This window comes from Lonchura striata, chromosome 5 (assembly GCF_050655825.1).
Source record: "Lonchura striata isolate lonStrDom1 chromosome 5, ASM5065582v1, whole genome shotgun sequence".
Lineage (NCBI taxonomy): Eukaryota > Metazoa > Chordata > Aves > Passeriformes > Estrildidae > Lonchura > Lonchura striata.
In genome coordinates, this window is record NC_140707.1 from 60,625,720 (window position 1) to 60,697,808 (window position 72,089).

Sequence of the window (72,089 nt, forward strand, 5' to 3'; positions counted from 1 at the left end):
TATATAAAACCCAGCAATGTGCTAGGTTTAATACTCTTACTGGCAATGAAAGAACATCAGTACAATTCTTAGCCTTATTTTCTCTTCATAAAATCAAAATATGCATTTACTCTACTAATAATAATATGAAGTACTATTCTGTTTTTGAACAATAGAAAAAGAAAAGGAAAGAACAGAGAAGCTGTCTGAGGTTCAATTTCCTATCAGTGTGTTCTCTGGACTGCTGGCACACAAAGGTTAACGAAACCTGTAACTGAAATAGTAAGTGATGTCAGCAGTTAGTACATTATCATTTTCTCTCATGTATTCATCTAGAGTGCAGAGCAGATAACTTTAACTATCATCTTCAGTACAAAGAAAAAGAAGGGAGTTCAAGGCATTGTCAAGGAGCCATTCAGCTTTGGCTCTTAATTAGAGTAAACACTGTAAAAAACATTTCCATTAAAAGAGAAAGTTTTAACCTCTCATAACCACATTCAAATGAGGGTGGAATGCATGCCACCTCATGGGAAGAGCTTGCAGTATAAAATTTTGCCAGTATAGCAGCTGCCAGTAAAAACTATTGTGATTTTCATTACACTGTACTCATCTATCATTGGAAAAATGCAAGGATGGGATCTTCCATACAAGTTCAGACATATGCCCTTGAGAGCTACAGAATTCCTTTCAATGCAATTCCAAATGTTAATATCCCCATAGGAATGCAGATCCAACAGAGGAACCTGCTATTCTCTATAGCCATCATATTCACCTCAGTGAGTGAACATCATGCATCAGTGTGGCTTGATACTGTGATTAGCTGCTTTGGGGCTGTGCTGAATAATCAGCAGGATTGACAGTTCTTCCTTAGGCTCCTGGGTTTTTTTATGGGAAGACTTTCCTTGATTTTTTTTAAGATTATTTATGGGTTTTTTATGATTTATTTTTTCTGTTTTTTGTGGCCTATATATGTATAGGCCACAAAACAATCTAGCACAGAACTAAATTAATATTTTAATTAGTTTCTTAAAAACTTTTTATTTTACATTATACCAAGGATTAAGTCAGAGTCTTAACAAGGATTAAGAGACAGTGGAGGGAACTCCACTACCACAGGATAATAGATGGAAGTTTGGGCAGCAACAGGTTCTCCTAACACAGTTTTAGCATGTGACATCCAAATTATCTGATTTGCTTCTGGTGAACTTCTTGCTAGATAGGTATTGGCAATTTTGGAAGAACTATTGCTTGAAAAGAATGTGTCACTCTTTTCAAGAGAGCAATAGTACTCAAAAGAACACCAGTTAAAATAATTTATGTGATATAGAAGAAGAAGAATTAAAATTTCAAGGTCTGGCTTGAATTTAAGAGGCATTAACATTCTATACACTTTCTGAAATGAGGCTATTTAAGAGAATGATACTTAGTACTTTTATTAAAAATGCAATATTGAAATGCATAGCCAAGGATAACAAATACAAAACAACCTCACTTTACCTGAGACAGAAGTTTTACATTTAAAGACATCTAAGTAAAGTATTACTAGTATATGAACTGTGAAGGGAGAGACTTGTTGAGTCCCTACAGAGATATCTTAAAGTTTTATGATAAATGTTCAGATAAAGGTATTGAAAGGAACTGGGTGATATGTATATTTACTTCATTTTCCCTGTTTTTGACAAGAAAATAATATATTTTTAAATCAATGGTGCCAAACAAAAGAAAAATGCATAGCTGATGATGTCTCTACTGATGCTTGCTAGGCAACTCAGGGACATATTTATCAGAATGGTTCAGGGAATCCACTGCACCTATTCACTCTATTATCTAATGGATTGATCCCTCAAACATTTATGCTTGGCTTAATGGCAGAATGACAATCACGGTCAGTCTGTGGGATTACCTGCCACTGAACACCAGAATGGGTGTTGGGAGGACTCGGTCCCAAATCCCTTTGTCAAGGTCTTTCAAATTCAATGACACTAGACTATCACACATCCAAAACCAGGCTGCAGCTTGTCATTTTTCCAGCATTTAACATGATTGGGACCTGATTCTTACTGACTTCAAACCCTTATGTATTCTCAGTGCCTGCACTCTGATTTTCAGAATTGTCACCAGAAGGCAGATCTAATGAGTGGAACAGAAGTTTGGATTTGACAATTTCCTGCATTTTAACTTCATGTATCAGATTAATTTTATCTGTAATATGATATATTCAATCACAGAAAAAGGTCTGGGTGGGATGCGAGACATCATTCAGCATCATTCTGGGACCCCAGTCACAGACCAAAATGATGTTACTTCACGTGTATGTAAGTCAGGAGAAGTCTGCTCTTAACCTTGAAATCAGGAAAGGTATGTTGAGAATTATTGAGGGAATGTGGGAAGAGCCTGCTGTAGATTTTAAGTCTTAAAATACTGTATAACTTCAACTTTTATGCTCAGGTCAAAAAGAAATGTCAAAACAAGATGAATTGAAGGAAATGGTCATGGACAAGAGACTGCAGAAAGAATTAACTTTTCACCTCCACAACTAGAACTGACCACAGACCAAGAGCAGACTGGTTTAGGTAACCACACGATGTAAAACTCAGGCTAAAGGTTAGACCTAATCTGCCCAAAGACAGGATGACAAATGAAGTGCATCCACTTGCTATAATTAGATAATGATAAGAAGGCTTTGCTTCAGATTGACATTTGCCTTGCTTTGAACCTTGAACCATTTTGAACCAAAATGAACCGTGTTCATTTTGAGAGTCTTACCTGTAGGGGGGGGGGGGAAGATCTGTGCTGCCTTTAAATGCAACAATTGAGACCTGGGAAAAATTTAGCTGTAACGTGCTGCCTTCAAATAATCTTTCATAACAGGTTAAGAAATTCTGACAAGTTTGTAAATGACACTAGTTTGTGTTAAAATGTATCTGTATTTATAAAATTGAGTTATTTGTATACCTGTTAATAAAATATATACACTAGACTCTTTTAAATTAATTCACTATATTATTTGATTAATAGTTTCCATATTTTAAAAGAAATTCTTTGAAATACTTCAGCTTGTTCCTTAATAGTCCTTTGAAGTCTTTTGGTTCCTAGATCATGCTGGGGCATTAACTTCACTCTCAAAGCAGAGTAAGTCACACCTATGTCATTCTTGGAAGATGTTTTTCTAACTCATTCTAGGACTCTTACTGCTGTTCAGTGAACTTGTCTGATCATCAAAAGGTACTTTCTCCACCCCAGTTGTATCACAGCTTATGTTTCATCTATTCACACTCACATATATTAAACCCTTCTAAGTTTAGGACAATTTCTAAAGTTCACAGAGGTCAATGGAATCACTTGCACTTACTTTAATAGAATCAGGCCCTCAGAGATGAAAAACTTATTTTACACATTTTCAGTCATCATTGCAAGGTCATTCCATTTAAAAAAGGAACTTTCCTAAGCAAACATCACAATCTGTGGGTAGGCAATGATGTTTACCTTAAAATGGAAACTTTTTTCCCCCACAGGTACAATCTGTGCATGGTAAAATGCAGAATATGGCTGAACCTGTAGCAAAAGTTCCAGTGGAAATAAAGAAAATTAAGTTGCCTAAAAAAAAAGAGAACAGTGAAAATGATAGGTTTTTCATGTATATTAAAAGCTTTGTGTAAGCATAAACCAGTACTGAATGTATCTTAACAAATTGCTCACTGAATGAGTTTTGTCTGTGTGAATTGTTTGGGATTAAACTGTGATTTTCTCAAATGCATTTGCTCTTATTGCTTTACTGACAATACATTATGAAGAAGTCTCGATCTGTAGCTCATTTTTGAGCTCTGTTTGTTGGAAATATAATTACATACTACGTTTCTTTTTCCTGATTGGGGGAGTGGTGTAACAGTTAGACACAGGTTTCCAGCGTCTGTACTATGATTAGGATTTTAAATTCAGCTGGGGACAAGTTGCACTGCGATTCAAATCACACTGAAAAGACATTGACTGCAGCAGCCCTGTCTTGTAATCACATTGCTCAGTGGTAACCCAGAATTTGCAACCTTGTTCATAAACATATTCTGTGGGCCGAAAGTACTGAAAGAGCAAGCAGAGCTCTGCAACCCATAGTTATCGATTTATGTTCTGGATTAATTACATTTTATTTGTATACCTTTTTTTCATTAGAGGTATTATAGACACAATCTAAATTCTTTGTGTAGGGAAACAGATTTTTAGATACATATTAATAATCACTATTATTTTATTTATTACCAATTAAACATCAAGTTAATAATGCTATTATCTCAGGATCAAGAGCCATGTTGTGAAGCTGAGAATTTAAAGATATTAATATTTTTTTATTATTTATGTTTCATGCTATTTTAATAAGGTTTCCCCTTCACCTTCCTTTACGTAATTGCTATATATTTGCAAGATTAATTCAAAATTAATGGACGTTTATTTATGGGAATTAATTTTCTTTCTATAATAAAGCTGCTAATGAAACATATTGGAAGGTTCGTACTGTGGAACCAATTATTTCCTACCATATCTGTAAGTAACATTACCAGCTTGCAGTTATGTTCCTGAACATAATTGTCATTAGATTTTGTGCAAGTTTCCTCAAAACTGCATCTAAACATTAGCAGTTTTCAGTCTAAGAAGTTCACCTACAAGCTTAAATAAACCATTAGTATGCTCTTTGTATTTCAGAGGAATAATTTTTTGACAATAAAGAGTTCACACTAAAAACTCTATTTTTGAAATTATTCACAGGACCCTCTTGAAAATACACAAATATAAGATGTTTCACAGATGGATGTTACAGTGAAGGAAGTTTATTTTTAAAATTGTTTTGATAAATAAATTTTAGGTGACTAAAATGAATTAGCCCCACTTTATCAATCATCTTAACTCTCAAGTATTTTTGTTGCACTAAACAATGAAAAATGCATTTTAAGGATCCTGATGTGATCATAAGACAGCAGACAAAAAGATCAAATGCAAATTATTGTTCATAGAAGTATGCATTATGGTGGTGTATTCAGACCACCATCATCACAGGATTCATAACATTCATTCTTTATTTCTCCTACCAAAGGAAATTACTCTTTCTTGCACTCTAAGTAAGAAACACAATGTGCAATCATCTCTAGCTCAATTGAAGTATTTACTTTTCTACAGTGACTCTACATGGAATTTTCTTTGCATCACACAGATGCATCACACCTTCTCAACTGATGTGAATCTGAGCTGCATCTGGGCCATGGTATCCTCAAAGCTACAGAGAATTTTAGGAGTATAATACCTGCTTTATGGTGCACTCAGAAGTCCAGTTTTCAAGTCTGCACTAGAGTGGACAATCTCCCGCTCTAGAGATGACATTTAACTTAAGTCTCAAACAATACTGATTGCATCAGAAAGTATCCTTTGACAGCTGTGCCATGAGAAAAAAGTCTAGAGTGGATAGTGAGAGAGAGGCAATGAATTCCTTCCTGGTAATGGTCTTATCCTTGGCCACGAATTTTAATGTTCTCTATTTTAGCAAACATAAATACCATTGTTCATAAAATTATCATCTTGGTCATAAAATTGCCATCCCCTTTTTAAAATTCAGCTGAAGTATTTGACTCAGTGACCCTCCATGACAGAAATCCCACAGGCTGATTACATGCTGTGTGAAGTATTATTCTCTCTCTTTTGTTTTACATTTACCTGTCATTAACTTCAAGTGACCCTGCTGTTGTTCTGGTGTTCTGAGACACTGTTAAAAAGATGGACTGGCTAGTTTTTGACTCTACCCTTCATAATCTTAAATGCTTTAATTAAATGCCTTCTAGTGTTTCTTTTTCACCACTATATCATCCTAGCTCTTGCAACCTTCATATGCAAATCCTTCTATATTCCTAACTCTATTTTCTGGACTTCTACAATTTTAATATTCTTTTACTGTTAACATCTCAAACTGAATTTTGTGTTTTATATTAAGGCATATCTTTCCCACTTCTCCAGAAGAAAATATTTTTTACTTGCAACATGGAATACAAATATTCGTTTTCAATCATTTGATATATAATCTGAGACAGATTTAACATTCCTTGACATTGATTACCTCTTGTATGATATGACTGATCCTCAAATCAGGGGTACATACTGAATAAGGGGTACATGAGATACCAGACATGCCTTCCTCCTCTCAGGACCTGTGTTGTTATGTGTTCTAGGAGGCTGAGCAGGAACTGACTTGTTTTGCTGTGTGCTGGGGGTTCGGTGTTGTGTTTGGTATCTGAGAACTGTCCACCTTCTTTCACCTGTCATATTGCTACAGGGTGTAGTGAAAGAAGTTCTACACTCTTACTTCCTGAAATGATGTGAGGGAATACTCAGAGCTTATACACTTTGCCTTTGAAACATCACAGCACTCTGCCTAAATCACTCAGCTGTAGTCTGTGACAAAAGCAGAACTCATTATGATCGCTAATTTTCAGTTTTAGAGTCTATGCCCTTGACTAGACACTAAATGGATTTTAAGACCAAGACCAGATTTTCAAAGGCATTAAAATGCCTCAGAACTCATATAAACAAATAGTGAGAGTCAGTTTCAAATTCAAAAAGCCCCCACAAATGCACAGCTATTATTCACAATTTCTGTTGATATGTAACTTCATGATAACACAGTTCTGTGGCAGTAACATATTTTTTAAGTGTGTAATAAACATTGAAAATATGCCAAAATGATGCCTACCACAGGATTAAAAAGCAATTGTTTATGTTATTCTGCTTGCTTTTGGATTTTTTTGATTCCAGCTTTGCTTTATGTCTACAGTAAGTCCTCCAAAGCTTACGGAGCAACACGGCTGTGATCTTTCTTTCAGAGAGCTAACGTGCTTAACTGCACGCCTGTGGCATGTGTGGAGCTCTTGCCCGTCAGGCTCTGCATTGTGCCCCAGTGGTGAAAGCCCTCCCATCCCACAGCATTCCAGCAGCACAGAGCAGAGACACTCGCCAAGCGAGGCAACAAAGCCTTTGCATCCTGATAGTTAAAATCAGGAGCACTATCTGCACACCAGCAGCATTTCATAGGCAACAGTGGGACTTCTCTCTTACTCTTCAAACAAACCAAATGTAAACTGGCTGAACCACAGCAGTTGTTTTTGTGTGGATGAAATAGCAGGGCAAAGACAGACCCTATGAAATAGCTGTGGTTAGTGGCTTGTTGAGGGGGGGTAAGGCAAGAAACTCATTTTTAATCAATGTGATAATCAATGACATATGGCATCATAGTCTTGCCTGATTCCATTCTTCCTCTGCGCAGTACAGGTCTCAGTGTCCTCCCCATTGTTTTCTCCCAGCCCAGGTCCTTAGCAGGACAACTGGAAATCTCTCTATTGGTTTTTTTTGGGTTTTTTTATTAGATCTATATTTGACAAACAGACATAAGTCTTCAAAAGAGACTAATTTAACTCCTCCACAGTTTGTTGAGGAGGCTGTGATAAAATAGACATGCCCTTGCTGTGTTTTCCCATACCAGTCTGACTCCATGCACTGCACTGCTCTGTGATGCCACCAGCCAAAGGTAGCAAAAAGCTGAGTCAGGGATTAGTGTGCTATGATTCTATATTCATATTTTCATGAACTGCTATGCAAGCAGTATGAATAAAAATCATACTGTGTTCTTCTGATAATCTGCTCCTTTTTAATCTATTAACTTTGGGTTCATAAAGCAAAGGCTGTGCTGGATATCCTTTGAATGGCATTTATGTTGGCTTCTAAGAAAAGTTTTTCATCTTATATTTTGGCTTTTGTTGATGGCACAGACAATACAAGGTGTTTGCTCACAAGGCTAGCTTAAAGACTTGCATTTTATGCAAAAAGTCCTGCAGATCTGTGACTATGTTGGCCTTTTTCAAAATGAGTGCTGAAAGTCACTGTTACAGCTCTTTTTCTCCTTCACATGCTCATCTGGGTTTAAAATTTCCTTGTACTTACCCAACATAGTTTTGGGGAAACTCTGTAAATGAACAGTTGGTGAATCTGTTACAGGTAATCTTAGAGTTTTACTCCAAAATCAATATTTTCATGGCTAAGGGAAAACAATTCTCTCATATTCTCATTTTTCTCTTGTTCATTAGCAATGTCATCTATATTTCACCTTTACCTTATCTTATATTTAAGGATAATCCTTTCACATTCTGCTATCAGTAACTTGGTTCCTCTAATTTGTTGTATTTGCATTTGTTAACTACTACTACCCCAAAGAGCTCCCTAGGATGGTTTCTAAACCAGACATGTAAATTTATTGCCCTATGTATGTGTCTGTTTCTCTCTGTGAGATGACCAATGACATAAGGGTGTCCAGGCTGAATTTGGAGTATATTTCAGAAAGCTGTTTCTTTCCTCTTCTTTCTACTTAAGACAGAGGTTTTGTCTGGACAACCATTCAGTTTACCAACAGCAGTCGGGTTTCTTTTGCTTGGAGTGGAGGTCTAGATGTAGGTAAATTCAGTTTAATTCAGTAATAAAACTGAATTAAAACTGAATAAAACTTTTAAAAACTGTTTGTAGACCTCAGAAGTTTCATAATATTGAAATCTGATCAAATGTTGCTACCATGTTTAGACTAAAACCCTAACATATACTTACATACACTTCTCATGTGTTCATAAAATATGTCTAGTTTCTTTAAGTCATCAGCCCTAAAATAGTTCAGGACCTGGATAGTTTCATTACTAATGCTCCCTAGAAATTGGACTGCCTAAATTGGCAGTGTTAAAGAATAGAAAACAGATGACAAATAGTCAATAACCTGTATTCAGTAAAGTAGGCAATTAAAAAAACATACAAGGTAACCACATCCAGAAAAGAGCTGATCTTCATTCTGATCCCATACCATGAACAGGACTGACACTCTAAAAGATAGTTATTATTTTAAGTGTCAAATAATGATTGGAATTTTCCTCATAAACAATGGACTACTTTTGCCTATAATTAATGATAAGTTTTTGAGTAAACCAAAAAAAAAAAAAGGTTCAAATGGAGACTATCGTAATCCTGCACTCCAGGAGGCTGTGAATGTTTATTTACTACTGACCACATAATGAGGTATTTAGAGTGATAACACTGTTGTTTTCCCAGAGTCTTGCCTCTGTCAAGTGTGATCTCTTGTATATATACTGCAGAAACTAAAGGTGTGGGATTTGACAATGACTTGCTGAACTCACTCAGCTTTTTCTCTGTTCTGAAATGAACATTTATAATTAAGTCTTCCAAGGTATATGCAACAGTCATCAGTTGTAATGCTTCTGTATCTATATAGCACACATATATTTTTCATCTTTAATAATAAAAATTATATGTGATAATAGCAAACCAACCTGTTTATACCATTACTACAAATAATCTGCACTACAGCAAAGGTAGTTTGTGAGTTAAGTGAGTCAGAAAGGTAATTTACCATTATTTATTTTCACTCTGCCCAACATGCTTTTGATGCATTGAACCCTTTTGGGTTTTAATTAAATAATCTCCAGTGAGAAGCTTCAAGTCTTTGGCATTCTTCTTAAGACTCATCATGTCAAGGGTTAATCTGAATTGCAGTATGTTATAGATTGCATGGAATTTGAATGGAAGGCTTTTTGCAGTAGGCCTGACTTTGTGGTTTGCTATCATGGACAGAAATGTGTTGGAGTTCACACTACTGCAAATAAAGGTGGCCCTTGGGAAAGCAACATTTTGAGGAACATGTATACAAGGGAGGAATTGTAGAAAAGAAATTTTAACTGAAGCATTTCTACCTGTCCAGCTCTGTGAAATAAACGAAAAATAGTTCACAACAGTGAGTGATGTTTTAATAACATCACTTTTCATGATGAATATCATGCATACCTCTGGCTACTGGCAAGGTAAATTATTCTTGCTGAACACAAGCATGGGGCATGAAAGGATAAGGCATCATAGAATCAAGACACTGTGCTGGAATTATTATGCAAGTTGGAGTGGATTGCAAACTTTCAGTCTTCTTTTTTATACAAAAACCTCACATATAAAATTATGTGAAATATATATTAAAAAAACAAACCAAAACCATTAAACTTTTAATAAATATTGACTTATTATATATTGATTGCCTTATGTGATGCCCAGTTTGACACCCAAACTTATAAAAGGTAATCTCTAAAGAGGTATGCAAAAGTTTGCTGAGATACTTTTCAAGTAATGTGGGAATAAGAATCACAAAAATGTTATGTCACTGGTCTTTAACTTAACAGGGAAATTCTATAGTAAATGACTAGATATTAATTCCTATGGCAAGTGCATTTCTGTAGAAACCATTGTATTATTACAGTGGCATACACAAAGGAAGTGGGTTACTGCTGGTCCAGCAGTGATAGATACCCCTTAGGTGGTGTTACCATAAAGTCATTTTGACAGTTTTCTTAATAATAATTTTCTTTGAAAATTATGTGCGGCTTTTTTGCACAACTTATATTGTATCTAATAAGATATCATTCTCTTCCTCCATTGAACATATACAATTATAATGTTTGAACTTTTCTCAGAATCCCACTCTATATCAAAAGTAATTTTTTTGAGTTCAGCATCAATCATACTTCATCATATATCCTGCTCTAGTTTTAATTCATTTCTGTGTGTGCCTATTCACACAAGGTGCTTTACTTTCTGACATTCTCACCTATATTAATGAGTAATTGATTTTAAACCAAGTTCAAAATCCATTGAGACTCAGAGGAATCTTTCCTTTTGAAGATTTCAGATCATGCTTAATCCATGAGATAATTTTTAACATTTCTTTTGCTGTTCTTATGTTAGTAGACAAGCTGCTTCCAAGCACTTTGAAGAAATTGTGATCGGCCATTTAGCAGCACTCTTCACCTTGCATTCTGGGTCAGCCACATCATGGTATAGAAAGACAACAGTTGCCCTATTTCCGTGGCTATCTGGCACACCATTACCTCATGCAGACAAATGTGAAGGGTTTGATCTCTGTTCTTAAACAGAACCCAAAGGGCTGACGTGAAAAGAAATAACTGATGATTAAAAAAAAAAAAAAGACATTATAGAGATTTCAAAACAGCCCAGATTAGGAAATTGCTTGTCTGCCAAGTGGGTTTTGATTTTGGTTTTTTGTTAAGAAAGATGTGGTACATACCTTTTATAAGTAATTCAGAAGGCATTTGGATAGACTTCACAGCCTTCTGCCACTTTTCCAGACCTGTCCAAACTTCTGATGAGAGGTGCCTAGATTGCAGATTCCAGTTCTATCCACTCAGCAGTATCTTTTTTCTTTATATTATGGTGTGACTCCAGTTCTTTTCCAAAGGTCAGTGCGAATATCATGCCTTGAAGAGAAATTCTGCATATATGAATCTAAGACTATTCTCTTGACACAAAACATGTAGATATCTTACCAAGAAGTATACAGCTTTTTGCAGTGTGAGGGATTTGGGGAAATTTTTGATCTTTCTTTCCATTTAACCTCATTGCTGACCCTTTAATCACATTCATAACAAAGATGGGTTGGTGCTGTGCTTTTTATCTCTACCTTTCAATATAAGTAGCCTTGCTGCTTCATTACATCAGCATTCCAATGTGACTTTTTACTCACATGCTCAAACAATACTTGTCTTTCTCCTGCTCTTCCTAACCACTCACTTCCCCTCATTTTAATACTGCTCTCTCAGATTTCAGGAAGGTAGGTTGGGTTAGCACAGTACAAGATTAACATAGCTATTTAGCTTCTGGGTCAAGACCAGTCCATGTCCAACAGTTCTGAATGTGGATAAATGAAGATAAATCCTCAGAGCTCCCACAACTGGTCTTGTTTCTTGGCCTACTAGAAGTGCCATGCAAGGAAATTGGGATCTGGAATAGAACTTCTGAGGAGAAAAGTTATAAACTCCATTGTCAAGGAGGTGATTTGTAGTAAAGTGGGTATGAACTTCAGGGCTTTGTTAAAAGAGTAAACACCTCAGGTCTCAGTTTAGCCTTATGAAGTGAAAAAAAGTATTTCAAGAGAAGGGTAAAAGTAAAGTGTGACTGTATCCTTGTGATATGGAAATTATCAGCATTACATTCTTCATCTTCAAGAGTGAGACATCTGGAGTTCTGAATCTATGGTGTGATTTCTCCCAATAATGTAGCAATTTGCAATATTTGTTTGGGCTGTCTCACTCATAAAACAATGACTGAAGATTAAAAACAATCAAAATATGTTTTTATTTAGCTGCACCTATCCATATTTACTTCAGAAACACGTTCTGTCTGTACCCGCTGTTTTATTTCCACCTGGCATTCAGTCTTGGCATTAAATAAGCATGGCTCTGACATTATTCTTTCTAAGGGACACCCAGAGGGCACCCAAAGATCATCATTGTCAGCAATGATCCACACGCCTCAGGCTTGAAATCAGCCTGGCAGAGCTGGTTATGGCTGTGGTCAGCTAAGGTAGAATATGGCCATGCTCTAGTTTTGTCATAGTGAGCAGATGGCTGTGATGCAGCTCGCTCATACTGGTGAAATGCCTCAGGCTCGCCACTTCACCTTCTCAGCTCAGCTTCCTTCCTTCCCTTCAAAGTGGCCCAGCTCTACAGACAGAAACATCCTTCCCACACTGTATTTCTGATAGATCACAGCTACAACAAATAAAGGCAAAATCTTTGCATACAGTAGAAAAAGACAAGGGAACAATATAAATTATTTTACTATTTTGTAACAATTATTTGAACACAATAGGCATCTTCAATTCACTAGGCTTAGGGCATGTCCCAGTGAAAGATCTACCATTGAATTCAATGTCAAAAGACATAGGCTCTGCTCTTTAAAGCTATCATCCTATTAAGACAAATAAGAAACACAATCAAAGCTTTGCTGCTGCCATTATCTCACTGTCTTTGAACACAGCCTCAGCATGGCATTGTTTTAACAGCGAAGGCCCAGACTTACATTTATAAAGAAGTTCCAGGTGATTTTTCTTTTCATACGAAAGAGAATACTATAGAGAATATTAATAAAAGTTATAAGAAAAATATAGTCCTAAACTTAATTGTCACAGATTTTATTCTAGTAATTAGGTTCCCTCTGTAGCCTCAACTAATAGTAATAACAATAGTAATAATAAGGCTTAGAAACTATATCTTTGTTGCAGATATTAAAACCCCCAAGAAACTATGTAATATTTTCTAAAAACCTTTGAGTTTGAATATGTAAGGAACAGCTGTGTCATGATACTCCTAGCTGAAATTTCTCCTATTATACACTGGGGTTTCAGAATATTCTTTGACCTTTAGCTCATAAAGCACTTGGAAGCCTTTTGTGAGAGCAGGTGCTTTGGGATGATGTTTTTGTTTAACATGTTAAATTGTTTTTAAGACAAGTCATATATGACTCTTTTCCCCCATTGAAATGCTAAATCTGTGTAATCATTGAGTAGACACATAGACTGACTTTTACTAATCTTGGATGACTTTGCAATTTGTCTTAATCTTCCAAACAAAATATGGTCTCATTCAATCTTTCGCTAACATTTGTTCCCACTAGATGCTGCAAGCAAACCTCTGACTTGAGAATTTTGCTTTTAGGGCAGTTTTTGAACTACAGACTAAAATAGTTCCCACTATTATATATTACTAGAATGCATTAAAAAGTGGTTGGAGAACCACACAACTTCTCTTCCATGGAGAAATGCTTAGAATACTGGGCTATAGCTGTGCTCCTCCTTCCAGGACACTTAAATATGGGTCTTTGGATCTAAAAGAAAGCTGAATATGAGGAAGCAAGGGGTTACTCATACATGCCTGAATGGACAGAGGTCTGCAGGGCTGAGGAGCAGGGCAGAGCTTCTCTGATTTTGGCAGTGTGTCTTAATTTAGGCATATGTTTTTTGTGCAGGAAGAGGTAGGAAACTACATTTTTATGGGGTCAGCTCCGATGTATAACTTTGGGGCTCCAAGAAACAACAATCTATGTAGAGAAATGCTACTTATGAAAACTTTGATCAAACTAATCAATTCATACAGATGTGAGACAGCTAAAATGCAGAAAGCTTCGATAAAACAAAGAGGAGTGTATATATGGCAAAAAGTTGAGAAGACCTAAGATCACTGGTCTAGAGTCAACATAATATATTTAGAAATAATCAGAAGTCAGGTCTTGGAGCTGAGACCTTACAGTTTTCACTGAAATTATCATGGATTTGGAGGTGTTCAGGAACTCCTGGGACCAGACCCATTGTTTAAGTTAGTTTTCTTGTGCTTCTCATTTAAAGGGAGATCTGGAATAAATTAAGGTTCAGAGAATTTTGAAAAAAACTTAGATTGGCAAGCTGGTACTGCATTAAAACTGGGAGTCTGCAATGAGACAAAGAATTGCAGGCTGGCACTACAGGGAGATGGAGGATATGAAGAAGAGGTCCAGTAAAAAGAAGCAGCTCCAATATGTACATTTTCAACAGAGAATGTGTGTTCTAATGAATAGAAGAATATCTATAGGGATTTTTCTGATCTGTGGTTCATTACTCATATTCCCTCCTCAGATTTCACCCATATTGACAATAAATTTATGAGGAAGACCAAAGAGTCTTGTATATGTTAAAGTTTCATGCCATCATCAACATATTCTGCTCTACGACTTAAGTTACTTCTCCCCACTGAAAATAATAGTTTCCATACTTTCAACACCTCGAGGGAGTTTGAAAATGACTAATTGATGGTTTTTCCCTGCTTTAAATCATTACTGTATTTCGGACTTAGAAATGTATGGCTAAGTCAGCCAGTCGTCAAGTGAGGAATTAGTCTCCCCAGTGTCAACAGTAAATTCTCCAGTTTGCCCAGCAACCCATTGAACAAGCTGCTCAATATTTAACCATGTCAATTGTAAACAGGCAGATTCCTTGCCTATGTTGTTTTCTCAGGAGAACCTAAACCTTCCTTGTCAAAATATGTGTTACAATGGACATTCATCTGCCTCCCTCCTAATGATGAAGTTTTTCACATTGTGTAAGACAATGCCTGCTGTCATGCATCCATTAAAACCCCATCCATACAGCCATGTATTGAACAGGGTGGCTGGCCAGGAGTTGCAAACTTCTAAGGAACTTGTTTGTTGTGATGTGGGTTTTTTTTTTCACTCTCTTGAGTGCTGGATGCATAATATTTCCAGGTAACTCTGACTGCTGTGTGATATTTAATCACCTCCACTGCCTCCCAGTAATCACTTTTATTGCGTTATGCTAGTCAGCATATTCTGTGCACTTTAATATACATGAGGTTGAGGGAGGAATATTTTTAACTGAAGGCTATACAGAAAATTTTGCATTTATTGATTTCTGTTAAAAAAAATTGCAAACTGTTATTCTTAGAAAATCGATGGAAATGATTGCTGTGGCCATATTTGTTCAAACAAACAAATAATACAGTATAATGACAACGCTATCTCTCATTTCCACATTTCACCTGGAGAAGGAAAAACATTTGATCTGGAAAGCCTGTGTACTATTTCAGTCCACAGGAATATCTTTTATTCATGTGTATTAAAAAAATATGCAAAGAGTTTGTACAAGCTGGATAGGGGGGGAAAAAGTTTGACAAAAATAAAACAAATTCATCCAAACAAGCATTGCAGATTTGGGACTTTTGGGGCCAACCTGAAAAAGGCTGTCATGCTATCCTTCTTTGGATACATACTGGAAATTTTATATGTGTAATTTTTCACAAATAAATTTTTGCATTCCAGACAAAGCTTTTCATGGGAAAACTATGCCATGCATATAGAGCAACTCTCACACAGCTGATGATTGCAAATCATCCATTCTCAGTGTTTACTTATTAAAAATTGTGGAAGAAAAGGAATAAAAGGAACTTATGAATTCAAATCAGGTAGTTCCTCTGGCTTCCTATAACACTGTACATGCTTTTTCCAAGCTTTGTGAACACAGGAATTGCTCATTCAAAACTATGTTCACAGAATGAAAATCACAATCAAAATGTAATTATTGATATAAAAACAAGAATCTGCTTCATTGCAACACGTTTTCTTATCTGAGAACGTACATGTCTCACGAAGTATTGCATCGCAGCACAACTAGCTCAACATGTCACTGTTACACGGCCACCAATTAAGAAGGATTCTTGGCATGAATGATGTTCTGCCCGAGGCCAGGTCACTGTCTGATGTAAAAGACTGGAGCTTCAGGGCACTGGCGGTTCTGATCCTCTGTTCTGTACAAGCTGAACGAGCTGATCATTACAGAAACCTTGTGAGCCAAGGCGCTGTTATCATCTCCATTTTACATATGGGGATTGAGGTGCAGTCGAAAGATTTCTTTGAATGTTCACAATGAAACATCTAGAGTCTGATTCTTTTCTGAAGGCTTAAAATTTTTCACTACTTTTTATATTCTCAGCACAGTTCTCATTGACTTAAACTTGGCTTACCTGCAGTTACACTCGATATTACCAGCAAGCCCATTTGTGGTGTCAACAGAGTGTTACAACAGCAACACACCCCTGATCCTAAACCACAGATGCAGGAATAAGCTTGCTTTCTCCTTGGAGGGACAAAAAATGTCTTCTATTTTTAAACAATAGAATGATTTTGATGCATCTTTTAACTAACCAAAAGTAGCATCTTGACAATTTTAATGGACTAATTATACACTGATGGTCATCTAGAAATGTGCTCATTCTCAGGTTGTTATGTCCTGACAACTCTAAGAGTTATTAGCTGGAAAATTGGCATGCAAACATAGAATTTCAATCACTGAAACCCTGCAGGACTGGATTTGACTGTCTTGAGGTTCTGCCTGCAATGTCAAGGGAGATAAAAGGTTTTTGATTTTCTAGGTGTAGGATCCAGTCATTGTCCTGATTAGTTCTGCTAAAGCTAAAACCTTTCCAATATATTAAAATGCACAATCAGAGCCCTGAGAATCTCAGAGATTAACAGTAGTTCACAAGGGTTCATACTGACCTTTGTTTCAGTCTCAATTTGCATGAGTTTGCAACGTCTGCATTTTGCTTTGTGTTTCTGGTTGGAAACCTTGAATCCCCTTGCCAGAGCCTGGAGATGGTGAGTGTGCTCATCTTAACCCCAGCGTGGCATTCACAGCGTAGCTGCCAGTGTCACTTATTCATGAAACCAGTCCTGACAAACAATATTGCTTTAAGCCTCTTGACAGCGTTCTTCTCATGAAATACTGTACCCATGAGGGCTCAAGCCAATCCTTCTGCTTTTGTGTCTGCTTATTGTCTGGTGCAGAGATGGCTCTTAAAAAATTCCAGGGTAGGTCCTGGTTAGTACCACTTTTATGGTCCTACCTGTAAGATTCCCATCTGCCCTACCACAATGTCTTCACCATCTTCAGGAAGAAAAATGAGTTTGCAGAGATGAGTTTGTCTCACCTTTGTGAGGCACTGACATTTTCATTCATGTTCTTCTAGTGAAGCACCTGCCTGCAGGTGACAGCTGCTTTCCAGTTTACTATAGCAAATACTGAAGTCAGTGGAGGGATTTTGTATATCCTAACCATTAGGGACTTTGCATCACTCTCTCCTGATTCTGCCAGTGTGCAGCATCCTTTCATGACCCATTCAAGCAGTGCCATGGAACTTGGCAGCATTAATATTTGATACACCCTTCAAACCACAATAATTCCTTCACAGGGGAAACAGGACACAGAGGAAAGTCCCAGCAAGTGTCAAAAGTGCATCTGGGGCTCACAAGATTGTCCTGTCTGGTGTGGTGTCCCTCAGTAGTTTGGTGTGTGACTACAAAATGCCCAACTTTTTCTCACATGACCATCTGTAGACCAACAAATGGATTCAAGTACAGGGGTCACAGAGCAAGACAGAAATTGTGGCAGTGGCTGAGACAAGTCGTGTTGTGTCCTTTCCAGCAAAGTCTTGAGAAGCTGGGGAGAAGGGCAAATTGGTTGAGAAGAAAGGCAGTAAAGTGAAGAAGCCTCACCAATAAAGAATAAATAGGATTTCACAGATCAGAAACAAAAAAGTAAAGGAAGGTAATGAGAAGTGTGGGCAGCAGAGCTCTTCATTTCTATGTGTTGCTATGTACCTTTTTTCTCCTAGTAACTGTCTGTCATCATAGAGTGGCAAGGTAGGGTTACTTCCAAAATGAGAAATACCTCTAAATCACTTTGAATCTGTTAATCATGTAATATAGATTACAGTAGCCAGAAATAAAATGTTGATTTAGATGTTTGCAAAATAAAATATTTGGGATTTTTTTCATCCACAGCTCTTAGAATGAAATTTAATAATACTGCTACAGTAAAGTCCCATCATGAGTTCTAGATCATTCCCAATCTCATTCAAACCACAACTTGAGTTGGCATCACTCAGCAAAACCAACCTCCTTCATGAGGTGGAGTGGTAGGGGGAAGCACTATGTGCGGGTCTGTGAAGGGCAAAATAGGACATAGTGGCAGAGCTTATGGAGGTCCTTGGCCAGCACCATTGGCCACTAGCAGTTCCCTGATTCCCACATTAGAATTCATCTACAAATTTGGAAAGAGGAAAAGAGAGGAATGAAAAAGTAATCTAATACAGTCTGATATTCTTTTCCACGTTACATTATCCTGCCAACCAATGTCATCAATCACAGTTTTTAAGAAGCATGATGACATTCTAAATGGTCTATGAATATTACTTTGAAATTGAGACTAATTCCTTGGATGAATTTTAACTTTGCTTTCCACCTCCCCCACTTATTTTTTTAGAGAGAATTCTCTCTCTCTCTCTCTCTCTCTCTCACTCTCTCTTTTTTCCTGCTGCTCTTACTCAGGATTTCCATGGCCACTGATATCTCAGACTGCTGCAATTAAACTAGTGAAATAGCAGGTAGAAGTACTATAAGAAAGTTTCTGAATGGTATTTTAAACCTTTATTGGGAAAGTATTTTAAGTTGAATGAAATATATAAGTGACCACAAAGCTACCTGGCAATATTTTTTACCACTCTTCAGTAATTTTGGGCCATCAATTAATATAATGCTTCTGAAAGCAAGATTTTAATTGAACTATGTAAAAGCGCATGACTTGTGCCTGGTATATGACACCACTCCAAATTAAATCTAAACCCAAAGAGCCCAAATCCAGGATGGAGGGCTTGCCTATCAGCTTCTGTAAGCCCTCTGTCTTCCCATAAACCAAATATGGATGCTGAAGTGGTTTGGGCATACACATATTTGCATGATAGACACAGGTTTATAAGGTATGATTTTAAGAAGGGTGTGCTCTTTCAAAAATCAGTCTTTGATTTTGAAAGCCTTGAAGCTAACTTGTTGGCTGAATAGATTTTTCATATGAACAAGGTATGACAGGACAGAGTTTGCAAATTTTGTGTGCACAATCTGAAAATTGCTTGAACCACAAAGCATTTTACTGAGTGGGTAGTCTAATGGCTGGGTTGCTTTCTAAGGACAGATATGCAGGAGGAGTTTTCCTCATTGACACTGAGCAAATATGGAACTATGTTACTTTATTGCGAACCACAGCTAGAGAGGATTTTATAGTATTTGTAGTCTGCCTAGATGAATGATAACCTAACCCATTTCATAATTTTAAGCCTTACCTTTCTGCAGAGATGCACTGTGATCCATCCTTCTCTCCTGAGGGAGGCTTCCAGGCAGCACCATTTTTCAGATGTGAGCTCTGTAGGTAGGTACATGTTCCTGCAGCAGTCCCACTTTGCCTCATATCACTCTTATTTGCACACAGAGTCAGTTTTGATGGAGGGCAGCAATTTTTCCCACAGATACTCATGGATAGTCCATGTACTTGCATGTGTTTCTTTCAGGCAAATATTTGAAATATGCTGTCCTTTTCAGTCACTAGTCAACTTTTAAAGATGCTTATCTTTGTTCAATCTAAATCTATTTTATCTGAATGTGCTGTCAGATACCAACTGATGGATAGGCGATTTTTTAACATTTAATTTTGGGTGTACTTTTGTAACCTGTACTTATACATCTTAAGGTGACAAATTTAAATTTGTAAATACTTATTTGGGAACAACAAAGAGTATATTATTTCAGGGCCTCAAACCTGTAGTAATTATTTGCACTACCTGAAGGACTTAGTGAAGCTTTTTTGGAGGTCAGTGTATATAATTAGAGCATACATGATCCCTGAGGCCTTCACTATCCCTTAAGAGGGTACAATCTAGCATAAATACATGGAAAGCCTTGAATTGTTATTATTTAGCTAATAACTGAGTCACAAAGTTCGAAGTGAAATCACAACATAGTTTTATTATAGACTGTAAGTGCAACAAGGCAGTTGCTCTCTGAAGAATGTCCCAGTCGAAATATATGAGGAAAAACATGGAGATGTACAGGCAGGTATAGAAGATATAGAGCCTTTCTCAGAGGATGCCTATATTTTCTGAAGCTTGTCACAGTCTTCTTCACTGGGCAATGCTGCCTCTTCAGTAGCTTTGCCACTCTACACCAGTGCAAGACTTGATCTCATGAATCTGTTTCTTGTCCGTCTTTATATTAATGCTGGAAAACTGAAGTTTTCAGTTAAGTTGGTGGGAGTTGAGGGAAGAAAACACCTGAACAGAACTCTGGGGTCCCAGGATAATCCAGGCTGGCATGGGCCTCAGTAGGTCTCTAATTCAACCCGCTGCTCAGAGTAGGGCCATCCATGAGACTGAGTTGTTCAGTGCTTTGTCCATTTTTGTCTTGATAACCTCCAAGGTAGGCGACTGTACTACCTGTCCAGATGGCCTCTTCCACTGCCTGGCTGCCCTTGTAGAGAAGTTAATTCCAACATTCATCTGAAGCTGGTGTTTGCATACAAATTTTGTTTGATAACAAAGATGAAAAATTAAGAATGAGAAACCCTGAAAGCAGTTTCCTTAAGTATTTCAAAATCTGAGTCTTTTTAAGGCTAAATTCAAGAACAGATAGAACATGTGACCTGGGACAGACCTAACTGAAGTGGGGAGACTGTACATGTTCATGTGCATGTGCCAGAAGAAAGCAGGGACAGGCCTAATACTTAATACTTACTGCACTCAGCAGGGTACACAAGTGCCAAAACTGTGCAGGACTAAACTAGCTATGGGAGAAGATGATTTTCAGAGGTTGCAACCTACCATCCCACTTGAGAGGCAGAACTTAATATGTCAGATACATCCTGAAGGTAGTGAGACCCTGAGAAAGCATCTTTGAATTTAGGATTGTACCTGCCCAAGTATGAGCTGTCACTGGGCTCAGCTTCACTGGGCAAAATCCCCTTCCTTGTACAGTGCACCTGAATTGCAAAATTCAGTAATACAAGCATCCCTAAGAGATAAGCATGAAAAATGCCTAGCAAAGGTGCCTTAAGGAATACTTAACTCACAGGAGTAACACCCAGAGTACTCAAGAACCCAAAGTCCTCTGCTGAGTCATGCAAATAAAGGTTTGAAGTGTGGCTCCCCCACACCACAGAATAACCCCTCTGAACTGGCCTCACTGGCAGAAGTATAACCCTTCTGGGTCTTGTGGTTAGTTCTTGAATCTCATTATGAGAGTAGCCTTGCATTTCCTAATTTTTTTAAAATTTGATTTAAAATACACCAAATTTAACTGAAGCATTTTGTTCCAGACTAAAGTAACCTTTTTTTTTTTTTTTTTCAACCAGAAATACTGTTATGTAAACCAGGTGGAATCCTGAAAATGAGAATTTCAGAATGCTCCAAAACAGCAGAGCATGTACATGCGAGTTGTGATGAATTTTTGTAACAACCAAAGAACTGAAAAATCAGTTAGTTTCACAGACTTAGACTCTGTCTCCTTTAAACATAAATTAACTGCAGATCAAAGGACAATATTGAAAAGTATTAGTCCCAAAATAAGCCTTCAAGAATATATAGCTATGCCAAAAGCATTAGCTATAGTGGGCATTACTTAGCCCACACTGTAAATGAAATATATGCAGGTACACCAGATAGTAGTAAAATATAGAAACATGAGGACTAGATTAGTATTAATGAGAGGTCTAACCTTTTAATTCTTTATTTATCTAGTTAACCACTCTGTGCATTAATGACAATGGAATATATTATGATCATCTACTACCTATGTTCACTTAATGCACTCATCATTCTTTCATCTAAAGTTAATTGTTTTCATACACATGTGGTTTGCTGGGTGTTGAAATAGCAGTCAAGCAACCCTGATTTCCCTCTCCCCAATTTTATTCCCCATTGTGAGATTAGAAACAGGAAATTCAGTTGTTGTTTCCGAGCAAGTGCAAAGCATTACATTTTCTGACAGCTTGTGTTCTATGACTCTTATAGCAGGGCCCATAGAGCCTCTACAACCCAGTCAGGGATCTGATGGGGAGCAGGAGTTCCCCAACAGTCTGGCTGGTCTAGAGTGGCACTTTGCACGCAAGGACAGAGCTTGATATCTTTGTTCTCAGAAGAGTGAGAAAATATTTTACAGGGTTCATGGTTTGAATGGCAGCCATCAGTTTTTGACTTCACTGAAGAGTAGGGTATTCCGAAACTCTTTGCTCATTCTCATCACATCATCATCTGAACAGGGGGCTTGCACTGGCCCCTTTTACCTGGTGGCCAGCCCCCTGATCCATGTCTCTGTCCGGCTTTGTGTAATGCATCTGTTTTGAAAGACAGAATGGGTGTAATATAAGAAATTGCTTAAAATGCTATTTATTGGAGCTAATTTTATGAAAAAAGTACAGGTAACCACACAGCCTTTGATATTCTGGGAGCCCTGAGTGATGCAAGACTGAAGAGCACTCTGTTCCTTGTGCAGCATGCCCTGCAGATCCAGAGACGTTATGGATGACCCATGCCTGGAAGTGTTTAAGACCAGGTTGGATGGAGCTCTGAGCAACTTGGTCTAGTGAAAGTGTTCGTGTCCATGATAGGGGATTTGGAATGAGATGATCTTTAAGATCACTTCCAGTACAAATAATTCTATGCAAGGTTTCTCAGGTTTTGTTCTTTCAAATTACTATAGAATTTTCTTAGAAGGAAATGACTTTACTTGTCATTTTTGCAGTCAGAAAGAAAGGAGTTTCCCACGAGAACTTCTTGCTGCACTATAAGATAAAGCAAGGCCAGACAGGTGGTGAGGGGACCAGTGCCCAACAGAGCTGCCCACGGGTTCCGGTGGCACAGCACTCTGGTGGGAGCTGACTTGCAGCCAGGAATTTGGGCAGCAAAGATCCTCAGCCAGGCCTGAGGACCACGCTGCCTATGCCTGGGCACACTCAGGCCAGCTGTGCTGTGCATCACTGCCTCCTCCAATGGCCTTCCTATCAGGATCATTGTTCCTTCCTGTTTTTTTGGTTTTTTTTTTTTTCTTTTAATCTAACAAGACCAGCCCCTGCACACACACTCTTTCTTTCTTTCTTTGAACTCTAATATCTGCCCTCTCACCTGCTGATTGCATTTCAAGGCAGCACTAAAAGTGGCAGTGCCTTTTTCACAGGTGTTGGGTGGCCTTGGCTCTCCTCTGCATCTAGAAAAAGCTGCAAGCACTCTGGCTGTCTGCTAATGCAAAGCTCACAAGGACTGTTACAGCAGCAACACAGAGCTGCTCAGCAAAGTGAAGATTAAGAGCCTAAATGCTGCCAAGCATTTGCCAAGGCCCTCTTATTCTTCACGAAAACAGGTTAAAACAAGCTGAGCAGTAAGGGATAGTGGACTTTATGATTGCTGAGTATCACTGCCTGGTAATACTGCTTCATTGTTTTCATTTTCTAAACAATTTGTGATACCCTAGAAGTGCCTCATAATAGCACTTCTAGCAGTTTGTCCTACTTTTGAGGTTAACGACCAGTGAGATGATAGGAAGTGATAAAAGTACAAGTGTGTAAGAACAGCAGCACTGAATATCCTTCCTTTACCAGACTGTGTGCAACCCTGCTCGTGCCTTTCCCACGAACCCCTTGAGAAGAGTTTGCTGTGCAAACCTGCAAGATGTTCACACGGTAATGAATAAGTCAGTTAAACTTCAGGGTGTGTTATTTTTACAAAAAAAAAAAGAAAACTTTTTTTTTTTTTTTTTAATAGAATATCTACAAGAATGTCCAATCAAAGTGCAGCAGGAAAAAAAGAAGAGATAAATTACAGAAAAAGTTTCTCTTCACAGAAAAGCTATTTTCAGGAATCACCATCCAAGTTTTTCATCTTTGACCAAGAAAATAAAACAATTTAATATTTTACCATCAGACCTTATATTTTGAAATAAACTGGTAACATTTCCCAAAAGCAAGGAAAAAAGCTGTTTATGAAGTTTTTTTAGGACTACATAATTAACAGTACACAAATACTTGACAGACACATTTGTAATAAAGGTTTGGCGAAAGGTCTAACGTAGATAAAAACATAAAAATCAAGACAGAGAAAAAAAGAAGAAATAAAAGAAATATGGTGTTTAGACTCCTATCAACAAAAGAAATACAAATATATAAGTATGTTTTTATATACTCAGCATATTTCTTGAAATTTAGAGGGCAAGTTCCAAAGTTAAGGAAGTAAAAATATCCAGGTGTAAGGTTAGACACATACAGAGTGTGCAAAATTTACAATGATTTTAATAAAAGCAACAAATTGTCAGGCATTCATCATGGACTTTGTGCAGTCATTGCACTGCTTTTTTTCCTTTATTTATGCTCATGATGGGGCACAGTATAGTACTGTTCATTAATGGAGAATTTGTTCTGACCTCCAAAAAGCAGAGGTATATAAAGGAATGTAATAAGCATGACTGCACTGCATCCAAGCTCTGAGTTCAAAACTAGAGAGTAATGGGTCAGGACGGATTATTTGGGTAACGCTGGGCAGTTCTAACACACTACTGTCTTAGTATTAAAGCACAATACACCCAGTCTTTCAAGAAATTCAAAAAGAAGCTTATTAGCTTCTTCATATCAATTAAATTATGGAAGTTTGCCTGCCTGATATCTTCAGAACTATTTATACATTGTTTTTTACAAATGCACATTGCTGTGTGTTGCAACAATTTACAATCCAGGGAGTGAAATATGGAAAACTCCTGCAAAGTCTCTACCAGCTCCTGCAATCAGGGCCTTTCCAGGATTGTCAAAGCAACAAATGAAAACTGTCCCGATTTCCATCAGCCTAAAGAAGCCGATGTCAGTCTCACAGTTGGGCGCTTCTTTGGCTATTACATTTCCACCCTGTCATCAGGATGAGATTGTTAAAATGTGAAGTTCTCTCTACGTCTGTATTAGCAGTTTCACTAGGTCTAGAATTTGCTTTTGTAGAAGCTTCACTTCCTATTATGACAACTAAAAATATTTTAATGAAACCTCTTAAAGGAAGATTAAAAAGCCTAAGTTTTTTTCAGGCCACTTGTGGAAATTAACTTCTTAGCCTGCTGATTTGCTGTCACAGTTTCTCCCATGGTTAATAAAGGGCTAACAAGTCCTTTCACTCAGAGAATAATTGTATGTGCTATTGCTGGTTATGCCTTTATCTTTAAAATAAATGTTTCCTCATTTATTTTAAAGAGAAATAGAAAAGAGGAGAGGGTAATGAAAGAAAGAAAGAAAGAAAGAAAGAAAGAAAGAAAGAAAGAAAGAAAGAAAGAAAGAAAGTCAGCCTTTTTGCTGCAATCTCTTCTTCTCAATGCGTTTGCCAAAGTTTCCAAGTGATGCATTTCATGGTGACATGTCACATGTTGTGTCAGTCATACTGTATTACACTAGAAGACGTGACTGACAAAGCCCAAAGTGACAGCACAATACAACACATCATCAAGGAAATTAGAAAAAAAAAAATGTTTTCCCAAAGTATAATGAAAAGAATGCTTTTAAATATTCCTCCTAATTGTTCTCTCTGCTTGCTAAATTCTGTAGGACTGGTGAGTCTTTTGTGAATCAGCCACAGGAAAAACTATAGTTTTATTTAAGTCAGTGTCTGGGAAGTGGATAAAACTATGAATATGTTAGTCAGGGTGGAGATTAGAAATTTACAAAACTGTTCTTTCACACAGTTGAGTTTGTGGCTGGCCTGACACACACAGGTGAGTTGATACTATCTTTTTTGGTCATATCACATCTTATTTCTTTTGCCATTTCATGAAAGATAGGCTGTCCTAAGCTACTGTGAACAGATGTGCTCTCCCACTGTCCTAGTTTTAAGCTGCCCAAATATAGTGTATTGTAGCCTGGCCTCTGTTTTGTTCCACACTGTGAAATAGCAGCTCAGCTTTTGCTCAGCTTTTGCACAGCTGTGAGCACAGGAAAACTGAGCCTGTACTTTTGTTCTGTTATCTCGGTTAAATTCATCTCTGTGACCAAACTTTGCTCCTTTTTTCTCATTCAAAAGACATGCTTAGATGCAACCTAAACCAGGCTGTAAAAAAAGACCTGAGTTAACTTAAATATTTCTGGTAGAAGACTTGATTTTTTCTAAGCCAGACCACATTGTAGAAATTGTATTTGTGGTCAATAGAATATTTTGTTATTCTGCCACCTCTGAGACAGTACATTCCCTGTACTAGTTTGGCACTGCTCCAGACACATACCCTTGCCTAGGACTCTACCTGACTGCTGTAGCACATGTAGAGAAGGAGGAAACAAGTCAGGGTAATGTTAGTCAAAATATGATGTCTCTCTCAAGAAAAGTCCAAGCTGGAAATGATGTAGCTAAGGGGGAACAAAAGAAAGATGGACACTTTTCCACTTGACTGAAGTCTGATTATTGTTGGCAGAGATTAAATCTTAATTTAACAGGGTTAATTTAAATTGACAAATGTGACCTTTAAACTGAAATAACAGGGGTCTTTGGCTGAATACAATCAGTTAAAGTAACACCATTTAAGTTGAGACTTGTACTCAAATATATTTCTATTAGGTAATAAAGTACATAAATTGAATTGCCATAACTACCCTAGGACACACATAGACCACACTAAATACAAGTGAATGAGATACTTTCTCAAGATGTAGTTGTGTCCAAGTCCATATCCATACCTAAAAGGTAATATCATGTGCATGGCTCAGCTGAGCTGATGCACATTAACAAGTTTTTAATACTAAACCATATGCCTGAGGTTTCAAAATAAATGTTTTCATGTATGAAGACTTGATTTATACAGTATTCAATCCAGATAAATTGTACCAATAGGGTTTAGTGGAGAGCAATGGAGTAGATGATACCAATGAGAATTTCAGTTGATCACACACAGTCAGGTCTGCCAGCTCTTGAACTCCTACAAAAGATCATATGGTTAAAAGCATAACCTGCAGTAAAACTTGGTCCATAATGTATGTAAAATGTATGTACTTTTATATTTGTTTGAATACTTTGTTGCTTTATGTTCTCCTTGCTGCTTTCTGTTGTACTAGACTCATAGAGTATGATTTATTTTAGCTACTGGGATGTTATGGGGCAGGCAAAACACAGAGAATTTAGGAGGTTGTAGAAAAGGCTCATCCATTTTCCAAATCAGCCAGGAATAAAACATAATGCATGAAAGTTCTTTCTGTTCTTGCATAATCTTCTGATTTACTGAGCTGGGGCAATGGACCTAACATTTATACATAGGTATTATGATCTTTTTAGACACATCTAAACTTTTTGATGCACATTGCAATTAATGGGTGGGATAAAGAAGGATTAACATGTAACATTCAGCTGCCTGAAATTGATGTGGGCAGATGTCTGGTCTTAATTCTACATGCTATACTTAATCTGTGTGAATATGTGAAAACCCCATTCTTCCAAATCTTGCTGAAAGTCACTCTTGCTCAGATTTCACTGAGAGGAATTATCACTGATGACTTTGCTTGAAAACATCTGGCCAAAAGTTTTTTGTTAGAGGTGTGATTTATTATGAAAATATGTCGTCCTCTGGTTTACAACAGGAACTAATAAGCATTGGATATAGCACATGCTTCCTAAGCAAAACAGGTTCTTTTTTGGCATACACGGTCTCTCCCTTCCATCAGTGTCTTAAACACAGAGTTTGCAGTTTCTCATTTATTGTGCTGGACGAAGCCCACACAGGCTAAACTATCAGTGAAGTCGTTAAGAGGTGAATGAATTCAGGGGGAAAAAGGGGAGAGAAGAAAAGAAAAGCTGCTTCAGAAGACCTTTTCTTTCAAGTAGTCCCTGTTCCTTGTCAAAAGCTTTTGGATGTATGGCCTGTTCCAAAATCTTTTCATGGATTTTGCATACAAATTCTGCAGAGAGCAGAGGGAGAGGGGAGGAGGGTCAACACAGCAGGGCCTAAGATGTTAGGATGAATCTAAAGTTCCATTGAAACATTTTGCCTGTCTAAAATAGGATTTTTATTTTTTCAAACTACAGAGGAATAGATGGATATTAAAAAAATACCTACTGCTTCCTTTTTCTTGTCACTCTTCAATGAACCTGCATGACCATAAGTTGACATATGGCAGATAATTAGTGTTGGGCAGACTTAAAATGTTTGCAATGTGAGTCTAAAAACTTTGTGTGTTTATGCAAACTTCTTTGGTCTAGAAACAAGTTTGACAGAAAAGCTTTATTCTTAGGAGGTTCTTGCCACCACCCAGTTGTCAAAGAATGTAAAATGTTGCAATAAAGTGCTGTGTGATGTTTCTGTAATTAGGCTTTTCAGTTTTGTTTGGATTGGGGTCATGCACATCAGCATAGCTCTAATGACGTCAGTTTAGGATCTGCCTCATAAAATTCAAAGGGAAATTAAAACAAGTCAGCATCAATGTCGGTTAGTCCTTTTTTGTGTTCAAGGAGTGATCACTCTAATTTGGGTTTCGTTTGAGATTTCAGCTGCTTGTGCTGATCATAGAATAAGCATGCAGTTAAACCTCTTGATCCACGTAACTCACAACTTCAGTAAAGTGCTAAGCTATATCACCTGAGCCACATTGGCCACATTGACCATTGGCCACTATGGATTTATCCATATCACAGGACTATGCAAGGTTCATTGTGACTTGGTTTCAGTTTTTGTTTGTTAGCTAACCATTGCCAGTTTTGTTTTACATAATTTCTGCAACCAAAAAAATTAATTAATTTGAAAAGAAAGATCTTTCTTCATCTTATACTATGAATGCCATGACTGTAACTTCATACTGACTGAGAACCTTACTTGTTTTCCCAGCTGCTGCACTGTTTTGGAACACCACTGAGGAAAACAGCTGGGGCTCCCCTGGAAGAAAACTATATACACCCAGTCTTAGCCACTTGAAGAGAAGATGAACTCTAGACCATGAGCATCTTAACAGAGGGTGATTGGTGTGTGTTGCAGATAAATATGAACACCATGAAAACAGAGGAAGATGTGAGATTAGTGAAGGTCTGAGGCAAAGTAAAGATTTCAAATTTGAAATAAAGTCCTCTGCTACCATTAGAAATAGTGATGCCAAAGGACATCTTTCTCCCTTGTCATGCCAACAGTGCAAACATATCTGTAGCTCCAAAGCCCAGCTCTACTGGGACATGAAGAAGGGGGAAAACCAAACATTTCTATGCCCAAAATATGCTCGCAGACTGCTGGCAGGGAATGACACCTTGGTCTTCCTGCTGACTGTCCTCCTATTGAGCACATGAGAGCGGAACTGAGGGCACAGTGAAGCTATATCTGACTGGAGATCAAGAAAATCTAACTTTAACTTGATTCCACATTACTCCCTGGAATTTGGCTCAGCTGAATGTACCCATGCAATCCTGGGATTGATTTTAAATTTGTGGCTGTTTTATAATCTGATTTTGCTTTCCCTCATAAAAGCTATCCATGCCTTAGTTGCTAATGCTCTTGCTTGGTGACAACATAGCCACAAGGGAAGGCTACCTGGTTTGCTATCAAAATGTAACATAAAAACTGTTACCTTCATTATATGTGTTATATAATGGGGTAGAGGTTTCATCTGGGTAGGGTTCAGTTTAAATATACTTTAAAGTGGTCTTTAAAAGGAACGAACTCCACTGTGAAACACTATTATAACACCAGGGAGCCCTCATTTTGTGACCACTCTGCTCGATGGATGTGAATGTTCAGGTCAGTATTCACAGAAAGCCAAATTCAGGGCTTTGAAAAGAAGCTGTGATATCTTTAGTTTATTATTTAATCAGTGAGCCAGTTTCAGGATTGGTTTTATACTCATGACTGACTGTTGAAAGCCTGAAAGATAATGTTCAGGGATAGCAGAAAGGGAAGCAGGCTGTCATTTCTCCTATGCATTCCCCTGACCCACCACATGCTCAGACAAGGATGAGATAGGCTTATCTGCATTTTGATTCTATTCAGTAGTTATTGTCTCTGGAAATGTGCAAATAAAATAATGAAGACCATGATAAAATAGAGCAGGAAAAATATCTCTCTATTTAAAGCAGCTGTTTGGGTGCCAGCTGCTTAGTAACAAATACATCTTTAATGAAATCAAACAATCCAACAGGATTTATTGATTACTAACAATTGTTTTAAATACAGTCTGGTAGGCTGGGCTGTTTGCATCCTTTTTTGCCCAATTAGTTCAGTTGGTTTGAATTAGACATACTTTGCTATTATCTTTAAAAATATGGCTCACTAGACAGTGCATTATTTTCCTCCAGAATAAAGTGTGGGAGAGATGCATAGAATGAAAGATTTTTGACACTATTCCAGCTGTTTAGAGGAAGGCAGCAGTGTGCCTTGTCAAGCTCTTTCACCTCAGCAGCTTCAGTTCAAATCCATCCTGAGATCTTGAATGAAGAGGATATGGTATTCACTCCTTGGAGCCTGTTGAACAGTGGAAAGAACAAGAACTCCTGTGTTTTTGTTGCACTTCAGAGCCAATTTCTGCAAGAACGATAAGAGAGTCTTGCAGAAACTTAAATCTTAGGGCTGACCTCTGTCTGCCTGTAGTTCTACTCTTGCTAACATCGAGGGGAAATAAATCAGCAGTATTGCAAGCTGATAGACTAGATGGCAGAAGAAGTCCTTTCAGCCCTTTTTTCTAGGAACTTGGGAAAATCTGCCATTGACTTCAAGATTGAGGAAGTTCTGCTCCCAGACAAAGGTCTATTTTTTCATAAAATTATACACCAGTCATCAGTCATATCAGCACTAGTTGGAAATCTCTAAGCACCAAGTTATTTTCAGTATGCCTGCAGAACCACTAAAGTATTAATTATGAGCCTGATCCTTAATGATCCCTGATCATAGGGCTTTTAGGTTCAGTCAAGACTGTCATGGATTTCCTGGGAATTTTTACTGTGAAAAAATGGTAGACTCAGATCCAAACATGCATGCTGAATGAATTGATGCTGATTTCAGCTCTTTTTTCTCTGTTTCAGTGAGCCTGAGCAATAGTGTTCTAAGTGTTGGACACACCTCACAGAACCACAGTAGTGAGCTAAGATAACCATTCAAAAGCACATGCAGATAAGAAGCAAATAAAACACTAATGTGTTTTCTTGAATGATGTTTTTAGACAAACAAGTGCTGGCATATGATATATTGGGACTAAACGGTAGTTTCAAACTGAAGATGCTCAGGCCCCACACTGTGGGGTAATGCTATCAAAATGTTCACTGTTCTCCCCAGTTAACAGCTATCCACAGAAACAGACCTTGTGGCATTACAGTGTAAGCATAAGGACTGCTGATACCAAGTGTTCAGAATGGGGCTCATATATACAAATTGAATGGTTCATATGAAACATACTGCCTTATCGGAGACTTGCTATCTTTTCAGAGTGTATTGTGCTTAATTCTGCACCCCTATATTACATTAACTTTTGATCTGTATGTAAGGATGGAAACAGCACATAATATACACCAGAGAGCACCCTGACACTGCATCACCAAAACAACTTGTATTATCTTTAAATCCAAGATCTGAAACCTTTGCTGTAGATCCATGTATTAATCTACTTGTGTAGTCAAATATAGAAATCCTTTTCTTCGTGAAACACACAAGTCCCTGCTTCTTCCAGGCATTTTATTCTAACAGGTAGCATGGCTCAAGTTTTTATATTTATTCTAAAATGAGTGGCAATCTTTTCACTACTACACTACTGGTCAAGGTGTTGTGGTAGTAGGGTATAACCAGCATATGGGAAAAATAGGGTGCACCCAGACCTGTCACCAATGCAGCGAGGTTGGAATGGTGGGACAACCTGGTGTCCTTCCACCTATTGCTCCTCAACAAAATTCCAACACCTTCCAGCAAATTAGCTGTGATGAGAAAGCAGCCACTTACCAGGTACAGCTTTTGCCTAGCAGTTAGCTGACACTGCAAATGAGTAAGACTACTAAAACCACCAGCCTAGATCAGCACCTGATAAAAAGTCATTGGCTATTGCTTTTGATATGCTTTTAAAAGGCTGTGCAGAGCAAAAAATCATCTATTAAAATATATGCTACCAGTGAGGAAAGTCTTTTTTCACAACATGAGCTGATATTCACAAGAAGGAATAGCTTTTCATGGGCTACAGATGTTCCTACTTTTGCCTGTGCCTTCTCTTTCTTTCAGATGGAAGGATGCCCCAGAGATGCTGCTTTTTTTAAGATGCGTTCTTGTCCTGGCTTTCACTGTATGGGATTTGTGGCTGCTATGAGATCAGCTGGCATGTCACTGCATGAGGAACCTCTGAGAAGGCAAGGGTGCCCAGGTGTGTGTGAAAAACTTTTTGACCATCTCCCATGATAGCTCAATATCACAGTGGTAAAAGGAAACCTTTGCAGCTAGTGCTTGATAGAGCTACATTTTATATTCCAGCAATCTAATTTCAATAGTTGAGTGACTTGTAAGAATATACACTGCATCATGGTGTTTCTTCACTGGTACTTCACCTCCATTCAGTGGCAGGTCCTTTGATAGATTTTCAGAAGCAGTTATGACTACAGAAAAGGCAAAGAATGAGTGTTCTGGCCTCCTTGATCCAGGTGTTATATAAACACTTGGTTTTAGGCAAACATTGAGTTCTAGTTTGTACACATTAACTAGATGAAAGGTGGAGTAGGAAACAAAGGCCAAAGAAGACTATATTTCATTTCAGACTCCTCCATGGAAGGGATACAGAGTCCCTTTTGAGTGTCAGAACTAGTAGCTCAAAGGCATCTCTGAGGATCAGTTCTAAATTTTATATAAGATCTTATATTTGGTTGTCAACCTATGACTAATGCCAACATATAACCCTGTAGATAACAAAAACCTTCTCTAAACAGTTTAGAATAGCTGGAAAACTATTATGAAGACACTCCAGAATTGAAGGATGTAGCAAAATTAAGGCTTTCACTATTTGAAAGACTGAATGGAATGATTGATTTAATATTTCAAATTCCCTTGATACAGGAATATAAAGGAGTGGCCATAGATCAACATATCTTAAAGTAATATTATTTTTATTCCATAGTCAAAGAAACCAAACTACAGTTGAGTCCTTGCTGTGCTGTATGTTGGAATATTCTTACTCCTACACAAGCCAAAATCAGAAAATATTTATTTCCCACTCTACCAATTTATTTGAAAATGAATGCAAATTAAAATTTTTACTGATTTGCAGGCAGTACATTTGTCACCTGCTCTCCAGTTAAATAGAGAAAACAGCTAATCTGACCTTGCGCAAACCAGCTGCATCTTGGTAGCACTCATCTTTTGTGAAGAGAATCTAAATAGCAAAGTCAGGTAAAACCATAGGAAAAGACCCGAATACATAGAAATTCTGGTGGAAGCAGTCTGATAAAGTGCATACTTTTGTAACTTATACAACATAGCTTCTCTTGAAAAAGAAACTCAGCTAGATTAAAAAAAAAAAAAAAAAACAAACAAAAAAACTATTCCTTAAAGATGCCTGTTTCTCTCAATTGACACTAAAAGGTACATGGGTAACTGGCTCAGGTGTCAACACTGCAGATCTTTAAAGTTAGATGAGATCAACCCTGTGGGACGTGGCCTGTCTCAGGTCACAGCAGGGCTCTCTGGTAGGATAAGGACAGAGACAGATCTATAGTTCAGCCTCTCACCACGAGCTATGAAATTGTCCTTCCGTGCTTTTAGGAACAGAATTTTATATTATTTTCATCACCTGGAGAAAAGGCCAAACTGAGCTCTTATTTGCTTGTCTTTAGCCATAGGGATCCTGACTTCCTTTTCATGAGAGACAAATCCAGGAAGATCTCCAGCTTTCTTCTTTCCTGGGTGTTTCCTTCAGTGCTAATCCAAAAAACTGTGATGAAAGGAGGAGAGTGACCTGGAGAAAGGTAATTGCTTTTAGAAGTGCTTTTAACACCACAGTCACAAAGAGATTTTTCTATCTCAAGTGTGTGGGGATAGATTCTAATCAGAGAGGTTTCACATTCCTTAAATGTATGACACTGAGTGAAGCCATCTTATGTTAGAAGTGGTTTTGTCACTTGGTGGGAAGTCCCCTGCTCTAGATTTCCTACATTACTTTTTTACTTAATTTTCTGGATTGTTCATTTCCCCCAAGCACAATTGTTTCACAGAGTCATGGAATGGAAAGGACCTCTAAAGATCATCCAGTTTCAGTCCTTCCACTGTGGGCGTGAACCTTTTGCACTAGGTTCTGATTACCCAAAACCCTGTGCAGTCTGAATTTTTTCCTCATCTTCTGCTGAGATGCCCTTATAATTTCCATGGGACAAAATTCTTCCCAAAGCTGGATAACATGGCAGTCAGGAGACTCTAGATAAATGGAAATTGAAAAGTCCTTGATTTGCATTGGGACATAATTATATTAAGAGGACTTTGAATGGTGTATTTTTATATTACTTTTTTCAGCTTCAATGAGATATCTGGAAACTGCTATTCCTACTTTTTGCCAATTCCCATCAGTGCAATAAACATGCATCACAGTGTTTATTAATAATTTTTATCACTTCTAAAATTACTTAAAAGAACTGATGAATAGTTTCAGATGGATTGGCTTACAGCACACTGACCCAGACTGGAAAGTGACGGAGAGTTTATGTCCTTCCTATCTTTTTTTTTTTTTACTTTTCAACAGGTGATATGAAAAGAAAAGAAGCAAGCATGTTTTATTTTATGTGTTCAGGCATGTAACAGCTAGTCATGCACATGAGATTGAGCATTTATAAAACCAGATGTCTCTTGTAAAAATTAGGTCCAAGTATTTTATCCAAATTCTTAGGAAATTCTTTTGGTTTGTCTACTTAAGAACACTTAGCATTGCAAATTCACAGGAGTAAAATTCAGTCTGGCTTCAAAACCTTGCAATGTAATTAACTGAGACTTTATTAAAAAACCATAATTTGCAAGCCAGCACACTATTAACATATTAATACTCTGACCCTTTCTGTATGAGGCTCATGAATTCAGTTGTGCTACATCTATAGGATGCTGTGACAGAAGTAGAAAAGTGAGGTAATGTAGCTCAATTACACCAATCAAAAGGTTGCTGTGTTCAAAGACAAGGATTAGTGTTAATAATTTTTCTCCAGGGAAGAAAATGCTCGATCCAGATTCCTTTAGGGCCTGTAGATCCTTGTCAGGATGCAGAAGGGAAAGAACTCACATAACTAGGTCATTTAAATTCCTTTTGTTTGGCAAGGCTTATGAGATAAAACATTAGGAAAAAAACTTTTCTCCATAATTGTTATTTTGTTATCATTGACTACATTTACTAGGGTTGTATAAATACATTGGTAAATAGATATTGCTTATACCTTTAAAAATTGTCATTAAAAACATGTAAGCATTCTTCAGTATTGGTTCAAGACTCTCAAATAGCATTTATTATTATACAATGAAAAAATAATTAGAGACAGTGCATAAAATGCACAGGTATTATTGCATTTCTCTTTGTATATGCTATTTTTAAATTGCTGTGTTGCAGTAACAAAATACACCTGGAACAATACATCTTAGATATACTATTCACATTTGACATGGGAATAACTATGTTAGCTGTGAGTTTATAACAAGTTTGCCTCTTTTTCATCATTGCAATAATTTTCTTACATTAAAGATGCGCAAGAATATGAGATGCATGTGTAGAACTTGCAGCTCCAGCAGATGAACAGCTCTTGTAAGTTTGATGTCACTGATGACTTTTAAGGAGGCTAATAAAGGGCAAAATCAGAGAGGAATGCATCCAAGGCTGATTAAGCTTGATTGGGTAGCTGTCAAAGATAGTAAAGGCTCTTGTCAGTGCCCCTGTAGCTCCTGCCACAAGCCCAGGAGAGTGATACCCCAATTTGTCCACCTCCAAATATTTTTTCCCATCTGCTCTCATTAAAAAATTTACTGATACTATTGTGATGGATTTGCTGCTTTTTACTGGAAGCTCTGTCTTACATAAGGCAAGTATTTGAATTAGGGCAAAATATGGTGGTAGATAATGGAAAGGAGGAAGGTGGAGGTACCGTCTGTTAAGCCTATTTATATTCTGATATATTATTAACACTTGTCTTGGATTTCTTTGAAATTTCAGAACTGAAACTCAGTCCGTGATAAGTCAATGACAAAACTGTTTCTGTGTCGCTAAGATCTTCCTCTGATAACAAGTCACAGGGAGGGGAGTACAAGGCAGGTTCCTGTGCTTTTGTGTTCACTGTGTGCCTGGCAATTCTTAACTTCAGTCAGAGAGTGTTGGGTCACGTTATAAGCTTGTCACATGCAAATATTTCCATTCTTTGGTGTACCACCATTTTTAATTATTTTGAATTCTTTAGGTGAATAAAGTGGCCACTATGACTTTGAAAGAGATTGCCAAAATGTATGCTGTACTATTTCCCCATTAACAACACACAATTATTTGGGAAGAAATTTTTTGTCCACTAGTATATGTATATAAGTAAAATAAATAATTCATGCAAAACATACTGTGCATATTGTGTTTTTCTCCAGTTATTACCAGAATATGTTATTAACATGTTTAGGCTTCTGTAGTAGTTTCATTTTTCATGTATTTTCTACATACTTCTAGTTTCCTTATCCTTATGAAGTCCCTAGCTTCTAAATAAATTATGTCCCATTGAAATGTTTTATGGGAATTAGAGCCATAAAAATTAGGTCTTTGGGGGTATGGGTTTAAATGACTTCCTGGCTTCTTAGGTGTGTGATTTTTCTCTTATTCACTATAGATTTGCATTATTAACAAGGTAGGAAGAAGAGTGATATTTTTGTTTAAAAAATAAGAATTGTGGGGTTTTTTTTCTTTACACAAAATAAACAAAATCACTGCTTTCAAATGCTTTCAAATTTTGTGCATTATAAAATGTTCTTCTTTCATTGCAATGTTTTGATTAAATCAGATTGCTTGTTTTCCTACTTTAACTTATTTTTAATCACAATGCAATAGTAATTCTAGATGATGGCTAACAGTAGTGGTCAAAATGGAATTTTCCAATTTTGTTGTATTGTATCATATTTTTTAGGTGGCACTTCCCCACATTAGACATGTTTCACAGAATTTGTCTCTCATGAATTCTCATTTCCTACAAGAAATATGTAGCATCAAGTAATTCACAAGAGCTTTGACAATAGTTTATTTTTCCACAAAGTATTTTGTCACTACTGATTTATACCAATGAAAAGGAGAGACAATTCAAGTAATACTAATTCTTTATATGAAGTAGTGTGGGGAAATATTCAAAAGAAGAGTCCAGGAGTGTGAAAAATATATTTGCAATATTTTTTTTTCTCTCTCTGAGTTTTCAGTGGATTTTGCTCAGTTCTAATGTTTTGTAGCTCAGTTTTTCAGAAGAGCAAATTTTAGAGATGATTAGCTGATATAAATGTTATGGGGTTTGTATTTATTTGTATACCAAGTACCTGAAATCTCTGACTTCATGTATTCCAGTTCCTCAGAATCAGAGCTTGCAGGTACATAGATTTGCCTGGCTAGATTTAAATCTTGTTTTGGTCTTGGGCTTTATGCAGTTGTAGGCAGGGTATCATATCTGGTTTGCTTTTGGAAACAGACCTCTATCACTAATTTCTGGTATGAAAGAAAGCCAAGAGACTTGATCAAATGGCTACACTCCTCTTTTCAAAAATAATAAACAAAAAAAAAAAATCTCAAACTTCAGGAAAAAGGCTGATCACTTTGACAGTTATGAATATCTCACAAACTATGGTCACTTGCAGAGAAGAGTTTTATTCTCCAGTCTTATCCAGTGACATTCATCTATCCAAACAAACATGGATGTCTAAAGTGTGTTTCTGAGCTAATCAATACAAGCTTACTTTACAGTCAAGAGAATGAAACAGGTATTTTTTTGAGCAGTGTATCTCATTTTATTATCTCTGAAATAAGTCCAATTAGTCATGTCTTAAAAGTTCTTATAAAGTTCTACTGATGAAATGGACTCTAGGCTGACTATCTTAGAGATAAATCTTCTCTTTGTGGCTGATATGGTGAGATGAATCCTGCACTCTTCATCTACCCACAAGAATTACAAACTTTTTGACTTACAAAAATGTGCTGACATATCCTGCTCTATTTTAAGCATATTTAAGAAACTGAGTGATGTTTCTCTAGGTCTGTCAAAAACTATTAATAGACATCAGCAAAGAGGGGTGGTTTATGTTTAGTTTCATCAGCACAGATTCATTTTGTGCTTGAAGCAGTTTGAGCACTTCTGTTCAAGGCTACACAATGAGGTCATGAGAGGGGGAGAAAGCAAACCCTGAGTCCATTTCCCCTTGTTCACTTTGAATGGGGTGTGAAATTGTGGTAATATAATTCCAATAAAATCAATCACTTTTAATATTCACAGCCTAAGAAACAATTTTGCCATTTGCCTCCATGTAAGACTGCATCTCTCAGCTTGTTACCAGCAGTGTGTAAAAGACACAAATGCAAACTTATCAAAGCTAACCAAGACACAATATCTCTGATCCCCTGATTCCCTTAGGGGAACTCCTTCCACTTAATGCTGTGCAAGCTAGTTATTTTCTCAAGCTCTCTGGAGGCTTCTGGAATTTATTTCCAAAGGTGTCTATTCATAACGTGTTGCTTTTTTTATACTGTTTTGCATTTATTTATAAAGTGGAATTTATGCTTTTTTTTTAATCTTGTGTGCATGAGATATTTCTTTACTCTTGATATTCCCCTACTTCAAGATAACCCTTTATGAAGGGTGAAAAATGCACTCATTTTTCAAATTTTCTACTGTTTCTCATGGAGGATAAATGTGTGCTGACTCACTTATTTAGCAGAAAATTCAGTTTAAAATCTTCTGATTTCTGCAGTATATAACCATACCTCTATCTCAAAGGAAATCTAGTTTCAAGAGAGCCTTTTTCAGGCATTAGTTTCACAGAAGCATAGTTTTCAAGTATGCTAACTCTTATTGATTAAAAAATCTCAGAGCCACCTAGTAGTACATCAATGGCTAAGCCAATAAAAACAAATAGCATTGTAACTGATCACACACATAGGCAGATTCTCAACGGGTGTATATCATCTTTGCTTCATTAACCTCAATGAAGCTAAATGGATTTTACATCAGTCCCAGATCTAACTTTAATGTGTGAATCTGTTATCAAAAAAAAAAAAAAAAAAAAAAGGAAACATTTATTGAGAGATCAGAATTTCTAACATTTTTAGTGCCTGTTTTGCAGAACCTGAGTACTGCTATGTGATGGAAACCTGCCCTTACTTAAAATGTTTCTGACATTTCCTGACACCCTAAATTCTTCAGGAGAAAGAAAAAAACATACTTTTTTCTTATCGGACTTCCGTGGATCTATCTTCATTTTGGTTTAAAGTTCTTTGATGATCTGTGAAAGTTGCCACAGAAATAGTCCTTAAGACTGAAATGTTGTTTTGCTGTATCAGAGAATAGTAGTTACACAGGATGTGAGTTCTGAAAACAACAGCTGCAAAATAGGGGGTAAAGCTTGCAAAAAATCTGGGCTGTAAATTATTATAAGCGAAATAAAGATTGAGTCTTCAGTTTTTCTACTAGACACCACAATGCCTTGCTTCAGCACTGAGCCCTTGTCAAATCTTTGGATTATTGTAGAAGCATAGGCTGTATCCAAATCTCATTGCTGCTTCTGTTGACAAAAGCATTATGGACAGGGTTTTGAGGTGATACAGTTTGGCACATGTCTTTTCTCTAGAATATGTGATTGCTAAAAATCTCAGCCAAGAAATTTCGGTGTTGAATACAAAAAAAGAATAAATAAATATTCCAACAAAACCAAATGAAAACAACATACAAACAGACTTTGAAGTGGAGAAGCAAATCTTGTTATTTAGATAAAACATTACCAGTCCTTCAAACTATTCATAAAATAGCATTCTGATGAGTCAGACACAGCTCAAAATAAACTGAGAAAAGTATTGTGTAATAATTCTTGAAAATGTTCCTTCTACTTCCTGGCCTTAGTTAAATTATCGTTGACACAAACAACTGTATAACTTATGGGTGAAATTGTCTTCTTTTGTAGCTAGTATGCTCAGAAGAAAATAATGTATTTAATCTTTAGCTTCACAGGTGGCTAGTACTGGGACGATATTTCTGTGATGAGACTGCCTTTAATAGTGTGTTCCCTTGCTTGTATTATATACTGGTGATATTATTAGTGTAGTTTTTGTATCTGTGTATTGAATATGTCAGAGTATATGTGCAGCAAAATCAATGTAGATGGTGTTAAGTCAGGTGCAAGAGGCTTGCATATGTGACATACTCACTGGGTAATGTTTCAAAACTCTTGTTTCAAATTAGTGGCCAAGGCAAGAAACATGACACAAATTTTGTTTGTTCTTTATATCTACTCACACTAATGATTGAAAAATACTGCAATTAATAACTTTATTCATTTTCTGCTTGTTTTTATTTATGTGAAGTGAGGTTTAAGATTTGCTTAACTTATCCATCAGACAGGAAATATTCTTTTCTGATTCTGGGCACTTCTAAAATTGAGATAAAATTGATAAAGTCCAGAACCTGTCTTGCCATTGTAATATAGTAAACTAGATGTTAAGTAGAATAAATGCAAACAGTTTCTGCTAATCACATGCCTTGATATCCCTCCTGTTTCCTGTACTATATGAGATTCTGATGCCTAGACATTTTAGAGATCCTTCTCCAAGGAACATGCTAACAAGTATGCAGCTCAGATTAAACAGGGCAGCACTCAGACCTGTGTTCTAGCACTATTTATTTTATGTAGAGAGATGCAAACATTGTAAACTGGGCTGGGTTTTCCCGGGCCCAGTGGAGGAGTAGTTTCAGAAAGGCCAGGAAGGCTGTATTTCTCATGGGTCCAGGATGATTAGCTAAAGGGGAGAACTGCAAGATGGAGAAAGCTACATTTCAAGGAATGTGCAACCTTCCTTCCCACTGGATACACACTGGAGGTCCTGATGGTTTCTTCTGGGCAGCCTGTGCTTCCAAAGGCAAGGAACAAGGAGAGATAGTGATGATTGCAAGTGAGTCTGATATATATTCAGGTGAAAAAAAATTCTCAATTTAAAATAGCCTGAGAAATGTTGGATGGCCCAGTGGGAGATCACCAGCAGTCCATATGACAATATTTACAAGTTAAGCTATATGGGGGGGTTTTGTGCAGTTAGGAAAATTTACCAAGGTCACGATCTCTCTTGCACGATGGGCAATACCAGTTTATTTCCAGGAAAGTATATGAAGTCTGTAGACAACATTTTTATGCTTTAATTTTTTGATTATTTATTATTGCATTTTGTTTGGGGGTGGCATTAGCAGATGACTCAGGAGTGTGCTAAAGCCATATGGTTTCGTGTTTGTTTTTCAGGACAGGTACTCAAGGGATCCCCTGATCTTCTACTACTGAGAATGAAGAATATGCACTGTGAGCACTTAAGTGCTCTGGTCAGCTACATCAGCTTTGCAGCATCTGTGAAAATCTAGGAAAGTTTCTATACTTTCCTTACAAGGTGAAATCATAAAGGTTCCAGGAAGAGAACAGACCATAGAGAACAGCTGACCCATAGAAAGTACTTATCAGAGACCTTTTCACTTTCCATACCATTTTCCTAACACTGAAATTCACATATTTTGAGAAACCATTATATTGCTTTATCCACAGGAAAAAAATATATAATGTAGATTAATGTGATGTGAAAAGCATGTATAGCTGAGAATAACAGTTGGCTGCAATTAAATTATGACATATGAATAGTCACTTCAGAGAACACTGTGGGATAAATGGCAGAGGATGTCCAAGGACTAATCTCATCTTCCTCTAAAGGTGTGACCTCCCACATTAAAGAGTCTTTAACACCATGCTATGATATTATTAACTCAGGTGAGTGTCAGTGAACAGCAGTCTAGAGGGCTTTTCTTTGGCTTTCTCTAATAAAACAGCTGACCAGAGTTATTCAATTAAGGAACCTCTGGCAACAGATGAGCCTTGGTTAGATGAACCCTGGAGGAAAGTATGTCACAGAAAAGAATATAAAATACCTATGTAAACCATTGTTAGAAACTCTATGCTATTTTTATTTTGCATTTTGTCTTATGTTTAGTTACCTATTACATGCTGATGTGTCCAACACAAAAGGATCATTTCAAATTGTCTTTTTCCTGTTATCATCAAAACCATGCGAAAAAAACCCCAGAAAGCCACAGACTACCACCACCAAAAAACAAAACTCTGGTTTTGTTGAGCCTCTATTTTACCTCAGTTGCAGAAATGAAGGTGCTAGACCCATAGATAAAATCCTCCTCCCACTGCAGATTCAAATTTGAACAAATATGACAAGTCTTCCGTATTTCTGAGTCATTGTCAAATGAGACCTACAGAATGAAAGTACAGGAATGAACTGTATGAGGTCTAGGGTGTTTTCAATATCTTTGGAGTTTTAAAGTCCACAGCTTTCAATTCTCTTTTCTATCTGCAATCCACATCAGGTTTTAGTAGCCTTCCTGGAGGAGGCAGAAAAGGAAAAAAAAGGAGGCAGTTTTCTGTAAGAGTGGTTTCTGTTAGCACCTGTTTGCATTGCTGTTCACTGGAAACGGTGGAGGGCAAATGTGAATTGAAGCCTCATCTAGATTTCTCCAGAAGAACTGGAGGAAAAGGTTATGAAGAAGTTGCAGTAGTTGCAATGTCTGACATGTAGAACACCAGAAAAGAAAATGAAAAATATTTGCTCTGTAGATGAAATCTAGCTGCTGTATGCTACAGTGCATAATACAAGCGTGCAAATCTTATTATAAACAAATTAAGTCTAAAATATATATGGAAATGAAATATAAAATATATATGTCTGAAGAACTTTGGGCAGTTGTAGAAGCAAACAGTACTCTAGTTCTTGATTTAGGTTGTATTCAGATTTGTCTGCCTATTACGTGCAGATTTTTCCTTCTATTTTTCCCCCCAAATTTTCGTCCAGGGCTTTATTTTTTTGTTGTTAAAGATTAGTGAATATGGACAGTTTGTTCTTTTTCCTGCTTACTTACAGAATGGAGGAACTGCCCCAGCAAAAATCTTTTATCTTTCATGGTCTTAAATTACTGAGCAAATCATTCTTCCCCAACAGAGAAATTTCGACTCCACCTTTCAGTTTCAAGACATCTGGAAATCCTGCCCTGCTGGCAAGTTAGGAAGGACAAGCATAGATGACATAAACTTTCCAGTAGGAAGTTTTATTAAAATCGTGTTTAACTCCTTGCCTCATGTCTGACACCAATCTCAGATTCTTGAAAAAGGACTTAGCAAGGGACAAAAAAACACAGCCAAAGTGATTCTGTTTGAATGAATTTTAGGTGCCAAAGCTTTTTCTCCCATCCCAAGATCCTGATCAGTCCAAGTACTTGTCTACATTGAATGTACACAAGTGCATTCACACACTTACACATATCAAATGTGTTACTGGATAAAATTACCAGCCAACAGAGACTAGAGCTATAAAGAAGATCAGGGCTGAGAAGCAACCTGGCAATTCATGGACCTTCCCTCTACAGTCTGAGCAGGGAGACCAGATATTTTCAGCCTCAGTGGCCCACCCCTTTCAGCAAGGGTGAGGTCGCAATAGGGCAGTGAGGGTGAAAAGGAAAAAAATGGAATAGTTAACTATGGGAGAATGGGCAGAAGAAGCTGCTTAATGCAGGGACAAGCAGGCCAATGTTTTTGGAAGTCTTTCAGTGTGAGCCACTTCTCTATGCCTGTCAATGAATAAATAAACTGCAACTTTTTAAAGGATGACTAACCTAGACTGAATATCTAAAAGCTACTTAAAATTTTAACTTTAATGAGTACTTTAAAAATGTATCTTTATGATACTAAAACTAATATACATGTTTTTTAAGGGGAAAAAAATTATAAGATGATGTTCTTTATATTTATGCTGTCACTCATGCTTTGACTCTGATCACTTATCTGGATAATTAAGCAGTATCACTGAGGAACCAGATACCAGAAATCTGATATTAATCCATCCCTCCTAATAGTAACGCAAAGCCACTGGGGTGGAAAGCAGCCTAGTCTTCCTAATCCCCTTTTACCAACATTTCAGCATCAGCATATCTCATTTATTTTCAAAAGTGGTTCAAGACACACTATCGCTGGCTTAAGTCTAATTTAGGCTTTAAATCAAAATATATTAAGAAATGCAAAAATAGTCAAGATTACCAAGATTTCTTGAGGGAATGATTCACAACCAGCTCATGTCCCTCTGACAGGAACTGGGGACAGCTAAATGATTGTTGCATGTCTGCATTGCTTTAAGGTACATCACTTTCCTTTGAATTAAAAGAAGGCAGGATTACGGTGGAGACCTTGAGATCCCACTGCCATACTTATCAGGTATATGTTAATGATATTCTGAGCAACTTCTACAGACATAATTCACCTGCCAGTACTGAGGAGTCCAAGGCTATTCTGTTCTCTCCCTTGTGTGCATGCGTGAGTGTTTATGTGAGCCCTGTTGTCGCCTTCAGAGTATTCTTGGCTCCTCAGGGTATTTTTGTGTTCAGTTTCAAGACTGTCCTAAAGTCCTCCTTAGTCACTGTTACTCCCATTATCCCCTTGTGCATTTTGGGGTGGTTTGACTTGAACCCAGTATGAGTACACTTTGACATGTACCACAGCAGTAAAGGTGGTGGGTAATTGTCAGAATAGGAAAGCTGCATACCTCTCCCTTCCCTACCTCCTCTATGCAAACCAAATAGATGAACAACACATACCCAGACTGAACATCATCCTCAGGCTGTGCCCATGGTGCAAAACCACAACCCCAGCTCGATGACATGAGTTTGGGCTCTGCTCCTGGCTTGTGGTGTGAGGCAGGTCCAGCTGTCTCACTTTCTACAGCAACCTCATCCGTTGGCCATCGTCTCAATTGGCTGGAGCTGGTGCTGGGCAGTTGCTTCTAAAGGCTGACAAGCTACTGATATTGGTGTGTTTGAGTCATGAAGGGCAACTTTGATTTTGATAGTTATCTAATACAGGATGTGTACTGTTTATTGTCATATCATTTTATTAGCTACTGCTGACATCCCCCTGTGCATATTGAAGCTGTAATACTTTGAACTCAAGAAGAAAAACTAAATATATTATGACAAAAATAATAGAAACCAAGCTTAGCCATCTACTTTAGCCCCAGTGTGATACTTTCCAGTTCCTGAGAGTCTTAAGGAGGAACTGAGAAGACATACAAGTCCATTAACCTTGCCTACTAACAAAGTTTTCAAAGACAGTAATGGGGACAGAGTCCATGTGTCATCATAGTGAAAGTATGTGGCACTTTTACCTTGTTTGTGTGGCTCTACCATCAGAGACAGACACATTTCAGTGCAAGAGACTTCAGGAAACTGCTGGTTTCCCATGTATATTTTATTAAGTGTTAGTGCCACCAAACACTGTACAGATGGGGGAATCTATCACTTTATAAAATAATTAGTCTGCTATTTCCATGACAAGAAGAAACAGCAGTATGTAGGCAGCAAACTGTGGGGCTGCTTTTACCTTCCTCGTTGTTTTTGTATTTTTACCAAAACAGGAAAATATTTTTACAGAGTAGGCCAACAGTGCCACTGGAATTGAATTAGAGCATCCTTAATTAATATGTCAGAATATGAGAAATGATGAAAATATGTATAATTAATTTCTTGCACTAAAAACAGAATTATAATATGTGACTAAAATAGATCAGGGAATTTTTTTTGTGTGTGTGTGCTTTTTATTTTTTCCCTTATATTTTTATTTTAATTAAAAAAATGAGTTCTGCTATCTTTGCACTGTGTCTTGATTAGCTATTACGTGCCTGGCTAAGAGATGGGTCACCCCAAAAATTACACACTATCTGTGAAAATGAAAAGAATTTTCCCAGTTCTGTGAGTATAGTGTTATTTGCAGGCTAATATGCAGCAGTAATAGCTTGGCACTGTGGCAACCTACATTGTCGATAATAAGAAGCTGTTTGAGACAGGTGCTTGAAAGAGCAAACTTCTTACATAAATTAAATACCTATTTTCAACTACATGGCTCCAATTTTCAAAGGCGGTGAGTGATTCTGGGTATTCTAGTTTTCCAGGGCTCAAAATCAGACATATGCAGAAGGTCTGATTTTCTAATTTTCAGTGTTTATGGAAGATCCAACTTCATTAAAATGTCTGAGTGCCTCTTTTCTTCCCCTGTCACTCAGGAGTTCAATCAAATAGGTCAGTTTCGATGCTAGGTCACACCTATGCAATGAGTAACTTCACAGACTATTTTACATCAGACATTTTTACTCTCCTAATCTCTTCTTGTGCATGTGTTGTACTTTTTTTAGTTTAAGGGAAATATTTTAAACTGAAAATCTCCTTTTGTTTCTACTTTATGGGAGATTTACAAACACGTATGTGAAAATTAATTGTAGACTAATACTGATGGAAAAAATATGTGGATGAGCAACTGATCTGTGTGAAACAAACAAGAGACCTTCCTTTAAAAATCCCATCCCACTGGTTTCCCATACTGAAACCAATAAAGCATTCTTTATTCAATTATTTGATATATCAGTCATATAAATCTCACACTTCTTTAGCAATTTGTCTTAGCAAAAGTTGCCATTCTACATCCCACTCAGATCCACAAAAGATTTCAAAATCCTAAACCCAGCCTGGATACCAGCATTATAAAGGGAAATGTCCAGATGCATCTGGCAGCAGAAAACCCATAAAGTACATATAATGAAGAAGTAATTGTAGGAAATTGAGTTTTCTGTTCTTGTTCTTTCCTAGCATTCAGCTCTTCAAAGAGATAGCAAATATTCTATTGGTTAACATTTAACCCAAACTAATAGGTCCAATCTCACACACTCAAATAAATCATAATGTCTTTTCAATTAGTTTGCGCTTTTGCTCACTGCTGTCCTGAATAATTTGGAAAACAATTCACATTTCACTAGGAGATAATATGAAGTGTTATTCCTGTGATAATTACTAAGCTGCAGTTCAGTTTCCCTGACTCCCACCAGGTCACCAGGGCACAAAAGAGGACACCATGAGAGCATTAATGAGCTCTCATTGAAGATGTTAAAAAGCTTGTATTGATCTGTTTGTCCAAGAAGGAGATATTTAAGCCTTTCTGCTGAGGGCAGGAGAGACAGAGATTCATATCACAAAGCCTTTTATCCAACCCCTTCTGTTTCTAGCTTCAATATTGCCCAGTCTCAGCATGTCTGGTTCTGGAGGTCATACTTTTAAACTTTCACAACATTTTTTTTCTTTTTCTCTTTCTTCTTTTTTTTTTTTTTTTTGTTAAAAAAAAAAAAAAGAAAGGAAAGAGATAATATACAGTGTACACTTAACCTTTACTACAGGGATCCCTTTACACAGCTAGCTATTTCTAAGAACAAGCTGCAGTCCAGTAAGATCTCCCTTCTCACTATATACCACTAACACACATCTCAATTAAATTAAGGACACTGCAGACAATGCAAAGTCTGACTCAGTGCAAAATTTTGCTCATATTTTGAAAGTGGATCAAATCAAATCACTTTTGGTGGAGGTTGATCAGATTTTTTTTCCAATATCACTGCCTTTTTGTGAACTTCTGCACTTGCTGTTTCTGCATGGAAGCAGAAGCGGGAGGACTGTAAGGCTACAAAATCACCAGTTTCTGTGGTATCTTCAGAGGAGATTCTGCAGGCAGGGGAGGCAAATCTTGTCCTCCTTTCAACTCTGCATTGTTATTATATATTGCAGCTGTAAACTAGTTCTAGGTACACTTTAGTACTCATCAATTTTGTCTGCTTTCTTTTAAATGCCACAATGAGCTGTAAGTGAGCATTTGCAGCCTGTCTGGGATAGAGTACAGGAAAAAAAGTTAATGTAACTGTAAAAGCTGTATTTTCTTTGTTTATATTTGTCACCTGAACTAGCTGATGCCTGGTTCAGCAAGGTTATATCTCTCCTTTCACTACATCTGATTCACATTCATCTTGGTATGAGCAACTCAATGAGGCCATTTGTGTGGGATCTTTCATGGACATTGTTAAGAAGGTATTCAGTATGTGCTTCTTTCTTAATATACAGCTAAAGCCATTATAGCTGAAAATATCTCAGTGCTAGTTTTAAGCATCTAGGTTAATGCAATTATAGGAGTCTGACAGAAGGGCTGGTAAGAAAGAACTTCCCAGATATTAGACAAGGCCACTCAATCTTAAGGCTGTAATTAGGGTATAAGATCAGAGCTCCATCCTTCCCAACTTGCTATTCTCTGCAGTCTCAAGTAGCTTGAATATTATGGCCAGTTCTAAGATTTTTTTTTTTTACTGAGAATAGATTTCATAGCCTGCTACTTCAGAATGAGTGAACTTACAAATCACACTCCCAGTGGCATGATGCAGTAATCACCACTTCAGGGATGGAGCTGGCAAGAGACCCTGTGCAACTCTGCCACATGTGGTAACCACTTAATAAAGATATGAGGGAAAGATTCAAGAACAAATAAAATTGGACACAGATAGGAAGTAATGACCCTTGAGTGACAACTGAGGTGATGTGGATGAATATTAAATGTGAAGGGCCTGAATTATTCATTGAAGGTTCAAGGTAAAAGGGTTAACCTGATAACATCCTCTTACTGACACCTCACTCAGGGTAGAAATCCAAATTCTGTGATGCTTTTCAAACTTGGAGTCCCTCTGTGCACAGGGAAAGTTATGCTGGTGGTCTTGCTCCTTCTTACTGTTGGTAATTTATACTGGACAAAGGTAATCTTGTGAGTCCTGGTAACTTTGCCACAAACTGTACAGCTGCAGCATTATTCAGCCTCTGGGCTGTCATGGAGGCATGCAGGGGGCAGGTTGGAAAATGTATCAGAAGTAATGTGGCCAGCAGGATCAGGCAAAAGTTTGTGTCTCTGTACTTGGCACTGGTGAGGTCACACCTTGAGTACTGCATCCAATTCTGGAGCCATTGCTTGAAGAAAGACATTGAGGTTCCTGGGTCTAGAGAGTGTCATATAAGGAGCATCTGAAGGAGTTGGGGGTGTTAATCCTAGAGAAAAGGAGGCTCTGGGGGAACATTATCACTCTCTACAACTGCCTGAAATGAAACAAGGTGGGGATGGGTCCCTTCTCCTGGTCAGCCAGTGACAGGACAAGATGACATAGCTACAAGCTGCACTGAGGGGGTTCAGGTTGGACAGTGGGATGAGCTTCTTCATGGTTGTTAAATATTGGAATTTACTGCTCAGGGAGGTGACAGAGTCACCACTCCCAGAGGTGTCCAAGTAGTGAGTAGGCTTGGCACTTAAAGCCATGGTCTAGCTGACAAGGTGGTGATCAGTTGAAGGCTGGGCTCAATTTCAGGTGTCTTTTTCAACCTAAATGAGTCTGTGATTTTGTGGAGCTGATAGAACCCTTCAGCTGTTATGACACATGCCCACACTGCCTGACACTATGCTCACCTGCCTGGCATGACAATCCCCTATTGTCCATCCTACTCCATTTATGATTACATGGCATTGGAGGGAGATGAAATAATTTCCAGCTCTTTCTGCCCTGTCTATGCTGCTTCTGGGAGGACTTCATGCACAGTAGGATAAATACCATGAAGTCCTGTATGGTCAGCTAACCTGATGTCCCCTGAAAACAAGCCACATATGCATAAGGGTCTGGGAGTATTTAAGAGGAGGTCTGATCTGAGAAACAAACACAGAAATGTCAAGATTAGAACATTATGAAATAAAAGGGTGCTCTGCAAGGGTTTCACTGACAGCACCTTATCAAGAACCAGAGACTGCAAGGAATAGAGATGTCATATGAGACTAGAGTTTGAGAGATCACTAGAAAGTGTTCCTCCTCACCTTTCTACTCCTGCTTTTTTATAGTATTTATTTCAAATAGGTATGGGCAAAGGAACTCAAGGAGAATGGTTTGGAAGGTCAGTTTCTGTCCATTTGGCCAGATATTGAGCAAAGACACTTCATAGCTGAGTGAAAAATAGAAATGGTGACCTAAATGGAGGATGTTTAGGCATGAGATTGCTAAAATCACACCTCTCACTTTTGCCTAATATTCGTTTTGGCTACATCAAACAAAAAACTTCTGTCTGCATTCAGAGTGTGCCTCTTGAACCTCATTGATCCCATTGTCTGTGAGCTGGAGTGAGTAAACGTTGCCAATAATCAAAAATAATTGCAGTGTTCAATTATACATTCTGGATGTATTAAAAAAAAACATTCAGACTGAAGCAGGAGCCCACTTCTTATCATTATGTTAGAGTGTTAATGTAAATGTACCTTGACCAGGAAGTGCACACAGGACAGAGTAGAGAAGAGGAGCAGAGGAGAACTGGAAGGAGTAGAAGGCAGAACAGGGAGGTAGCAAGTAGAAAAGGTTTAGTATTACATTTCACCTTCACAAAAAAGAAAGTTTGAGCCACTAAAAAGGTTGTTCTTCTAGAAAAACTTATCTTCAACACAAAAAAATAAATATCAACAGAGAAAAATGGCTTTTTTTTTTTTTTTGTAGTTTGCACCACCATCAGCAGAAATGAGAGATCAGTTTCAGCATGAGCAAAGTTACTCTGGGAAGGTGAATAATTCTAAAGTGAACTAGACCAGATGCCCAGATTTTACACTGTCAAATTATTGTGGTATGATTTAATGAGGTATGATTCTCCTCATTCTCTGATATTTTCTGTTTCTTCAAGAATATCTAGACAGCTGGTGCCTTGTTGCAAGGGCCTTTGGGTAAGGTAACATAACTTCAGGATGAAGCTGAGGCAAATAGAGACTGCTTCTGAATAAAATCATCCACACAGGAGTCTGGCACATTAAATTATTGTGCTCTTTCTTAAACCTTTTAGAGATGTAGTTCAACTTTCTTGGCAATCTCTTAAAATGAAGAGAGTAGGATCCTCACCAACATGGAGAAGCACTTATTTGTACATCTCCAGTTCTAGCTGCTGCAAACATTAAATTTAATCAGTTGATTTTTAATATAAACTTTTTCCTCTCACTGGCAGGTTCAGTTTCAATAACTCCTTTGCTGCCTTTCATCATCACAGTTTTAAATTTTTGACTGAAGCAAGGAGGATTGATCAAAGGTACCTTCCTGTTAAGTGGGGAAGGTCAGACCTCTCTGTTGGTTCAGCAGACATAGTAAGTGACTCTTACTAAGTTACTGCACTGAGATTTTACCAACATCTTGGAGAGTAGTAATCTCAGAGCTATTTAGAGCTGGGAGAAAAAAAATCACAGAGATGTAGAAATAAATGTAAAATAAAGGAAATCTGATCTGTGCTAGAAGAAGATAGTGAAAATATGCTTAGTTTCTGCATAATGAATGTGCTATAAACTGGTATATGCACAGAAAGGCACTGACCTTAGAGACCTGTACAGATAAACATGTACTGTGGGAAAGTTAATCAAATTAACTGATCTTTAACCCAGAAATGTCAAAGTTTTCTTCTAACTTCAGTTTTCAGCCTCCTATTAACAGTTATTTATAAAAAAAAAAAAAAAAAAAAAAAAAAAAATTCAACTGTGGAAAGAATTGCAGCAGTGGCAGAAAACCCTTAGTCCCCTCAGTTTTAATGTCTGTCTACCAGGCTGGTTTTCACATGACACCTCTCTATAAATGAATCCTTCTGTACACTTAGATCATCAAACAGACCAAGAAGACTGCAAGGTGCCTGACATGCTTTTCTCAGGATTCAAATTAAAACACTGACTTGATATTTTATTTTAAATAGTGCCCTACTTGCTTATTTTGCTGAAATCAGATGGTTGGGAACTTGCAATCTATATACACTCTTGCTTAATGCAAATCGTACGTTTTTGTCATAAAGGTTAACAGAGAGGCAGGCATTTCTGATTCTAAGTTCTCATTTAAGTTTGAAATTAAAAGACTACCCATTCTCTTCCACTTTGCAGGAACTACACACAGCACTATGTCTACTCCTCAAGCTGCAAAATTAGTACATCAGGGAATTGGGCTCTCTGCCTGACACTAATCAGAGAGTGTTTGGGTTTAACCATCCTTTCAAAGGATGATTCTTGCAGTTGTAGCAGCCTAGGTTGTACTTGACAGCTCTCCTGCAAAACAGCAGCAGCCAAATCCACAAGGCCAAGCACTGTTTAGTATCCCTTGTTAGTTGAATAAGAACAATTCTCTGTTTTGACACAAGGAGCAAAAATATTAGTTTAAACCTGATTACTGTTTGCCTAGTGGAAGGCTGTTTGGGGCACTCCAAATAAGGTCTGTCCCATTACATGCTGCTGCCTGCCAAAGCTGTATATAGCCACTGTATATAGAAAAAAAAAGGAAAAAATACCCCAAACCAGATTTTCCCCCCCCTTTCTTTCAGTAACTTTCTTCCTATAAAAACGGTACTATCCTTCCCAGTTATCAACTACAGAAAACTTCCTGCAATGGCAAAAAGGTTGGAGCTGCATAACTCAGAGGGACTGGGAAGAAAAAAAACAACTATGGTGAATTTCTATCCAAATAGCTATTATCACATTGCTATAAGCAGTTATTAAAATTGCAGCATGCAACATTTAACTTGCTCCTAACATTTGAAAACATGAGAAAATTAGGAGAAGAAATATAAGAGCTCTGGGTATCCTCTTAGTCTAAAGCTACCATCATGGAACTCATGTGCCTTGACCAAAACTAGCTCCTGCTAATCTCCCATTCACTGTAATCTGGAAAAGAAAGTCATAAAGACAGTCTGAAAAGCATTAGGCCATGTCTCGCTTGCACTGGAAATAGGAAAATGTTTAAGTAAAAGCAGAATTTAATTAATTGAGAAAAAATACAGTCAGAATCACATAGTTGAACACTGATCATGGGTTATCTTTCACATTTTCACATTTTCCTGTTCAGTGACTTTTAACAGAAAACCAAAGTGATGAGAGCTATTTTAAAATACACATATCTGGGCTTTAAATTCCTTCATCTCAGGATTCAACCAATGAGCATTTTTTTTCTGTAACTTTGCATGATTTGCAGTGATTAGCCTTCGACTGTTGAGTAAGAATGGTGCAATGGTGTTTGGAGGGGAATTTTAATATTTTCAGCCTTTGAAAGTGGAGCTGGTAAGGATTTCTTCAATATTTTCCTCTCTGCTATCTTCCAAAATACTGACTGGCCAAAAAAAAAAAGATTTATCCCCTCTGGGACACAATATTTGCGAAGAAGATTTCAGAGATTTGCCCTGCAATAATCTGTAACTCGGTGGTCATTCACTGAAGTGGAAGAAACTTAGATTAAAATCAGAACATCATATCAGGTGCTAAGAAGATCTGAATGTGAATCTTCAATATCCCAAGTGAGTTCTGTAATGGAAGAATATGCTGGACTGTGGGGAGCATGTAAAGGAGTATGGTAGTCATAGTGTGCTCTTATTCCTCTTTTCTTTTGATGAACAATATCTTGAAATTTTGGCTCAGTCTGATGGAGATATTTTTCACAGATATTTTTTTATAATTAAACTTCTTTCTACCCTTCCCTATCTTCCCTTGGCAGTTTGGGTGAGGTCTTCTGAGATTATTTATATTTGGCACACACACATTTCATTTTATCCAGAAAAGTGTAAAAGGAAAAAGAAAGACCTTTGCTTCATCAGAGCCCAAGAGCCCCAAGTGCTAACAGATCCACTAAAACAATAAAACCTCAACTAAAATAATTGTGGCATACTGGAGGTCAGAAGCCAGTCTTGTATATGCAAAAAAAAAGGAATAACATTGACTATTACAGGGTGTGTGGGCAAAATAATTCCATGTGCCATTGTAAGGTTATCAGGAGATCCTCAATCAAAATATGTTGTAATGTGTAAGTGAAAAATACACAAAGTCTTTCCATGGAACTGAACAGAACATGTTTAGACACCTGACAGAGTGTTTTCACTGTAAAGGACCTAGTGTAGTATATATGTTACTTTAAGACCGCATTTCCTCTCCTATTAGGGCCAGTGATCTCAGGAATACCATTTCCTCTGTGCCACATGCTACACAGATATTGCAGCTTCTAGTATTTGTTGTAATCTGGGTGTCTGATTCAATTGTTTGGCTATCTTTGGAGAGTGAATGTGATAAAGAGTGAGACCATAACCCAATCTTAAAAGCAATGGGAAATAAAGAACAGGCCCTGTTATAATACATTTTTGGGTAGCTTTGGGTGACTATTTCATAGAAAACTATGTTCCTAACCTGCATTCCTCTTCTATCAGTGCAGATGTGCTATGGGTGACACTGGGGTGCCTGTATCTACTGAGGTAGAAAAGAGCACAAGAACAAATGCAGAAACACTAACCCATCTCATCCTCTTCCTGCAGCCCAGCTCTACCTCTGACTCAAAGCATCTTGTCCCTGCTTAGGAGAAACTCATGTCTAGCCAGGTTTCCTGGGCCACATAGGTTAAATGCTGTTGCCATCTGGATGCTGAGTGCTCCCCTTCCATATCAGTGTGTGACCTGTCTTGTGGATGCCTCTGGTCTTGAGCACAGATTTCACCCAACACTCAGCAAGCAATGGCTGAGTCCAAGCTGTGAAGCCAGGAGAAATTCCCCACCATCCCCAGTGCACTCACTGATGTGCATCTGAGCTGCTCTTGGCTGGAGGGTAGGGAACACAGTGAAGGGAAAGCTGGGTATATGCTGCATTGCATGTCCTAAATTTCTTTCTTGGAAATTTATGCATAATGATCCTGATAGACACTTGTGACTAACTATTATATATGATGCAAAGAGAGTTTACATGCTGTGAGAGACTGAAATATTAATGATTAATCACTCAAAACAATCTCCTATTTCTGGAGTTGGCAGGGTGCTTTGCTGAGGCCAGGTTTTCACCCCCTGAAAGAGAAGAAATGAATTTTTGTGTTTGAAAGCCACAGTGAAACAGTGGTGAAGCCTGTTGGATGCATAAAACAGAGGGGATGAACGCCTACCACCAGAAGCTACAAGAAGAGCTTTGAGCCAGAGGCAGATCTTGAGGTGTCAGTGTTTTGTATCAAGCCACTTGTCCTCCCTTAGACCCATTCACCATCCCCAGGAAGGTCACATTCACGTGGGACATTCACATTTACACCTAGGCCTGAGAGTTTTCGTCCCTTCTGATGGGGCATCAGTGTTATTTCACTCTAACTCACCCCAGATTATATTTTAACTAGAACCTGGGCTACCCTCACTTCAGGGCCAATTCCTATCACATGCACCAACTGTGTTTAATGGGTCAAGGACATGATGCATTGAACACAGACCATCTGCACTATGCTTATGTTCAGCAGCTATCAGCAGGGATTTTCCAGAGAGGAAAAAGAAAGATACCTAGTAAAAAAGGGACATTACATAGCCTAATGATGAACATTTCCTTTGTTACAAAACATGACAACACCACATTCCCTATAATGGGCTTTCTCCAACATGGTCTTGGCAACCACTGATCAGTTTTCATCTTTTTAAAAAATTTAAAAAAACCAAGTAAGATATGGTAAATACCAAGGGACAATCTTCTGATACTATCCATGTAAAAGGCAGAAAAATAAAACCATTTTTTGCTGTCCTTAGTTAAAAACAGGGGAAGAAAGAGGTGACAGGCATGTTCCCAATGAGATATAAAAGGAGGCTTTAGGGCCAGTCAGAGGCTGGGTTCACACAATACTGTCAAGGTCTCAGATTTATTCTTGACAGCATTAGTGCCAAGACCACTATTTATGTTGCTTTAATCAGTCACACTTTTAAAATCACCTATGCTCAGCATTTATATCAATGAGGTGATAATATTGCTGTCAGGCACCAATATCGATAGTTGTGTCATAATCTAAACTCTTTTAATCTTCTCCTATGCTTGCATTAATGAATCTGCAAGCCAACAACTACTACTGCAACAACAAAAAAAAATAAGGATAGTTCTGATTATGACAAGTGACCACGGAGGAGAAAAAAAAAGATCCAGCCTTTTTTTTGCTCTTTGCAAACTATTTTAATTTGCCTTTAGCCTTCTCTTTTTCTGTCTGACTTTGAAGTCATTGTCAGCACATCCTACTGATTTTCTCACAGGCTACTTACATCTCTGAAAATATTTTTAGGGTCTATGAAAGTGTAAGGCAGGTAACCTCTAAGTGGTTGGGGAGAGAGAGATAGGGAGGAAGAGAGAGGAAAAAAAAAACCTTGGTCTAATTCTGGTATGGGGAGGCATCATTGTGCTTTTCCTTTGTCCTTTTTTCCTTTTTTTTTCCTGAGCCCAACCTTATAGCTGTCAGCCTCAGTTTTTTTTCTATTGTAAATAAAGTCTTTCTTGGGTTATAGCTTTAAGCAATTTTTTTAATTAAAATTCAATTCAAATATGAAAGTCAAAGAAACTTTCAAAGAAAAATCACTAACTGATCCACTCAAAGGGTCTGTTTTCATTGCCATAGCTACAGATTACTATAAAGAAACTCGAACTAGACCTTTGACACCCAGGAAGGTCAAAAGTCCTTTCTGCCTATGCTAAGACCCTTTTGACAACTTCCTGTATAATTTGACTGTTATTTGCGTGTCTGGTCACCGTCTGACCCTGAAGTCTGGAAAAAATTGAGAGGCAGCATATATCTCTCTTTCGTATGGACCTCAAAAAGGGCATTTTTAATTACATTTTGGTGAGAAACCTATGCATACTGGCTGACTCAGGCAGCAGCTGGGGAAGGCCCTGGGCTTGTAGGTTAAGGATCAGCTTGCTTCATGCTACCGTAGTTCAGTGCATATGAGCTGCTCTGTGTTGTTATCTCCACAGCAAAAATGGATGTGTTTCACAGGTTACACAGATTTCAAACTTTACAGCACTTGCCCCAGTGCTACAAGCTAAAATTGGAATTACACTGCTTTGCCTTGAAATCTGTGCATTTCATATGCTTCCAATTTAAAGCCCGTTGTGCATATAGGGCCTTTGTGTCTGAGATATTTTAAAGTTCCAGCCCTAGCTCTTCATTGTAACTATCCATGATCTCACCATGCAGAAAAACTAAGCCAATAGAGCAAAGGGATCCGTGGCAATCTTGCCCTGTTTCCACACTGGATATCTGGGGTTTGGGGCATGTTGCAAGGCAACGCAGCTTAGAAGCAGATAGCAGTTTAATGCAGCAAGATCAGGTACTGTCAGGTTGTTCCTCCTTCCTCTTCCACCCAGCACTGAGCACACCTCATGAAAAAAAAATGCAAGACTCCAACACCTCAATCACAACATACTGTAGCTTTTCTGAAAAGGGTGATGCCTGTCCTACACTCTGCATCCTGAGATGGGACTTGTCAAAAGGAATCAAGCAGGGGTCTGTCATACTTGGCATGGTGTTTCCAAGGGCTGCTTACTGCCTTGGAAGTTACAGATACCTAAGCAGTGGCAGTCTATGGGCTGCCTCTTTGCATGGGCAGGAAGTGCTGTGTGAGCAGGAAGGAGAGCTAGATATCCAGAGACATGGTGAATGCTGTGAGGGTAACCATCCAAACAGCACAGACAACATGAGATGATTCTTGCAGGGATGTGAAAAGTTTGGCAAAAATAACAACAGGTAAACACTCAAAATAGCTCCAAGTTTGGGAATGTGTTTGACTCTTTTTGAGAAAAGTGATTTATTCTCTCATCCCGTGAAGACACAGTGCTGACCCTTGGTTTTTTTTACCTCCAGAGGGCTGTTTATCACTGTATTTGCAGTTTTGGATCCTAAAAGCTGTGAAAGACGACATAACAGACAAACACATTTTCATGAATAATGGCCTTTCCCATGCAATCCTTTGACCCCTTCACTTTCCATAGGGAGAGCCACTTTTTGTGTCAGAAAGCTATGCAAATTGGATGCTGAGACCAGCCATGTCAAGCCCCTAATGTGTCTCCTTATGGACAATATGCGTATCCATAGAGAGGGGTGTTTAAACATGCAGCTACTGGACAAAAGGAACAGACTCATCTTCTGTTGCAGGCCATCAAGCACCCCGGAAAATGTTGTGAGGGGCATGATAGATCAATGATTTGATTTCTTGTGTCAAGTCCCATCTCAGGATGCAGAGTGAAGAGAGGCAACATAGCCAGCCTTCTGCTCAAAAAATTGCTAGGAATAGAAAAGATATGTATGCATAAATTAAAGAGGGAGGAAAGTGGAGAAAAATTCCAAAATACTGCTTCTGTTCACTAGTATTAACTACAAACCACTGTGTTTAAAACCGGCAAAATTACACAGGAAAGAAAAAAAAAAAAGAAAAGCTGTGCTTTTATGTGTTATTTTTCAACCAGTTAATGATGCACTTCAGTTCACTCAGAAATAGACACGCTTGAATCAATAAAGAAGAACTAACTGAACACAATCTATCTAAAAGGCACTGTGTGTGCATCAATCCTGATGCATGATGGCACAAGAACTCTACTTCTCAATGCTGGGCTGAGGAGTCCAGGACATTGCTGTTATTTATTGATACCTGACCTCTCTGGATCAATGGGGCTGAAGGGTTTTGGAAGGTGAGCTGCACGAGCCAAGCCTTCAGTTCCTCACAGCAGGGGTATGGCTGAATAAAACAGAGTCAGCGTGGGCGTCAGGCACTCACTTTGTAGGTAACACCATGGCATAATATGGGGGACAAGATGTTACAGCAGCCCCCAAAATCTGGATATGCTGTGAAGGGTGACACCAAGACAGGAAAGAGAGGGGAAGATTAGACCTATATTAAGATACCACCTCCTATCAGGTGGGCTGAGATCATGGGGGTGTGCTTGCACTGGTAAAAGGTAGTGACATTTCTTTTGTGAAAGGTGAAAAGTTTTTTTTTGTTTGTTTGGGTTTTTTTGTTTGGTTGGTTTGTTTTGTCTTTTTTTTTTTATTATTTTTTAATGGAATAAAACTATCAGAGCAACTTTTGAGTGCAGCCCAGAGGGAGTGCCCCTCTATCCAGACTATGTATTAGTGGGGACATGAAGGTGTTTGTAGCTCTAATTCCCTGCCTGACCATTCCTTTGGGTGCAACTGGCCTCGAGCAAGAAGAAAAAGGTGAAAAATTAGAGAAATGTAAATAAGGAAGGTAACTTGCCATTTGTCACTTAAAAGTCCTTATTTCATGGCCTGTTCCCTGTACTCCTGGAATTTTGTGTCATTATCTCCTGTTAAAAGGATTCAAATGACATTATTTGCATGGAAACTTGCATACAAATGATGTCGTCTGTGCCACAAAGTTGCATTACAATGAAGGGAATGATGACTGTGTCACATGTACGTGACATTCTTTGTGTCATTAAATTTAAAGTCAATGCTGGCAGTTATAAACCACTCACGTCTCAAGCAAATACATCACTTCTGATCTGAAATGAATATTTTAAAATGCCAACTCCAACTGCATCAAACAGCAATAACCTGCAATGTCATCTTAAAAAAAAGGAGGCAAAGACTCTAAACAAAGGTGGACTTATGGGATTGTATCATACATGACAAAGGAAAATATTTTAATAAGCTATAATAATTTCCAGGCAAACAATCCTTTGCTTGATGGTTAGGCACCAGAAATCTTTTTAAAGTCCAATATCATGTGTATTTTTATGAACACTTATGCTCATAGAAAGATTCAGGAGTGTAAATTTTCAGGCAGAGTAGATGAATTGTGGAGCATGTTCCACAGCACAGACCTCTCTGTATGTTGTTACCTTCCATTTCCTTGCCACAGACTGACACTGACAACAGGCCAAGCCTTTGAAAGATCTCCAAACTCTTCCAAAGAGTCAAGGGCAAAAGATGAGAGGGAAGGCTCAAGCAGTTATCACTGTCAAAATGAATGAGAAAAGAGGAGGGACAGTAGGTGGATTAGGAAAGGTTTCATGGCACTGCGATGATCAGAGGCACGCAGCAATGAGAGCCAGACAAGTAAGTACATAGACGGATCTGCTCTCTGATTGATGCATTGTTTGTGCAGGTCAGTGCAAGGTAAGGGATGCTCGCCGTGTTTTCGCAGGAGCAGTGGTAATTGTGCCCGCAGTCACCTGCACTGACCCTGCTGGTTCAGAGCCAGCTACTACCATTTTTCACTGATACAAAGAAGGGCTGTATAGCACTCCCTTTAGAAAGTTATTGTTTTAACAATAAAACATGCTGTGCAGTGCGCAAAAGGTTTAAAAACTCAGTTGAATAGAGATCAGTCACCTAAATACCTCAGAGGTGCTCAGTGCCTGGCCAAGCTGCTGTGCAGTTTAACCTCTCCCTGCTCGCGCCCCAGCCCCATGCACAATCACACACAAACACAGACCCTTCTGAAAGAAAAAAGTTTCTCTGAAGAGTGTGTCTGCATAGGCCCAGCAAGGGAACAAGCAGAGAGGAAAATCTCTGTGCATGGGTCACTAATTTTCTCTTATTGATACCATTTCAAATCTAATTGAAACATTCCTTGGAGAAAGCTGTGCTATCCATCCCTTCAGCTTTGATATGGCTTTTTAATCAGAGGACATTGTTATTTCATAATGAACATGGAGAGCATTTGAAACATTTTCTAAACGGAGTGCATTACTTCTGACCACAGCCAAAAGACCACATTAAAAGGAGTTCAGTGGAATTCACTCTTCACAATCTTCTCGGTTTGAAACACTGGTGCACATGTGGAATATGCTAAGATGGGCCTACTTTTTGCAAAGATTTAAGCAATGAACTGACTTAAAAACGGAACAAGTCCAGCTGCACTCACTGGTGAATCCCTGTCATGCTCCAGGGGTTTAATGCCCCTGTCAGGCCTGCCCCACAGGTGACAATGTGAGCACTGCCATCCCATCAGGTTGAGACTGGGCAGAGCTCGCACAGCTCTTATGGAACCCAGACCAGAGCAAACACAGCAATCTGATCACAGCAGGGAGCTAAAATGCTAAAATGTGGCAACCAGATTAACGCTCTGTTGCCTGTTTCTTGGTTTAGGAGCAGAGCAGTGGTTGGGGGGGTGGACTCAGAGCCCTTCCACTGCCTGCCCTTTCCCTGTTCCTCCAAGGCAGTGACTGATTTCACTCCCCACTGCCATTCTGCAAGCTGTCATGGTGCAAGTAAACCACACATGGGAAGAAAGACAAGTATGCTTTTTTGTTGTTTGTGTACTGGGGATTGTAAATAAGCCCTTAATGTCTACCTCATTTTATATTTTAGGATGTATTTCTTTCTTGTAAGAGCGCAGAATAAAAGATTAAAAGCAGGATGTGACTGAAATGATGCATTGGGTCAAAGTCCTTTCATCCTTTTGCCCTAGCCTCTCTAACATTTTCTTAAATCCCATTCTACCCGAGTACATTCAATTACAAAAGTGACCAGAAATAAATCATACTAAATTACTTTTATATATATATATATATATATATATATATATATATATATATATATATATAAAAGTATATATACTTTTATACTTTTTTTTTGTGTGTGTGTATATATATATATATATATATGTATGTATGTATGTATGTTTGTATGTATGTATGTATGTATGTAAAGAAAAACACTAACATAAACCACGGAATTTATTAGATTAAGATTGGATCTAAAACAGACTGAAGCCCAAAGTAGGTGTAACAGCGTTTTAAAGGAGTTCAATGCAATCTTAATTGCTTACTTTATAACAAGCAGACATTGGTGAGATACAGTGCCTGTGAAGTGACAGAAGAAATGTTTTGGCTGCTCTTTGATGTAGAGTTCAGCTGTTCTGGTTTGTAAATATAACAGAACGAAAGGATATTGTACTCAACCCACTTCAATCAAGCAAGACACTGTGGCGTCTAAACTGCCGTTCTTCCATTGCTGAGGCTGCTGCTCAGAACAAAGACATAAAGAAAGTAAGAGAGGCAGAGGGAGAAAGGGTTGTAGAGAAAAAGACGCCTCTGCATCCTTAATAATTAGCAAAGAACTACAGTGTTTAGCCTGGAAATTATGGTACATATGCTGTCCACTTGTTCAGGACCCCTGTATCGTGAGAACACGAAAACATTCATCATCCACAGATGTCCGCCAGGCCCAGGTGACTGGAAATTCAATGCACAGGCTTCTCACAATGGGTTCGAATGCTAATTGGGTGGCTTGGGGAGATTAGAGTAGCCCTGGAGCTATTCTCTATCTGCAAAAGTCTCACAGACAATAGGGAAGTCAACATTGTCTTTCTAAAGCTCTGCTTAACCGATCCTTATCAGAAAAATTAGGACAAGTAAACACATTAAAAAATACTGCCAGCTCCTATCTGTTTTCTTTTCCCAGTTGTGAGCTAGCTGGTTACTTGCCTTTCCCTTTCCCTTCCTGCATGACTACCTATAAATAGGAAATAGAAGAAGGGAGGGGAGATTGAGAGCAGGTGGGAGAAGAGAAATTGTACATGAACTATATCAGGAAATGAGAATGGGTGCTGAGAAGCATATTTAGTCTAGTGAATACTTCAGAAATGGAAGTAGGTTTTCTCAGTGCACTGTCTAAAAAAAAAAAAAAGGTGTTTATTTAAAGTTAAATGAGAATCAGGGCAGTTTCAGAGATGGGCTTGAAATCCATGAAAGTGGATTTTTCTCCTGTGTTTGCTTTTGTCTTGTGGGTCCTTAGAAAATCTTTGTCTCTGCAAGTGTGAAACGGGTCAGTTTTTCCTGATCCAAGCTCTGCAGTGGTCTCTGAGCTCTATGGATGTATTTTTCCTTCCACAGAACAAAGAGCTGCATCACTGGAGATCTGCTGCTCTGGGGTGGGGTGCCACAGACTCGGATTATTTCAAAAGATCGGTCAATTTTGACACATCTTCTCAAGTTTTTTTCCTAATGCTAAATGCTTGACTTATAAAACTGCACTTGCCAGGGTTGTGCAGACATGGTCAGCATGTGGGACATAATATACACCTCAGCTATGTCCTGTGTCTTTGACAGGGATTTGATAGGCAGAGTCTACATTTCCATAAGTGGACTACCACAGTGGTGAATTGGGCTTGATTAACTTAATATTAATTTCACTGTGAGGGTACTGGTGTGTAATTATGAGATGAGTAAGGGTGTGCTGACTTTAGCCTTTTTTCATTCATCTTCAGCATGTGGTTAAGGAGGTTTGTGCATGCTAAGTGAGGCTCTGAATTACTACCTTACTATCTGTATTTATGAGGAAACTTTCAGCACAATTGATTGTAGGATAGCTTGTTCTACTTAAAAAGAGAAGCATAAAGCACTTTTGCTCAAGCACCTTTGTCTTTCAGTGTGGGGCCACTGAGTGAAATATATAGTGTATCTACTCAGTCATGTAGGTTTTTTCTTTATGGAAGCAAACCCTACACTTGTATGGGTTTCACCTCAGTATCACCCAGGCTGAAACTTTGAATCTTAGCAAAGATCTTTTGAAACACTGATGAGGTTAGCTGTAAAGTCTGACAGCATCAGCTAATCTTTTGTGGAATCTGGACCAGTTTCCAGCAAGAAAAACAGAAAAAAATCCAAACGAGGTGAATTCCCCTTGCCTTCAGGCTTCATTATGAAAGATCTGCAGAGCTTGAGGAGCTATGTATTTTATTATTCTCTCAAATCTGCCCTTTCTAAATCACCTTATTCTGATTTAACTGCAAAAGGCATTACTATTTTGGGTTCTTCCTATGTTAAAACTGAAGCAGTAAGCTAGGGACTTTCATAAGAGACCGTTCTGAAATGTCAACAGATGGCTTGCTAATCATGTTAAAAAAATACCCATTCCTTTTCTAAAATGGCATTTTTTTTCGGTAAGTAAATCAGAAAGGAATGTTTATGATATAAAACATATTACTCACAACGTCTTTTAATTATCATACTTAATCATCAAGGTCAGGATGATAATTGTTTCTAAAAATTAACACCTCATTTTTCTGAGATGCTTACCAAAATATACGGTCAGAAATATGAATTACTAGTCTGGAACCCAGTTAGGAAAATGCATCTTCTGTTCACTAAACCAAATGTATACTTAAATACCATGAAGCCCTTTAAAACTAAATACCTATTTAAGGCAAAGTCTAATTAGTCCACTCGCTGCCTAGTAAAAGCATACAGTACCATATGCCCTAGAATAGGGTGCCATGTGGGTGTTCAGCAATGACACATATTTGCAAGTACTTTATTATGAGATAACGCAGTGCCATTAATATATCTTAAACATGAATGTTTTTTTGTAACCTATTGGAGACAACTATGGTTGGCAGTTAACACAAACTACCATGATATCTTGGCAGCAACTGCACTCCATTTGTAGAGGGATGAGCAATTCATACAGACCACCACCTTATATCATTCATGCTACTCCACAGCAGCATTTTAAACATGTTCAGACTGTTCAAGCCATATCTTCTGCCTAGAGACATGTTCTTGCTTGCTTGTTTTCCTTTTTCTTCTTGGTCCCAGACCAGTCCTGTTCTGAAGATTGCTTTGAAGTGATATCAGCCTATATTATAAATACCAGGGTTCAATACAATTATTTCTTTTCCTTAATGAAATCCTTATAATAATAATATAATAATAATGAAATTATTATCTCCAAACAGCAGATAACATACAGGCTAAGGCTCTGAGATCCACTGTTTTTAAATCCAGGAGGAAAATTATGACCATCTTGCTCTCTGGTTACCCGAAAGTTGTTCTTTGCTCCTCTTAGTCAAATGCTTTAGTGTTAGGCAGTCCTGCAGGGAGCAGGGAGTTCAATAAAAGTTTATTCTCATTGATTTGTGAATCATTATTAACTTGTCTTAATTTTTTTTTCAGATGCTTGCAGCCAGTTCTGTGTGTTCTGATTAAGTTTTGAAAGTTCTGCTTCCACCTGTTCTCTAGACAATGTGCAACCTTACTGAAGATTCATTTGTGCACTGAGAGCCCACACTGAAAAGCAGTGTTCTATCTTTTTTTTCCCCCACTATTTACAATATTTTCCAATAGAGGCTGTTCAATTAAGAAGATTCACTATCACAAATAAAACCAAGCCAGAATGCACATTTTTAGAGATAATCACACTGCACAGTATAAAGTGAAACAACGCAAGAAAAGGTCTTTATATGAAGCAGCTGCTTACAGGAAATACTATGTGTAATCTTTGGCCATATCAGAATTTCAACTCAAGTTAGATTCACTCAAGGAGTAAGCGTGTGGGAGAAAGAGATGACAGAGAGACACCCTATACTTCCAGTTCTCATTTATCACAGAAATGAATGTAATGTAAAACCTTCTACAGTTCCAAAAAATATTAAGAAGAGTAAGAACAGGATTTGAAGGCCTGGTGCATATATTGTTTTCAAGAGAAGAGAAATATTCTAGAAAAAAAAACTAGAACCCGCAAATGTACTAAAATACCATGTTTTTTTGGTGAATAAATAATATTTTATTGGTGAAAAGTCTGATGCTACACAGACAGTGGAGTAAGAACTGCTCTGGAGAATACTGATGTCAGTGGAAGCATTTGCATGTATTCCCATGGTTTTGTAATCCAGGTAAAATCACAGAGATATCACAGATTTAATCTTAATTCAGATTTCACTATCTGACTATGGACTATCTTATTATCTCTGAGTATGGACTTCAGTGAAGTGATTCTATTTTTATATGCACGTATGTGGGAGCAATGTATGTATGATGGAGCAATCACAATGGGGAAAATGTTTTCAGCTGAGGAAGATGGATATCTCCAGGAGCAGGAAGTGTGGCCAGTTTCTTGCCAGTTGGTCCTATTGCCACAAATAACAGTGCAGACCAAACTCTGATTGTGACATTTGCTTCCAGATTTTTTCCTGCAGCTCTTGGAAGAATGTCACTGAAGATGCAAACCTGTGGGGCTTGTTTCTAAAATGGAAACAGCAAAACTGGGTGATGGAAATACTTTACTGCTTTTAGTTATGCTATCTTTTATCCTGTTGGGATTGTACAGGCACTAGTATTTAGCACATACAAAAATAAACACCCAGTTACAGCGGCTTACTTGATAAGGCAGCTAGAACACTGGATTTTATTCCAAGCACTATTGTCAACACATTGTGTGGACAAACCACTTATTTTTCTTTGACCCCAATAATAGTCTATAAGATAAAATCTCCCATAAGAAAGTTCTATCTTTCACAAAATATGGGGATAGCACCTCTTACACCAGAGTTGTGATTTCAGTCATGGTCTCTGTGTGCTCTGCTGACTGAAAACTAATTAATAGTATTGAGCTTGATATTTTCACATAGTTTAAAGGTTAGAAACTTTTTACCCTACATATGCAGTTGAGCATTTTGGTGTCATTTTTTAAAACAAGTAGAGCAGTGATCCTCAAGCTTTTCTCTTCCTATTTCTTAAAAAAATATTTAAAAACTTATGTAGAAAATTATAACTTGATCTTAAATATATTCCATTGTGACAGGAGGACAGCTATCAGTGTCTTTTTGTTATGTGAGTTATTGAAGTTTGACATCCTTTGAGGAATATTTTTCATAACCCACTGTTTGCTACCCTGTCTATCCAATTATTTAGAACAAGCAATCTGTCATTTTATTGTTTCCTTCCAATTATATAACTTTGGTGACAGTCATGGCAGAGTATCCTCTGCAAGTAAAATCAAATCTCACTGTGGATTCCAATTCCAAGGGCTGCAGAGTGTTTGTACGTGTGTACATGTGCGTGCATTGTGTGGAAATGGAGTGGAGGTGGAAATATTAAGACAACAGTTGGTGAGTGTCGCTTAAAAAATAAACTGCTTGTACACACTGAAGAAGGTCCAAAAGGGAAACAAAATGTATTTTTCTCATGCTCAATTCTCAAAAACAGAATAGTTATAAAACAGTAGAGTTAGTGGATGCTTTACTGCAAACAGTGATGATCACATTATCTGTCACAGAATTATACAGCAGTTCATGTATTTGGCCTAAAAAATACTATGAAAAGAAAATATTTCATTTTCAGGGTGACCATTCTGTCTATCTGTCCATCTGGGATATTAGCCTGTCAGTAAAGCCATAAAAAGGGCCAGTCCCTTGGAGCTTGTATCAGATGAGGCATTTTTAAAAAGTGAGGGACAAACAGGTTCCTCAGTTGCAGCACATTTGCTCCCTTCAACTTCAAAAGCAGTTGCACAAGGTGCCAGGGATGAAGTTAACTCTATCGTTTTCATTTAGTGACTGATAGAGTCAGACTGGAAATTTTCAGATTTATGTACTAAATCTGAAACTAGAAGCAACTCGCTAGGTTGTGCTGCCTTTGTTGGCGGCAGAGGGAAGGCAAAAGCATTCAAGTGGCAGTTGGGTCCAACACCAGTTAGCTAGTCAGAAAGTAGAGAACAGCAGTGAAGCTGAGAAGAAACAGCATGCAAACAGCTGCAGTGTGAGATAGAATAAGTGAGTGTCAGTGGTGTTAGATGGTAGAGCTGTATGAACACTTTCACACTCAGAGCAAAATTGTCAAGTTATCGTGTCCAATTGGGCATGGATTTCTTATTATATCACTGTGGTGCCACAAGCTGTACTGGTTGCAGAGTCACAGAACCTTTAATTTAAAGAAAAAGGGGAGAAAAAAAGGAAATTAATAAAATTGTTGGTTTTATTTGAGATGTTTGAAGAAAAATTGCACTCTGCTTTAAACCTATTTTGAACAAAATTATGTAAGCATATGCTTATGCCATAGTGAAGTCATGCTAAAGTGCTTTGTTGATTTTGGGCTTATTTCAACCATTTAAACTGAAGTTGCTTTCATATACTATTTTTATTTCTTTTTCTTCTGCCTGAACATTCAATGTGTTTCAGAGTCAGCACTGGCCAAGGCAGTTCTTCTGTGTATCTTACTTACACTTATAATTTGTGAAGATATTGAGGCTTTTGAGGGCACTTCAGCAGGAGCTGATAGAATGATCAGGGAAAGTTTTAATGATTACAGGTCCTGTGAGGGAGCTGACATTTTTCAACTTCACAGAGATTTTTTCAGACCATTATGCAAACATTATTAAGAATCAGAACCTTTTATTGATTATTTGGAGCTGATATCCCTAATCTGAGGATATATTGTACCAGTATTTCTGCTAGATGTTGCTCTTGCCTGGCCTGGGTACATCACTTTCTAACAGAGTGAAAAAACTTATATACTGTTTACAATTTCATTGTTATCATATTTCAAGAAGATTTTAATGTAGCATTAAAAGTGGTTCAGTCCTCCAGTGTAAGTATTTCAACTTATTCAGTGCCCTTCTCCCCACCCCATTTTTTCTTGCAGCTATTTGACGTGTCCAACTGGGGTCTCAATATTAGAATGCTGTTGTCCTGATATGTAGATGAGAGGTCGTTATATATGAAAAAATGTAGTCCCATTAACATGGACAACTAGGTCAAAATGCTCACAACTCGTTAGATGTTTATGTCATTTTCCAAAATATTTGAAGCTAGAAAATAAATCATAGCTCTCAAATCAAATAGAGCCCAGGAGACCCCTGAGCCATGATGGTGCCCCAGACCACCAACCATTACTTTGAATGAGATGTGAGAAACAAAAAAGCTAGAAAGTTTTGGGAACATAACATTTAAGAAAACACCAAGGAGGGGTTGCTAGCTGCAGTAACCAGCACAGTGAGTATTACTATGCAAATGATCCTGTCATGAAGTCCAGTGGTTTCCCAAATGTACAGGTATTCTACTATTGCTCCTCCTTTCTCTTCCAGATTTTTATGCTGAAATAGAGCCCTGCATCACTAATTCTAAATAATAAAATGAGCTGAGACTATTTCTAAACTACATACCTTGAAGCCAGTGTAGTTATGAGTATGACTTTTGGTGGCTATTTCTTTGGGGTTTTTTGTTTATTTTTTTGGCGGGGGACTGATCTTGCTTTTGAACATGGTAGTAGGTATGAAAACAAATTTATAACCATGTGATAATAGCACTAATTTCTATCTAAGCCAACCTATAAGTCAGGCCTCTTACAGAAAACCTTAACACTGGTTACATTGAACTTGGGCCAGGGATCACTAGAAAACAGGACATTTCTCAGATCTCCTATATACCCAAATAAAAAAAAAAATGCAAGCCTCACTCTAGTTAAAAGAACTCTGACTGGAAATTCTCCATACAGCATGGATTTGCATGCTGGATGTAAATTTTCTAGGATGTTTTTCCAGAAATCTGCATTTAGATAGAAGTATTTTACAATATCTAAGCCCTAAGATTTTATATGTATTTTGATCTTTATTTTCCATTTTCATTTGTCTGTGTGTGCTGCAAATACATAAAAAGAAAAAAGGTGGGGCTTATTTGATTGTTTTGGATACAAAGAATCCAGAATAAATTCCAGTATATAAAAAAACTGGGAAAAAAAATCCTTCTTTAAATCCTGGGCCCATATGAATGAAATATTTGTGATCCTTCAGCCAAATTGTTGACAAGGTTTCTTGAGGACCCAATTCACTAAACCTTAAACAATCTAAAGTTGGCTTTTTCTTTCATCCACAAGAGAAATAAAACCAAAAATTTGCAAAACAGAATAGCTTGGGAGATGCTTAGTTAATGAACTTGTCTTTTATATTCAAACTCCTACTATTTGTTTCTTACACTTTTGCACACATTTGGAAAGCTACCTACCCCTCTGTGGCAACACATTTTTTAATGCAGCAACACATTTTTTAATTCAGAAAAAAGAAATTAACCTTGGCATATTTTTAAGGTACTAACTCTATTCCCTTGCAATTAGGTTTTCCATGATATTATAAATATTTATCTTGCATTTTTATTCCAGGCCATTCTTCTTCTCCAGACACTGTATGTCTCTTTATCCTGCTCCACACAGATTTCCTGTTGCCAGAGAAGACTCAGAATTTATTTTTAATTCTGGAACTCCTTCTGTCCCCTTCCATCTTTAGCTATCAATCTTTGGAGGTGCTGTGTAGTTTATGATACGACAATGATTTTAAACCCAATGAGTGGCACAACTGATTCACATCACAGCTTGTATCTCTGCCCAGTGCAATCAATAGGAGTGCATCAGCTGTGGGGTGGGGGCAGACACCGGCCTCCTCTCTAGTGCCACAAACAAGGAACAAAATTCAGCATGCCTTTTGCAGAGAGAAAAGCCATGGGCTTTACTATAAAACCAGTAGCTTAGGTCTAGACTAGAAGCCATGTACCCTGACCTCTACACAAAGGGAATATTCCCAGAGCCTTGTACAACTTTCTTGCAAAGTAAAAAAAGGTTTTTCATAAGGGAAGAGGATATACTATAGGTTTCCTTGGGGAAAACAAATAAACCTATTGAGTGAGTTTGTAGGTAAATAAAATATGGACCTTTTCTTTCAAAATTATTTGAACATTTCTTCTTGGAAATAAATATTCCCCTCTTTTCTTATATTCATGACTTCATAGAAAAATCCATTGATATTTCTGAGCATATCAGAACTATCTGACCACTCAAACAACATTGTTTACATGCTAAAGGCCCAGAGTGGGAAGTTGAGTATAGAGGTCTGTTCTCTTTTGCCATAATCTCTATCTCCAACCTCAGTCGCTGACAGCAGTTTTGCAATGCAAGCTGAATAAAATAATTTATTCATTATAAAGCACTGTAAACCTGTACTGAATATATTCCTGGAAAGTCTAAGGCTAGTTAAAGCACATATATTCCTCTGTGTGTGGCAAGTGAAAACATTTTTAATAGCATTAGGGGCTCTAACCTGGAAGGTGCTAAGTATTTTTAGCAATGTGTTTTGAGCCCTTCAATCTGAGGATGATTGACAGTGCTTAGGATCAGGCCCTCATTTTTCACCTAATAAATGAAATAATGCAACAGTTTAATTTGAAGTGACTTTGCCATAAACTTATTTCTCTTTCATTACTGGTTGGATATCAATAGGATTAAATGTTCCCACTATAGAAAGAAATTTCCCCAAATGTAAGCTTTTAAATGCCCCTTCAAACAATGATCAGATGTGGAAAGTTGAGATCTGTTTTCAGTGTGTGGCAGACTGGCAGCAACTGGACCTGGGCTTAGAATTTCTGCCTGCACTAACAGAATTTTGTTAGTAAGTCTGCCAAAACCAGGAAATTGCTGGCAGCTTTGGTGGAAAGTGGAGAATTCAGTGGGTTTTTGTCATCCCAAAAGGTTTGCACTTATGAAGCGGTCTCTTGTATAATAAAGCTCATTTGTCTGATGTAAGAGATTTCAACAGCTTGTCAATGTTCCACAAGAAGCAGGAGAAATTTTTTTCAGTTGCTGCTGTCTGTAGAGGTGATAAAGATGTTGAAATGCCATGCTTTGTGTTCCCTTGCTTGTTTGGTGTACCAAGGATATGTAAGCAAAGTGAGAATGTAATTTAACTTGAGGTCAGCCACAGATGTTACGTGAGGCCTCATAGAATGAACAAATGAGTAATAAACAAAATTAAAACTATCTGTGACTGTCTTTATAGTCTGCTTCTTTGTTTGGCATGGTGTATTGTGGAAAGTGCCATAAATTACAGTTTGGTAGGTCAGGTTCTTTGCATGTCTTTTTGTTTATTGATACTGTTTATTGGTAGTAGGGAGACAAGAGATTAAACAAATGATAAGAAGGTTTAGAATTAGTATCAGAAAGTTGTATTTTTCTTGGCAGAAAAGTCTGTTCATCTCCCAAAGGAGGAGACAGAAATCTGGTTGCTTGATGCAAGTAAAATTTGAAGTGGACAAAGCACTCTAATGTATAGATAGAACATGAATATTCTGTGCTCTTGAACCTTTTCTAGCTCTACTTGCCATAGGTTATCATTTATAAGTCCTTGCCACTCATGTTTGGGAGGGTAGAATTTAACCTGACAGTTG

The 72,089-nt window shown here is 37.8% G+C and overlaps 1 long non-coding RNA gene across 1 annotated transcript; it reads left to right on the forward strand.

The window, feature by feature from the left end:
* Positions 1 to 30,802: 30,802 nt before the first annotated feature.
* On the forward strand, positions 30,803 to 52,637 carry LOC110481191 (uncharacterized). The gene is made up of 2 exons (XR_014955754.1): positions 30,803 to 32,587; positions 34,047 to 52,637. It is a non-coding gene; the product is annotated as an uncharacterized LOC110481191 (long non-coding RNA).
* Positions 52,638 to 72,089: the final 19,452 nt, after the last annotated feature.